The sequence below is a fragment of the Rhinopithecus bieti genome, unplaced genomic scaffold, assembly GCF_001698545.2.
Source record: "Rhinopithecus bieti isolate Rb0 unplaced genomic scaffold, ASM169854v2 scaffold_32107, whole genome shotgun sequence".
Lineage (NCBI taxonomy): Eukaryota > Metazoa > Chordata > Mammalia > Primates > Cercopithecidae > Rhinopithecus > Rhinopithecus bieti.
Window position 1 is genome coordinate 293,528 of NW_016813884.1, and position 52,906 is coordinate 346,433.

The window sequence follows — 52,906 nt, forward strand, 5'->3', positions numbered from 1 at the left end:
GTGGGACCCTCCCGGCCAGGTGTGGGATATCTTTTCCTGGTGTGCCCGTTTGCTTAAAGCGCAGTATTGGGGTGGGAGTTACCCGATTTTCCAGGTGTTGTGTGTCTCAGTTCCCCTGGCTACGAAAAGGGATTCCCTTCCCCTTTGGGCTTCCCAGGTGAGGTGATGCCTCGCCCTGCTTCAGCTCTCGCTGGTCGGGCTGCAGCAGCTGACCAGCACCAATTGTCCGGCACTCCCTAGTGAGATGACCCCAGTACCTCAGTTGAAAATGCAGAAATCACCGGTCTTCTGTGTTGCTCGCGCTGGGAGTTGGAGACTGGAGCTGTTCCTATTCAGCCATCTTGCTCCACCCCCTGGAATCCTGTCTTTTTACAATAAGCTCAAGCAGAAACCAATATTCTTTGAAATGAAAAATGTCACACCAGATGAGAGAGTCATGCAACTTCAGAATCTCCTTCACACCTTTTATAAGGTACATAAGCATGGTGCTATCTTTCTGTTATTTGGATGAAATATATGTATTCTCCTTACTCACAAAAACACTTCTGTTCTCATTTGATGAAAGTAATTTATATGAAGTTAGTGGGGTGGATTGTTGTTCATCATGAGAATAGAAGGCAATAAATTAACAATCACCTTGAATTAACGCATTTAGATTATCACTTAATCTTTAGGGGTTAATCTTCCATATCTGAATATCTAAGATCAACTACTCCATAGAGCTTAAGCTCTTTTAAGGAAAATACACGACTGACTGAAGAGAGAGCCCTCAGAGAAGGAGTCCTCAGATTTCTCACACCTGTGTTTTTTCATTGCTCCTATGGAGAGCTTAGGTTGGTGGACATTGGGAGCTTGAACTGCTCCTTGGGGAGGTTTTGCTGGAACAGTAGAGTTATTAAATAGCTAAAATGTCATGGGCAATAGATCTAGGTTACAAAGACAATACAAAGAAAGGTTTCCAAAATAATGTCCCCACCTGTAACTGAAGGCAGCAATGATGAATATAATCCCAAACAGCAGGCAATATAAAAAAGGAGTTGCTGAGCTCTGGAATGTATTATAAGCAGTCCTTGAATTCCTGTTTAGCCCATTCAAAACTTTCTCTTCATTTTACCAAATCCTGAAACTTATTATTCTTGTAATGAGTTCATATCTCATCCTCTATTTTTTTAATCAAAAGAAAAATAGTTTAAAATTCCAGGAAAGCTTTTAAGAGAGTTATAGATCATACAAAATACCATACCCATTTACCCTCTATTATAATCTGATCTCCCTCATATAGACACAAACACAATTCTTCTAAATTCTAAGATGACAAATTATCCCCTCAAAGATCTTGAAGTTTTTAAGGCAAGATGATCTTCAAAATAATTATTGTAAGTTTAACTGTTGAAACTCCAGTTTACTCCAGTTATTAATGACTTATAAGCTTACTCCAGTTATTAATGACTTATAAGAAATTATCCCAAAGTATAGCAGTCTAACACAACCCTTTATTATGTTCATGGATTTTGTGTTTCAGGAATTTGGACAGGGCAGAGCAAGAACAGCACTTCTGACACCAGAGACCTCGGCTGAAAGGTTCCAAATCTAGGAGCTGGAGTCCATCACTCACAGGTCTTATAGCTGATGCTAGCTTTTGGCTGAAGCCTCAATTATTCTTCAGTGGACCTATGGGCTAAAATTTGGGCTTTCTCACAGCATAGTGACAAGATTCTAAGGGCTGGCATCCAGAGAGAGAAAGGGCCAAGCAGAAGCCATATTGTCTTCAATGACCTGGCCTCAAAAATCATGCAATACATTTCATTCATTGAGGCTGTCACAAAGCTCCACCCATTCTCAATGGGAGAGAAATAAATACTGCTTCTCAATGGGGAGTGGCAAAGTTCTTGGAGGGCATATGACACCCAGAATATTGCTGTAGGCATTTGTAAATGGGGTTGTTGACATTGAGCTTTCAGGTAGGTGATGTGGTTGGCTATTCTGCAGTGAGCCCCTGGTTTTGGTCTTTTCTTTGGGGATAATCAGATTTTTTAAAGTATGTTCTTTCATTTTCTTGCTTAGGGAATTCTAGGAGACTTGTTAGGGCTGGGGGTTAAAATAGGACTGGGGAACTCAGCATTCAATATTTAAAGCATATACCTTATTTTCAGTAGGATAGCTCATCTTAACTATACTAACACCTGTGCCAGCCAACCCTCTGTCCCAGGTTTCTCTGTTCTACCCTCTTCAGATAATAAACCTCTAGAGTGAAGGAAGGTCAGTTACCCAGTGGCATAGAACTTGGAAGAAAACCTAAACATCTCACTGCTTTGCCAGAAGTTTTCACCCAATCCTTTATATTTTCTTTAACACCATCACGCCCAGTTACAAAAGAAACTGGAGCTATCCTGTCTGGTCCTGAGAATTCCAGAGATTCTGAAGAATCCATGATGGGTTGATTCCCAGCTCTCCTCACTTTGGTTTTGCATTCCACTGTTTTGGTTTTGATAACTCATTTACTGCTGGTTTGTATGTTTTCCAGCTTCCAAAACGTATAACTGTTGTTTTCTTGCTTTATTTCCTAGTCCTTTCAATCTCTTTTCTATGGCTTTGTTAGGGTTTTGACCAATGTGAGTCTAGCATATTTGAACTGCCATTTTAGCCTAAGAGTCTCTTCAGTCTCCTTTAACCATTGTTCAGGTGATATCATTAGCAAACCCCTAAAGACTAAATTCTTTCAACATGCTCAAGGTTTTCAACAACTCTCTTAAAGCATGGTAGTGCCGTAAACTGAATTTCAGGTATATTCTAACCAGTACAGATGACAATAGGTAGCTCTCTTATTTCAGGCACTCAACTCAGCACCTTTCAAACTGTGTTAGTGCAGTGGCATCCCTCAAATCATTAATGAGTGGTCTGAAAAAAAAGCTTGAGAAATATCATGTTCCATTCTGTTCAATGTTTATCATATTATAAATCAAGAAAAGTGTGCTTAATTTGTTTTTATTTAATATTTCCAAAACAGTTAATTATATAATCCTTTTTTTTTGGAGAACATTTTGTAAGATTTTAATGTAATGTCCCTCTAAGTGGGTTAACCAACTACCTGCATTAGAATCATTGAGAGTTCATTTATATATTTGGATACCCTTGGTCCTATTCCAGATCTTGAATCAGACATGGCCTTAGGAATCTGCATTTTACATCAAACAACATGGTCCTATTCCAGATCTTGAATCAGACTCGGCCTTAGGAATCTGCATTTTAAATCAAACAACATGGTCTTATTCCAGATCTTGAATCAGACTCAGACTTAGGAATCTGCATTTTACATCAAACAACATATGCAATTCTTGTGCTACCTAAGATTACTGGGAGCCTATGCCTACCTATTTGAACCTTTATCTGGAGGAACTTTCCAGTGTTCCTACACTTCTTCAGCCCCTCTCCATGCCTCACACATTCTACTCTTTAGGAATGACTTTTCTGAGGGTTAAACTTGGAAAAACACAACATGAATGCTTGGCCTAGCCCCTACCTCTCACTCCTCACATTGGGATCTACTTATTTGCCAGAAGGGTGCATTTTACTCTGTGGTGTGGGCTATGCGCTGAGGGAGGAATCTCATAATTATCTGATTGTCCCAATGATTGGGCAGAAAAGTGTATCTGATAAAGGATTAAAACAATAGAAAATTCACTTACAATTTTAAAGGTGGAAGCTTAGTCTTCATAGAGCTATGCCCATCTCTCAGTTGGTTCTGAACCAATCTCTCCATTGGTTCAAAGGCATGTTACATATTGAGTCCCCTCAAATCCTGAATTTACAATGGAAGATAATTGACCTATAGGCAAGTTTCAAAAAATACAACATAAGTACATCATGCAAAGCAGTGGAAAACACATGGCTATTCATTTTACTTTAAAAAAAAAAAATTGCATTCATGGGAAAATCAGACAAGGTAAAGCAGCAGTAACTGAAATTCATCTATTTGGAAGTAATTCCAAAGGATTTGAAAATAGCCAGATCCATCCTTCATATTTCTTTTAAGATCCCTCTTAAGACAAGCAGAGAGATAGGAGACCAGAGTGTGTAACATCTGTTTTGTTTAGGGATAAGAAGGGTGCAGTGGAGGGAGTTCTTGGAAGCATTCTTAAAGGATGTGGTAGGAGAGCACCTGGAAAAGCCTACTTTATTGAAGGGAGGCTTTGAGGACCCAGGCAGAGGAGGTCATGTTTAACAAATCGGATGGAGTTCCTTGAAGATATCCCTGTCATGAAAGATGAAGGAGATTTAGTGGCTGTATGAAGAGTGCTTTGATTTTTAAACAAGATTTGACAAGATCCACATCCGGGATTAATGGTCAAGGGGAAGAGCTATTGAACATGGGTGATGTAGGGTGCAAGAGAAAAAACTGGCTCCAGAAAGGGAGATGGATGAAAGACAGGGAAGGGTTTTGTGATTTACTCCTATCCTCTCCTCCCCCTGGATGGAGGAGCATTTATCCCTTAGGGTGACTTACATATATTACTAATGGAGGAGGGGATAGTAGTAAGAGAAAATGGTCAGCCAGATTTGGGATAGATTTTGTAATATGTATAGAAGGGTAGCCAAACAACAGAACAAATACACCGAGTATTGAGATGATTCAGAAGCTTGGACCCAGCAATTGTAGCAAATCATACCCAATAGGGATAGTGACGCTTGGCTATGACATCGTGGCTTGGGCAGAGGGATGGAAACCAATCCAAACCAAAGAAACCAGGATTAATAAACCAAAGTAGGGAACAATTAGCCCAGTGACATTTCCTGAGACTGCAGTTTTAGATGATTGTAAAGTCAGCCAAGTTGGTCTTTGGTGTTCCCAGCCTTTCTTTCAGAGTACTCTCCCATTCTCACACTCTCCCCTCTTTCTCCTATAAAAATCTAATGTCAGTAAAATATCTAACTCACCCTAAGGGATAAATGCTTAGAGAGAGTTCAAGGCATTATTCTTCCTCTGGGCATTTACATTTTAATGGGAGTTTTAAATTTTAAATCAAAGTATTATAGCTGTTGTGATGGAATTTCAAGGAAGGGTTTGGGGAGGACACAGTAGGGTTGTTATGTGTCCCAGAAGTCACTCATGGCAGTTGTCTCCTGCACCTGGTGGTAAAATCAATGTTAGTTCTGCCAAACAGTATTCTGGTCTTCAATTCTTATGAAAAAGTAAAATCATTGAAAATAGAGCTTTAAAAACTGGATTTGTGGTTGAAAAAAACAGTATTGACAGGCTCCGGCCAAAGTAGCTGATGGGATGACATTATGGTACGAGAATAGGAAGGAGAAAAGGGCAACAGAGAAGGGAGCTGAGGCCCAGAGACATTCACACACTGACCAGCATCTGAATGCCTTTAGCCCCCAACACTCGCCATCATCCTCATTGAAATCCTGCCCCATTTAAATGCTGCTGCAGAGACACCTACACACTGACCAGAGTCTGAGTGCCTTTAGCTCCCAATACCCTCACTATCATGCTCACTGAAATCCTGCTCCATTCAAATGCTACTTCTTCTATAGAGGAAAAGAAATGGTGGTACTGTTCATCTTCTTGTTACCAACAACAGTAGAAGTAGGGAGAAAGAGTGTTTTCTATAATGAATTCTCCTGTGAATCCAAGCAGAAAAGAGGAAAAGGAAGGAGAGAGTAAAGTGGGCACTAACCCTGCATTCAGCCTCCAAGGTCCTTCTTGATGATTTGGTATCATGGAAAGACACAATTACTGGAACGTGGCAAGCGTTTTCCTTTAGAAATTTACTAAATTTCTTTCTGAGGATACAGGAGTGTGGTAGGTACGATTATAGAGGAAGAGACTGTAGTATACCATTCAGCAGCCTTAACTAGCAAAAAACACAGCTGAGAGTTCAATATGAAGAAGGAGTCTGAGCTTTTAAAAGGCTATAAAACACCCCCATGAACTTTATTCATGGAAAAGTTTTCACACCCCATTTAGAGTTCAATTTGGCTTTACTACATTGTTTAAATTAAGATTAACTATCTATCTAGTTTCTCATCCCAGAGATTAAAGCAGAATATTAACAGAGTGGCCTAAGCTAACTTGGTAAAAAAGGAAAGGAAAAACATGTTAAAAGGACGTAGGGACTTTAAGAAGCACAGCCATCTGAGCCTATTTTGGTCTGGGACAAAGAGGCTTAACTGCTCAGTATGTCCTGGGGCCTCATTGTCTCAGAGCAAATTTTTCTACCTTGCCCTCTACTTCCATCCCTTCAGTTAATCCATCCCAGCCACCATGGCCTTGCTGATCCGCGACCGCACCAAGCCTGTTCTCAGCTCAGTGCCTCTGCATTGCCCTTGCCTCGGTCTGTGAAACTCCAAGGCAACACTTCATATGGTCAGCCCCTTCTCTGTTCTCCATCCCTTCACTCTTTCTTAAATAGCCACTCTCAATCTGCATCCCATTACCCTGCTCTATTTTCTTTACAAATAATTACCACTTGAATTTATTTGCTTTATATGCTTTTCTGCTTATTTATTTCCTGTTTCTCCCCTTTGAATGAAACCTCCATGAAAAGAGGAATCTTGCCTAGCTTAGTCACCGTTCTACCCCAGGTCCCAGAAAGGCATGGAGCAGCCACGCTATCAATGACTGTAAAGAACTAGTAAGTGAGGGGTCCCCAGTGATACCACGGAGTCTTCCCAATAAGGTTGCGTTTTAATCAGTTTCCTCTTTCTATAGAGACAGGGAGATTTATGGACACTTTATAAATCTTATACCCACAATGAATTATTTGTTTTTATTTACTGGATATTCTCAGTTATCTGGAAAGATCTGACACTGTGAAGAAGTCCCTTCTGCAATATGGATACCAAGGAGGATTTTAGGTTGTGAAAAGAGAAGTGGTTGCTTGTTTTCTCTCGCTAGATGAAAGGAGGCCACAAATCTTTTTGCAGTTCCACTAAAGAGCCAATAAAATAGAAATGCAACACACATATGCCAAGAGTTCAACAACAAGGCGGAAGTGGCTTAGGTTTGTGGTCTGTTACCACATGACAACATTGAGTTGGAGCCAAGGCATTTTCTGCTCTTTGCAGTCTCTGCATGTTGAAAGGCTCTACTTCGGAAAGAACAAGGGATACGCATGTCACAGAAGAGGAACTCCGTGATTGGCACAGGGGTGTGAAAGGATCAGGGAAGACACGTTTCAGCAAATAGAAAAGTTAGGCAATTTAAAGTTTCCCTACACAAGGGTAAGCAAATTATGGCCCAGAAGACAAATTCAGCCCGCTGTCTTTTTTCTTGGCAGTTTTAGAAGTTTTTATTTTCCCAAATGGGCTTTTTTGAATTGAAAAAAGTTCCAGTATTCACTTGGAAACTTACTAGTTTCTAGGAAATAAAATAATGTGGCATAAAGCAAAGGACATTAGTCTGTGAGTCAGGGGGCCTAAGTTGTTGTCTTGACTCTTCTACTAACTGGTTACTTCTGCTGTCTGGTTTTGTAAATAAAGTATTATTGGAATACATCATACATTCATTTGTTTATGTATTATCCATAGATATTTTCACACTATAATAGTAGAGTTGAGTAGTTGTGAAGGAGACCACATAGCCCACAAAGCCTAAAATATTTACCATCTGGTTCTTAATATTATAGAAAAGAAAATTGCCAGTCCTTGCCCTATATATACTATGAGTACAAAAATAAATATGTTATACTATATGAAATTGCTTATATTTGATCTAAATAATTGAAATTTCACATAATTCAATTTAATAGTTTGTTCTTTTAAATCTCTTCTTCAATGTCCATCTTAGAACCATCTCATCCATAAAGCTTCTTCCAAATAGACAGGAGCACTCTGGTTTCTCAATCCCCATGGAACTTTGCTCGTACATTTGGCTGATTCCACGCTTCTATAATAGTCATTAGATGTGTCGCTTCTGTATACATTGTTGTTGAACTCTTGGCACATGTGTGTTGCGTTTCTATTTTATTGGCTCTTTAGTGGAACTGCAACACAGTACTGGAAAGTACTGTTATAGGCTTAATTGTGCCCCCACCCCCAAATTCATATGTTGAAGTCTCCACCCCTAGTACCTCAGAATGTGACTGTATTTGGAGATAGAGTTTTTAAAGAGGTAGCTTAGGTATAACGAGGTCCTTAGGGTGGATCCCAATCCAATCTGAGTGATGTACTTACAGGAAGAGAAGATTAGGACACAGAGATACCAGAGAGGTCATTCACAGAGGAAAGACCATGCGAAGATGCAGTGAGAAGGTGGCCATATGCAAGCTGAGGAGAAAGGCCTCAGAAGAAACCAATACTGCCAATGCCTTGGTCTTGGACTTCCATCCTCCAGAACTGTGAGATAATAAATTTCTGTTGTTTAAGCCTCCCAGTCTGTGCTATTTTGCATGGCAGCCCCAACAAACTAATATAGCTACTTAAGAGTAGAAGTTATTTCTTAGAAACTCCTATTTTAGTCCCCAGTGTTCAATGGAAACATGACTTGGTAACTCCAAGTTAACAAACCATGAACTACTGCATTAAATCCACATTCATTATCCCATACATAAATGTCATGAAGGTCAATGTACACAGCTCCATGCAACTGCATTCCCAATAGCATTGAGAGCCATATGTCTGTCTAGTATTCACTGACCAAGCTTGATAGAATTTAGTAAAGCAAGGTGCATAACTTGGTGTGTCTGGGGTCTAAAATGGTGAATCTAGGCACTGAGGACCAGAACACTGTTTGGCAGAACCAACGCTGGTTCTCCAAAGTTTCTAGAGTGTAAATAAGAAGTTTCTACACAGAAATGTCCTGGAAGACTCCAGAATTGTTCATTCAATGGACATTTATCAACTGCCAGGCAAAAAAGTCAAGTTATATATCTCTGCTGACTTACTCTTTTCATTGAAAATTGGAAAAGCTCACCACCCCTTTCTTAGTGTACTAAGAGAGAGAAAGGAATAACCAGCATGCTGGATGAGAGCTCTGTCAATTAGAATAACAGGCCCTTGGTAGCCAATTCCAAATAACAATCTTCAGGGGAGCTCAATAATAAACATTAAACAGAAATATTAAATACGTAGTTCTAATTTACATTCCAGATGTCAGAACTGCAAAAACGGGCAATGCAACAAAGATCGGACCATATGAGGAGCCAAGCTTCCCTGATTTATCCAAAATCTGTTGAGTAAAAAGTGCAACTGCTTCACATGGGACCATAGCCAAATTTAACCTGAGAGAACTCATTTTGCAAACATCCTCCAAATGTAGAAGCTTTCCTGATTGTTCATTTCTAAATGAACAAATAAGAGGCTTCAGTATGAACAATGTCCAGATGCCCCAGAAGCCTGCTCTGTTTGCCAATTCCATTGACCAAACACACATTCTATTCCTTTTGGATTTCATTGGCAGCCCACAGTGAGAAGCACTGTTTTATCTATGAAAACTTTACCAACTTAAAGCTTGATGAGGAGATATATGAGGAGAGACCACTGGGCATTCTGATGAATTGAAAGTCAGAAGTTATTGAGCATAGTCAGATTTGATCTTTCCCAGACCCATACATTTCACCTAGGGAATTCCCATACAATTATGGGAAAACCTGAACCACATTATCCCTAACCAACTCCAAATTTAATGGTGTGAGGAACCCTCCATCTTAAAACAAACCAAAAGCTTATAAACACATGGCTGCTATGGTCTGACTTCTCAATAGAGGGCTGGTTATCTTCTCAATAATAAGTTCTTAAGCCTCTCTGGAAAATAATACCCACTTATCAATCTGGCTTTGGCCACTGGATCAAGAAAAAGAAAAGTGTTCCTAAATTGATTATCCAAGCCCTTTCTCTCTGTGTGTGATGAGATTGTTCCTAAAATGTCTGAACTCCTACTTTTAGTCCCCCACCTTCAATAGAAACATGACATGGTAACTCCAAGTGAACAATTAATCATTGCATTAAATCCACATCCATTATCCCACATGTAAATGTCATGAAGGCAAATGTACACAGCTCCATGTAACTATATAGTTTAGAAGCTAAGACAAAAATATTCTTTTCATTAAGTTAGTAATCTGGATTTCAGGGGAAATTATTTTTTATGCAGGCTTGTCAAGACTATACAAATAATCAATTGTCCAGGTAATTTACAATCTTCTTCAGAGTGTGTGGGCCTTTGAAAACGAAAATTCATGTGTAATTCTCCCTGTGGCCTGAATTTTGAGTGCACTAAATCCATATTATCTAAAGACAATGTTCATTACATTACACACCCTTATATCACCAATATCTGACCACCACTCCACCCAGAACTTTCCATGGCCCTTTACTTCCAATTTCATTGAAACTAAATTTCTCAGTTTAATTGTCATAGTTTTTCACAGTACTTCTCCAGTTGGATTCACCAATTCTCTCCAAAATATACCTGTTATTTAAGTCAAGCAAGTTTCCTCTATGTCTACAAATAAATCATGCTTACTCTAGAGACCTTTCCCTGTATTTCTTCCTTTCATTTGAAAGATTTCTTCTAAACTTCAGATCCAGCTTAAAATGTAATTTATTGAAAGTTGCATTTTTCAACCAACACCCTCACATTCATCTTTTTTTCTGTGCCTTCCAACAGCACTAATCCTCTGTACCACATGATTTAGTAATGACTTACATTTCAAAAAACTTACTCTTGTTTTGTACATTTGATTCAAGTCTCACAAAAATGAAAGCTTCATTTAAAAAACATTTGTTCTCTGCTGTAATCTTAGCACCTAGAACAATACCTGGAACATGGGGAGGCTTGATAAATATTTATTGAAATAATAAATAATGATTAAACAAATGTCTTCTCAGTAGGACTTGGAATTTTTCAAGAACAGGGGCCACATTATCATCCTTTGATTTTTACTATCCACAGTCCACTGCTACATTGTCTTAGTCTATTTTCTGTTGCTTATAACTGAATACCTAAGACTGGGTAGAAATGAAAATGGATTTCTTACAATCATGGAGGCTGAGATGTCCATGATTGAGGGGCTATATCTCATGAGAGCCTCCTTGCTAGTGGGGACCCTCTTCAGAGTCCCAAGGTGGCACAGGGCATCACATGGCAAGGAGGCTGAGTGTGCTAGCTCAGGTCTCTCTTCCTATTCTTATAAAGCCACCAGTTTCATTCTCATGATTACCCATCAATCCATTCACACATTAATGCATTAGCCCATCAATGGATTAATCCATCCATGAGGGCAGAGCCTTCATGTCTCAATCACCTCTTAAAGGCCCCACCTCTCAATACTGCCTCATTGTGGATTAAATTTTAACATGAGTTTTGGAGGGGACACATTTTCAAACCATAGTGCATGTACATCTCATTTACCAAGTACTCAATCTTCTGCAATGCCCAATGACTTAACTGCAGACTTAAATTCTAGGTCAGACTTGAAGATGAATACAATTGAAGTACTCACTGCCTAAATTATTCCTGGGGGAAAAAAGGAAGAGACAGAAAAAGATCTATTAAATTTGGAAAGATGCCTGTCTTTTAAAATAGAAAGTAAGACCATTTGTCATTTAAGGAACATGGGTCTTTCTTAATTATCATGTTTCATACAATTATTGTTAGGCACAGTTATTTCTTCTCTATAGAGAACAAAGCTTATTAAATAAAACATCTACTCAGATTTCCATGTAGACACATACCTCTAAAGTAAACAAGCCAGGCAAATATTATTATATCCATTGCATGGATGAACAAACCAGTAAGGCTGTCTTATCAAATGTTATATGGCTATGAAATGGTAGAGCTGAAACTAACAGCAAGTTTTTTTTAGTTTGCCTCCCATATTTTTATGATGCCTTTTGCAAGCATTCTTAATGGTAAACATAAAGAAAATTTTGATGTCTACTCACTTTCCATGTTTTGAAATTTTCCCCTTTTGGTCTCCTTGCTACCCCTAATGGACTCTACCTTCCTTTCCCTGATTCTCATGAGAATCTGATCATTGCTAAAGTGGGCAAGGAAAATTGTGGCAACTCTAGTCTATCAGGGTGGTTTTCTGAAGCAGTAATCAGTGCATTATTACTAATTCTATGCTTCTTCATGGAACTATTACCTGAAAACCTAGATATTTTGGTTGGGCACAGTGGCTCACATCTGTAATCCTGCACTTTGGGAGGCCAGGGTGGGCAGATCACTTGAGGTCAGGAGTTTGAGACCAGCCTGGCCAACGTAGTGAAACCCTGTCTCTACTAAAAATGCAAAAATTAGCTGGGCATGGTGGTGGACACCTGTAATCCCAGCTACTTGGGAGGCTGATGCACAACAATCGCTTGAACCAGGGAGACAGAAGTTGCAATAAGCTGAGATCATGCCACTGTACTCCAGCCTGGGCAATAGAGTGAGACTCAGTCTCAATTAAAAAAAAAAAAACAGACAAACCCAAAACCACAACAAAAAAACAGATATTTTTATTGCTTTGGGAAGGAGAAAATGCAGAAAATATAAGAATCAAATCTTGACTATTTATTTCTAAAATATTCTCTAGAAACTCAAAGCAGAGCATAATCTTGAGAGCCAAGGCTTTCATTGTGAGAGCCAAGTTTTTATGATAGAGAAAAGGTTTTTTTGAGTCAACTCAGATGGAATATGAACATAAATCTTATACCATAAATAGTAGTGTTAGGAAAAAGGCAGATTTCTCTCAAAAAACTAAATAAATTCAATCTGCTGGAGAAAGAAGAGAATTGAGATGGAAAAAGGGGCAATATTTAGTAGTCACTGTGTGGGTCTCAGAGAAGGGACTCTGCTCCCATCTTCCTGTCTTGTAGAGCTAGGCCCAGCCCTAGACGTGATCTAAACTGTAGTTAGGTTTGGGATGGGGAGGGAGAATTCTTGAAAGAGAACACTGCATTTCCCCTCCTGTTCAGTAGGCTGAGTTTAGAGCCTCTCAGATGTGCCCTGCCCCTCAGTGCAATGAACTAAGAGAGGAAATTGGAATATCTAAGAAGAAAGGGATTGTGAGAGAGCATCCAAACATTTCTTATGTTCTTGAAGGTCCTGGATCAGAAGAGGCCTGACAAGAGGCCACTATCAGCAGCAACAGCATGGGCGGGACAAACCTGAGACCCTGATGGACCATGGACACCAGCAGGAGAGACACAGGTCAGTGGTGATGTGAATTAGGTGCACTCAAAGGGGGACAACGAAGGGCATGGACAACTATGACAACTCCTGCCCTAATGTGCATATCCCAAAAACATATAGATGATACTCTGGGATGACGAAGAGTGGAGGAGAAAACACTAATTGGGTTTAAATATATGCCTGCTCAGAAATAATAAGATTAAAGTTCTTGTTAGGGAAAATGGAGCACCAGAGAGTAATTGTTTAGTACCAGAAAAATAAAGATGTCACAATTTTACACATTTGTGTTTCTATCATCAATGAAATTTGTAGACAATTCACACACAAAAGGTGATGGCTGGGAAGTGTGTGAACTACTGTGGGATAAGGAGCCAGCAAGGGAACGCCAGATCCATTTCAGAAGCTGGGTCTGTCTTCAAAGGGTTTTGACTTGCTGACCTCTGGCTGGCCTGCATCCTCCTCTCGGAACACACCAGACAGACGAGTAAACACAGATCACCAGTGGACCACATGTTCCCTTCTTCTTCCAAGTGCTCTGTGGCCATGGGCCTCCCCCGCTCCAGGCTTTTCATCTAGGTCCTCTTGACTGATGCTCAGGCCCCACAGAAGTTTCCTCACTCCTCCCTCAGCCAAGCAAGGGTGTAGAAAATAATGACCAAGCTCACAGGAGATTTCCAATATTGGTGAAGAGCGTCACCCTTAGCTTTTCTCAAATGCATAATCTACAGTGTGTGAAACCCTGACTTCATTCATTCCTTTGAACATAACCTTTCCCTGTCTGATTTCCTCCTGTAAATGCTGATGTTCCCGGGTAGGGCCACTAGTTAATTCCCCAACTCTCCTCTATGAGAAGTCATTATATTATTTGACTCTATGACACGGGTGACTTTGAGAAGCAGAAAACAGTAAGGTTAAAACAAACAAAAAAAAAGTTGAAACCTTAACAGAGGAAAGAAGGGTTCAGAAAAGGGTGTCTGGAGGAGTTGAAGAGAACTTTGTCCATCATCTTTCTTGAGGATAGATCCAAGTATGTGGTGAACCACCTTTGCTGCTAAAATAAATGGCAGCAGGTGAAAGACAAAGATGCCTGTCAGAGGACAGAAGGAAATGAATGTTGGAATAAATGCTTTCTGATATATTTACACAGTTCCAAGTTTGCTAAATTACACATCCATTGTTTTAGATGGTAGTTCAGAGATCTCCTTCTTACCAGTATTAAAAAATAAAATGCTTTATTAAGGTATTATTGAGCTATACTGTACATATTTCATATATATATTTTGATGAGTTTGTGGATACGTATACATCCATGAACCTATTACCACTCTCAAGGCCATCAACATATCCATCACCTCCCAAAGTTTCCTTCCACCGCACTTATTATTATTGTTGTTGTTATTTAATTAATTTGCTTATTTTTGTGGTAACAACAATTAACATAAGATCTATTCTCTTAGCAAATGTTAAGTCTACAATATTGTATATGCTGTATAGATCTCCAGAAGTTATTCATCTTGCATTACTAAAAGTTTGTACCCTTTAACCAACACCTCCCCCTTTCTCCCTACCCATCCCCTAGCAACCACCATTCTACTCTCTGCTTCTAAGAGTTTGATTTAGATTCCACATGTAAATGAGGTCATATAGAGGTCATACAGCATTTGTCTGTGACTGGCTTACTTCACTTATGATAACACCCTCTAGGTCATCCAAGTTATTGCACATGGTAGGATCTCCTTTTTGAAGGTGAATGATATTCCACTGTTCCACTGTGTGTGTGTGTGTGTGTGTGTGTGTGTGTGTGTGTGTGTGTGTGTGTGTATCTCACAATTGTTTATCCATTCATTCATCACAGGACACTTACATGTTTCTATATCTTGGTTATTGTGAATAATACTGCAATGAACATGGAAGCATAGATATCTCTTCAAGATCCTAATTTCAATTCTTTGGATCTATATTCAGAAGTGAGATTGCTGAATCATATGGTAGTTTTAATTTTCGAGGAAACTCCATACTGTTTTCCATAATGGCTATAAAAATTTACATTCCCATCAATAATGTACAAGGATTCCCCTTTTTCCACATTCTCACCAGCACTTGTGTGTATATATACATAATATATATATTTGTGTGTGTGTATATATACCAGCACTTGTGTGTGTGTGTATATATACACCAGCACTTGTATATACACATATATACATATATGTGTATACATATATGTATATACAAGTGCTGGTGAGAATATGGAAATTGGCTGTAATAGCCATACTAAAGGTGTGAAGTGGTATCTCATTGTGGTTTTGATATGCACGTCCGTAATGATTAGTAATGCTGAGCCCCTTTTCATACACCTGTTGGTCATTTCTATGTCTTCTTTGGAGAAATGTCTATTCAGGTTCTTTCCCTAATTTTAATTGAATTATTTTATTTTTGCCCTTTAGTTATAGAAATTCGTTGTATACTTTAGTTATTGACCCCTTATCAGGTGTATGGTTTGCAAATATTTTCTCCCATTCCACAGATTCATTTGGCATTTTGTGGATTGTTTCCTTTGCTGTGAAGAAGGTGTTTAATTTGATGTAATCCTACTTGTTTATTTTTTGCTTCTGTTGTCTGTGCATTTGGTGTCATATTCAAAACATTATTGCCAGAACCAACGTCAAGAGACTTTTTCCCCATGTTTTCTTCTGGGAGTTTTACAGTTTCAGGTTTTATGTTTAAGTCTTTAATCAATGTTGAGTTCATTTTTGTGTATGGTGTAAGATAGGGTGCAATTTCATTTGTTTTCCTGTGGATAACCAATTTTCCCAGCACTATTTATTGAAGAGACTATTTTTTTTCCTTGTGCATTCTTGATGCCCTGGTCAAAAATTAGTTGATCATATATGTGTGGGTTTATTTCTGGACCTTCTATTCTGTTCCATTGGTTTATGTGTCTATTTCTATGTCAGTACCATACTGGTTTGACTACTATAGCTTTGTAATACAATTTGAAATCAAGAAGTGTGATGCCTCTAAGTTTTGTCCTTCTTACTTAGGATTGCTTTGGCTATTCTGTTTGTGTGTGTGTGTGTGTGTGTGGTTCTATATAAATTTGTGGATTTTTTTTTGTATCTGTGAAAAAATGCCATTGTAATTTTGATAGAGATTGCATTGAATCATTAGGTATCTTTTGGTCATATGGACATTTTAACAATATTAATTCTTCCAATTTATGAACATGGGATATATTTTCATTTATTTGTCTCTAATTTATTTCATTGGTGCTTTATAGTTTCCAGTGCACAGATCTTTCACCCCTTGGTTAAATTTATATCTAAGGCTTTTTTGATGATATTTTAAATGAGATTTTTTTTAATGTCCTTTTTGGATTTTTTTTGTTAGTGGATAGAAACACTGTTTTCATATGTTGATTTTATATCCTGCAACTTTACTCAATTTGTTTTTTAGTTCTAACAACTTTTTTTGTGGGGATGAGTTTCTTAGCATTTGGGTATTTAGCTGAAGCTTAAACTCTTCTGCAAATAAAAAAATGATGCCCTTACACCAATGTAGTCTGGAAGCTAACAAATAACTTTTGTAACTATCTTACCTCATTCTTTCTGGTTCACAGCCCAATAAAGGAAGCAAGGTATTCCAGGTTGAACCTCCAGAAATTCACTCTTGATTTATACATATGGCCAGAAATTCACTCTTGATTTATACATAGGGAGAGTAAAAGGGATCCTGAAAAGTTTCTAGGAGTAACATCAGATATGATGGTGGAAGCAACTCACATGAGTTCCCCAGGGGCTGAAAGTAGCTGATGGAGAAAGCTTGGCCTCCTTTGTGATAGCATCCTCAGAGACTATTTCAGTTCTCCTTTCACACCTGGCATCTATTTATATGGTACCAGAGAAGGGATTTTTATTTTAAATTATGCATGTGGATTTGCACCTTTATTCTATCAGAATCAAACTAAATGTTATTCCACAACACTCCATAAAGTTAATGATACAATGTGATTAGAACTCTTTCCTGAAATACGACATTCTTCAGGGACCTTGAAAGTATTAAAGGGAGTGGATGCCAAGGCCAAATCATACCCCTGGAGCCACATAGAAGTTCCACAAGTACTTATATACCAGTGACATATATATTCCTTAGTTTCTGTGAATTCAATCAGAAGGTTTATATGAAAAGTTTCTGAAAAACCAGAGGTACCATGGCAAGGGGTCTAGGAGCCAACTTGACCTAGGCAGAGCAGTCCAAATCCATACTTGACTGTAGGTAACTAATGACCTGGTCAAAGCAGAGAGAAGAAGTGAAGATTTCAAGTTAGAAAGGAAATAAAACTTCTACCACTGTGATTTCATAATGTGACAAAATTATAAAATTAGAAAATCTATTTTGTGTTCATCTCATTGAATATTTATAAGTCACCAATATCAATTTTTAAAATATTTTGCATTTTTTTGACCTAGTGTAAGAGATCTAAAAAATAATTCAAAGGTTTTTACACTACAGATTTTTATTTCCCAGATATAATTTGTATTTAGTCTGATTATGACACAATTGAGTTCATTTGGAGCCTAATATTCTATATAGAAAGAGTAAATATGCATTTATGTCCACCTGTGTATGTATGTACGATATTTTGGAAAAAGGCATTGAACTAGGATTCTAAAGGCCAGACTGGGTCTACCACTTATATGGCATGCTAGGTAGTTTCTGTGGCCTTGGATAAGTTATCTAGCCTCACAGGGCCTATTTATTAATTTATAAAATAGGCATAATCCACTCTTTCAGAATTTTTATGAGTAGTAGATGAGACAACAAATAAGGAGTAATTCATTTTTAAATATTCATTTATTTTATATATTGATAACACAGAGACATAGATCCTGGTGGTTGCTGTTGCTTTGAGACAAGGTCACAGTCTGTCCCCCAGGCTACAGTACAGTGGCTTGAACATGGCTCACTGCAGCTGTGCTCAGTGAATTGAATCAGAAGATTTATATGCAAAGTCCCTGAGAAACCAGAGGTACCATGGCAAAGGGTCTAGGAGCCCCCAAAGGCCCATTTTGGCCTCCCAAAGTGCTGTAATGACAGGCATGAGCCACCATGTCAGGCCTTATATCTTGTTTTGTATTTTATGATTTTAAGTATCTGAGTTCTTCAGAGCTGGGATAGATTATATGTGATTCAGTTGCTCAAATTTTGGGGGGATGCCTATGGCAAATAAACTCATAGCACCCAGCAAAAGTTTATCACATCGAATCCTTAATAAATGCTTCTAAAGGTCTATCTGCACTCTCTAAAATAGCAGTTTCTGTGATGATGGAAATGTTCTATAGTTTCACTGACCAAAATGATAGCCACTGTTTTAAATACCATTCTCAGAGCTAATGGTTCCCTAGTATCTTTTACCATTAAGAACATGCAGTGTCTCTTCACAGCGGCCACCATCCCCATAAAGAGGTAAGTACGTTAAAAAGGAAAGCATACCAAGGCATTATAAACATGCAGTACAACCCCCAGTGGCGGACTCTCACTCCCAAAGAGGAGTCTTGAGAAGACCACTTAACTAAAAATGAAAGGCCAATGGTGAAATTTCCAGAACCAAAGCAGGAACATGGTGTTAGGAAGTGGATCTTCTCAACGGATTTCCTATAGACCACTGCCCTCCCCACCACATGTAGCTCTGTAATCTCTCTTGTTACCTATTCCTCCCAGTTACCACTTACCCAATATCCTGGTTATACAGATCAGGAGAAGCACCACCATGTCAAAGATCAGGGCAACACTGACGGTGGGAATCTTTTCAAAGAAGGAGCAAAGATTGCAGTAGCCACAGAATATGCCAGGTTGTGTGCGTGTGTTTGTTTTCCTTCCTTTTTTTTTAAACAGCTCTGCAATTCCAGCATTGAACTTGAGCATGATCATTATTTCCTCCTCTCATCATCTCACAGTATATCCATACCAGCACAGGCAAGACTCCCAATGTCAACACTGTTTGCTTTCTTTGTGGAGCAAGACACATTCAGTCCCATGCTATCACACATTTAGAGCAGATGTTCCTAAAAAGGATAAACCAGGTGCTTAACATATTTTATTCCAAGGGGTAATTTTAGAAATTATTGCAATCAATGAGCTAATAATAATGGTGGTAATGATGAGGCCAAGTTATTATTACTTATTACCTTTAATCATCGACAGCAACTCAATTGGACATAATTAGAGACATCATCATAAATAACGTGGAGCAGATGGAAGATGCCGGGCTTTTCATTTTGAGGACTGAGTAGGAAGGTTAATGACGGAGGAATGGGCATAAAGAATGGGGCGTTTATATCACAAATCCACCCTGCACTTGAACCTTTCCTGTCTGAAACCCATACAAACAGCTGAATTAGACAGAAGGTATAAGCAGCCAACCCTGCACTTTCAAAGTCTACTCACTCACTTTGCAACAGCCTTCTGCCCATCACTCATTGCCAGACCCCAGTTCTGCCCCTTTTCTATCCATGTGGGTTAAACAGTGGCTTCCTTCCTTCCTTCCTTCCTTCCTTCCTTCCTTCCTTCCTTCCTTCCTTCCTTCCTTCCTTTTCTTTCTTTCTTTTCCAATTTCAATGGCAAAAGGGAAATAGAGCAATAGTCTCTCCTGATCTTCCCCCAACCTCTCTTTGAAAACATGGAAATGCTTTAGTTAGCCATTTAGCATTAACTTAAAATTTGGCATGAAATGCCGTAAGAAACATTACATTACCTCCACTCATTAACTCAGTAAAACAACTGTTTCCTATATATGGCAACTGTAGTACAGGTGTAGAGGAATACACCCACAAGTAAGACACAGTTAGGTGTTCAAGTGGGATAACAAATAGATGTCGAAAAGGAAACCTGGGCTGTGAAGCTGTATACTTGGGGTTTAAATCCTGCAACTGCCATGTACTGAGCCATTATACTGGGCAAGTTATTTTTCTTTCCTGAGCCTCTGTTCTATTGATTGTAAGTGGCTAGCTTGTTACCAGTGCCCTCTTTGTGGACCACAATACCCCTGTCTTTTTCTCCATAAAAGCACCCTCCTCACCAGACTTCAGCTGTGGTAATTGTCCTGTCTCACCCATAGGTTTGGAGAAGGTACTGCAATGGATTATTCCTTTCTCTGCCCCTGGTACCTGACATATACTAAGTACTCAACAAATGTTAGAGCAGATGTTTCTAGAAAGGATAAACCAGATGCTTAACATATTTTATTCCAAGGGGTAATTTTAGAAATTATTGTAATCAATGAGCTAATAATATGAGTTTTCATGTCCCTAAAGGAACTTGAAGTCTAAATGGCAGACAAGACCAACACACACAAAGCAGAGAGGGGCACAAGAGCCGTGTCTGATGCAACAGTGACTCAGGAGGATCACTCTGACTCAGAATGGCCAAGCAAAGGTATTAGGAGGAAGTGGGATAGAACTGAGCTTTGAAGGCTGTGCTAAAATCTTTACAGACTCCCCAGGTTATCTCAAGTTCTCTCCAGGAATTAGCTTCACCTCTTTGTGCTTTGGCTCCACATCAGTTAAATAGTGATAACATTTGATCGTTAAGAACCATGTAGAGATGAAACAATTTTTCAAAGATTTTAAATTAAGTATACTCATTGCCACTCAATGATAAATACCATATAAATATCATAATAATCATATTGAGAAACAAAATAGTAATGATGCAAATACTCATGTACTGTTTCATGCTTGTGATCTTCGAGGGGAGTTTTTACTCAAATATCCCTAGATGAATAAATATATGTGGTCTATAAGTATGTCCCAAAGCAATTTTCTCCATTTGAACCTACATATACTTCACTATAGAAGTGAAAACAAATTTATTTAAAACTTCTTTTATATGGTTGTCTTTTGAAAAAAAATCAGAACTCTCATTAAAGCCAATAAGAATTTGGTATAAAAAATTAATAGCAGGATATGAGCTTATAGAATCTTATCAATAATATCTTTATGATCCACTGGTCTCTTTGTGATGTGCCAAACATAACCAGAATTTATTGATGAATATGATATTTGGGGTATAAAACTTTATATATGTTTTCTTTACTCAATTAGTGAATCTTGTTTAAATTAATATTGTTAAGAGATTTCATTTAGCAATGGCCAGGTATCATGGCCAAATAGATACTTTGATTTGAATTATCTGCCTAAATGTTCTAATTCTCCACTTTACTTCATGAAAGTGAGGAAATTCAGCTGTAGTAAAAATCTTAAATGTGAAAAAAAATGAGTGCTTTGTACAAAGTTCTAGGAGTGAGATGTGCAAGGGGATAAAAATATGAATAAGAGAATCCCAATACTCACTAAGATTACATCTCAGCTGATAAATGCATTGGAAGAAACAGAAAACTATTAAGCCAATACAAAGTACCAAAGAAATACGTGAAATAAGGGAAATAAACTCATGTCCCTATGAAATCTCCAATAAGGGAGAGATTCCATTCAGTCAGAGAGATAACAAAGGAGAGTGAATTGGTGGGCCCCTGGGAGGCTTTGGACCAGAAGGGTTGGAAGCGTTGTCACTGCAGAGCGAAGAGCCTGAGAAATGACAGGGAATCAGGAAAACACAGAGAAAGCAATGAGCATTCCTCCATTTCTTCTCCCAGCAGAGGAATATTGAGAAATGGAATCGGAAAGATGGACTGGACCCAAATTCTTAAGGGTGTTGAATATCAGGCTAAATATTTTCAGCTTAATTTGGTAAGTCATGAGAAACCACTGAAGGTTTTGTTTTATTTTGTTTTTAAGCTAGTTAGTGGCCTACGTTAATTTATTATTTATCATCATTCAACCTTTTACATTGAAATTGCTCTCCAATCCTTATCAATTTCCCCCTGGACTCTTACTACAGCACTTTTTCCCTAGTACCCCATGTCAGTGCTGCCTTCAATCACCACGACCCCCACCAGGCTCTCTGTCTCCTTCCCAACCCACAAGACATGAGTCTTAATTAGAAATATGATTGCATGGTCCCCTAGTTTAAAATCCATCAATAGATCCCTCTCTCCCATAGAAGAATGTCCAAGGCTTTAGTGTGGTATAGCAGGCTTGTCATCTTTAAAATTTTACCTATCTGCCTACCAGGTAACCCCCTCAACACACATCCCCTGTGGTCCCTGTGCTTTGACCTGGAATTCCTCACTGTTGCATTAAATGTCCTGATTTCTCACACCCCCATATCTAGGTGTGAGTAGTCTCCTTGTCTGCCTAGAAAAATATTATTCACCCTTGGAAATTCAGCTCAAATGTCACCTCCTCCATGAAGCCTTCCCTGATAATCCCTAGCCTTGCCCCCTCCCTCCATTGAGTTAATACCTTCTCTTCTTCTCCATAGCTCCATTTGAAGGCTCTGACTCCACTTGTCACTGTTCTGTGTGTTCATTTATATTACCATCTTCCGGCTACACTGGGTAGCACCATTTCTTATTGCTCTCTGTAGCTTTAATACAGGCACTCATTACATAACGGTTGGATAAACTAATTCATATATTTTTATCACACCAATTTCCTGAAAATATCTAAGGCAGTTGAGAGGAAAGAGCTTTAGAAAAGTGAATATGACAGTGATGTATTAGGTAAATTGGATGAGAGACTGCAGGCTTCGAAGGAGGGGGAGAATATGATGGATTCTGCTTTGAACATGGAAAATATGCCTTTGGCGTCCACTGCAATCAGGACCTGCTTTTGAGGCTACAAGTGATTCTGATTAGACAGGAACGGAGAATTAAGTCGTCCTTTTCACTTTCCAGGCCTAACACGCCCATGTCTTTTGATAACTTCCTCCAAGATGACTCTGAATTTCTTTAGTCCTGTCTCTCTTATCCAAATATTTCCTGAACAAGAACTCAAATTGGGCAAGTTTTCAGATCCTGTATCTGAATGTGTGTGAGCTCAGGGAGAAGGAAACAAAGTGATTTGCAACCTGGCGCTGGAAGGAGAGAGACTGTCAGGGGGCCAGGGATTGTTTTTGTTATTGCTGCCTTGCTCTAAACCATGTCTGTTTATTGTTATTGTCTTGTCCCCTTACTGATGTTCAATCCATTTCCTCATCACAAGTGTGAAAGGAAACCTGGCAAAAGTTACCCGAGCAAGAGTTCCGAATCAATAATAGATTCATCCTGAGGTACAGCACGACATCTGTTAGATATTTGGAGCCGCTGTCCATCCTGCCTGGAGGGGTGCTTAAGCAGTCAGGCTCCTTTCTCCCTGGAAGACTATAAAACACAGAGAGTTAAGAAGTGGCAGGAAAGTGCTAGTGATGCCTGCTTAAAAGAGCAAGTGCTATGACTTGTAGGATGCACATGTTTCAAGAGAGAAGACTGGTGTTCAAATTTAGCATGTGTTCTTGAACCCATATTTACACAGAATTTGAGTTGTGCGAGCAAAGTAACATATATGAAACCAAAACTAGTTATGTAATGGAACTGTTCCTCTGCACAAGAAATTTGTATATATGTGTGTTAAGAATTTTGGCTTGTCCTTTTTTACTACAAGCTTTAAAAACATCGTATTAAATGAATTTTCAAAACCTTCACAGCAACTCTTATTGCTTCTAGTCACAGTTGACCTGGTAGGGATTCCAATGAATTATCAGAATCTTTTTTTTCCTCTCTTGTAATATTGAAGCTTTCAATGAGAAAATCAACACCAGAGAGAGAGAAGAGAAATTGAAGAGAAACAGAAGAGAGAGGGGAAGGGGAGAGAGGATGCTGCTAGATAAATGAGATATCATACCGGAAAAGGAGATAGAGAAGTGGAAAGACAGCGCAGGGGAGGAATAAAGAATAAAAAAGATAAAGCAAGTAGATTAAAAATGGCCTTAGTTAAGGAAAAACTATGCATTATAAAATCCTCTTTAACTCGAGGGTAAAAGAAGCCTTTAAAGGAAGGCTGCACAGTTGCAACAAAAACAACCCTTTAAAAAAATCCCACTTAGAAATTTAAAGAGGTTATCAAAGTAGATTAGCAAACTGTATACTTGGAACCACATTTTCACAATCAAAACCAAACTTAGTACTATGAAGGGAGTCTGAGAAAAGACAGATGTAGGAAGAGAAAAGAAAATATTGGGAGAAAGAACAATAGAAGGGTAGAGAGCAAGGGAAAGCCAGAAACAAAACAAAAGCTGGGATATTTGTTTTATGAAGTATTAATAACTCACGAAAGGTTATTTGTCATTGCTGAATTCAGAAATTTATTATCCTTTATTAACAAGAGACCAAAATGTCTAGAGTCATTGGCTTGGAGTGTTTTAAAAATGCACCTTCATGCAGAGGACAGTGACCCAAGTTAACAGGCGGCCCTCATTGTGAAGGGGAACAGGATAGGGCCCTAAATCAGCCAGTTCCCACCCTCACAACCCTGCTAAGGGCCAGAGAGCTCCTCTGGGGGTGCAGGGAGACTTTGAAGTCCAGAAAAGTTTTGGATGGGAAAGGAGGAGTGGCTATGGAAAAGAGAATGAGAATTTATTATCAGGACCTTTGGGGGGTTTCATATAAAAGCCCTAAATTAACTTAATACTTACGAAATTCTGTGCTGTCACCCACTGTCTTGACTTTATTGCTTTCGTGTTTGCTGAACCCTTTACATATCATGCTGGATTAATCTCTGATCTTTGCAGTTTCATTAAAATAACACAGGGGAAAATTTCATGCTCAAACTTCAGGATGAGACTTAAGAAAGCAGGAAAGTAGACATAATCACCCACTCTCCATCTAGCTAAGAGACAGAGAGCATGCAAACATTTGAGAATTTTGTGAATCACCTAGAATGTCCCCCATTAAGGAGGCTCACTTGCTTCAGAGATGCCTCCTTCCAAGTCCTCCTCCTTGAGTCTTGGAGCCCAGGTGAGCTCCCTGCCCTGCAATGTACGCACTGCTTATCTCAGCAGCCATGCCCGCATGCACTCCACTGGCCCACTGAGTTGCTCTCCAGGTGAACTCTTCCATCGGCTCACAGTCTCATTCTCCCTTTCTTGGGAAGCCTTTCTGACCTCCCAGGTGATGTTAGAGATCCCCTTCCCTGGGTCCTCAGAATACCACCCCCATCCCTTCTCACAGCACATGTCCACTGCATTACACCTGCCTGTTTACTTGCCTCTCCCCCACTATAAAGCTCTTTAAGACAGTAGTATGAACCCACTTTTGCTATCTCTGCAGCACCCAGCACAGTGTCTGGCTCTCAAAATACTTTTTGAATTAATACATGAATGGGATTTAAAATCATATCTTAACTCTAAGGTCTAATTTTTTTTTCTGATTTACCATACTGCTCAAGGTACTGTCTGCCAGTGTGGTCCAAATAGAAGTACTGTTCAAAATGGCAGATTCCTGGACCTCAGACTCCTCCCTGTGATCTTCTTAAACTCTAATGCATTAGTCACACCCAGCTCCAGGAGTAAAAAATAATATGTACCTTTAAGAGATCTATGAGCTTTTCCTTCATTGGGGAGCATACAAATTATTGTGCTTGGCACAGGGGAGAGAATGGTGAAAATGGGAGAAAAGAAGGTTCTGACCCTTGAGGAGCTTACCTTCCAGCAGGCTGACAAACATTAAACCAAAAATTACACAGGTGCTATCAGAGTGTAGAACAAGAGGCCCCTGCTTAGCCTTCCTGAATAAGAGCAGTTTGAGCCAAATATTGGGAAATTCACAGTAATTATTAAGGCAAAAAAGAAAAAAGTGACAGGAAGTTTGGGAAGAGAGAAGGGGCAAGTCTGTGCAAAGGCCCAGAGGCAGGAAGGAGTAGGGCATGTTTAAAGAACTGAAGGAAGGTCAGTAGGTCTGAAGTCCAGAGAGAGGGAAAGAGAATGGCATGAGATGAGGCTGAAGATGAAGACTGAAAGAGTATGTGCCTGGGCAACCCATGACCCCCATTACCTTATGATAGTCACAGTTAACAGCTTTTCTTGTGTCCAAGAAGGGTATAGACACAGTAACTTTTTTATTTTCAACAGTAGAGTAGACCATAACTGATAGACTTTCATTTAAGGTCATATGCTGGGTTTTGTTTTTGTTTTCACTATTACAAAAGTGCTACAGTGATCTTTCTTGTCCACAATGGTATATTCTTAAGTAGTTGGCTAAATTTAACTAGAAGACAGAAAATCACTGGGGGAAAAATCAGTAGAAACACATAATAATCAATAAGTTAATGTTAAAGGAGGGACGATGACTTTTATGAGATGAATGAATTAGAACTATTTAGGATTTACAAATGATGTGAATCTATACTACAGTTCAGATTGGTGCTCATTTATTATATTCTGAATCATATTTTCTGGCCCTAACCCAGAGGAGAGATTCAAAGTACAGGTCTCCATCTCTGGCCCTGGAGATAGCCCAGTCTTTTACCTAGAAGGGGTAATATTGCACGATGGGTGAAAACTCCTACTCTGAAGTCCAGAGGGTCACTTTTTTTCCTGGCTTTGCCACTTACTAGCTGTATGGCTTGAAGCGAGCTTCCTAAGCTTCAGTCTCCTCATTTACAAAAGAGGAGATAAAAATATTACCTACCACTGTAGGGTCATAGTGAGGATTAAATGAGATGATGTCAGTGAAGCTCATAGTAACTGCCTAACATAGGAAGCGCTCAGTAAATGATAGTTACTATTGTTGTTGTTAACAAAGTCAAGAGAAGATAGTATGTAATAATAGTTTTCATTTCTGTAAAGTTTTCCATGATGCAGATCCTGATCTCAGCATTTTACCTGTGTTAACCCATTTAATCTAACAACCATTCTATAGGTAGGTGCTATGACTACATTTTTATAAATGAGGAAACTGAAGTTAACAAGAACAATTGAGAGTTCCTTCATAACAGAGCCAGAAAATGAAACCTAGGCAGTCTTATTACACTGATGGGCCAGCAATATCCACAATGTCAGAACCACATAATGTTGCAGCTGGAGAACACAGAGAAAATCTAGTAAATCCCAATTTATAAATGAGAAAGTTGAGGCCCGGATCATTAAAATGACCTGCTTTGGGGTCACACACACTTAATCTGAGAAAGTCCATGATCATTAAGAATTTATACCTGAAATCCCAGCACTTTGGGAGGCTGAGAAAGGCAGATCATGAGGTCAGGAGTTCGAGACCAGTCTAGCCAACATGGTGAAACCCCATCTCTACTAAAAATACAAAAATTAGCCGGGCGTGGTGGCAGGCACCTGTAATAACAGCTACTCAGGAGGCTGAGGCAGAAGAATCGCTTAAGCCCAGGAGGCGGAGGAGGTTGTAGTGAGCCAAGATCGCACCACTGCACTCCAGCCTGGGTGACAGAGTGAGACTCCATCTCAAAAAATAATAATAATATTTTGGAGTTGTAGCTGACGAATGAAATTTCATTTAGATCAAAGGCGTGATGACTCTTAGACATTAAGTAGCTCATATACAATGCTGTTTTATCATTTAAATGTATGTTAATCCCATGGATTTGATTTTTACTTAAATGTTCTTACATTTAGAAATGAAGGGAATAGAGGAGAAGAGTCCTGCAAAAGAAAGTTTGAGTTTTTTCAAATGCAAAATAGTTTTTTTTAAGTTTAAAATATTTGGCAACAACTGGCAAAATCAGCTCTGCTCCCCTTACCTCCTGGGCTTGTTAATGTCACTCTGAATTTGACTCTTTTGTCTTTACTGTGCTTGGGCTCTACATTGTAAGCAATGAATTTCTTTTGTTTGTAAATAAAGTATCAGGTACCAAATAAATCTCCCCATTCCAAACTCTGATAAGCAGTTTATTTTTTGCCCAGTTTATAATTATCTCTGGAAACTGCTTCCAATAAACTCAAAAGAGCAGCTCTAATAGAGAGTGGAAGTCCATGAACTAACACATAAAGCCATGTGTTCTGGGATGAATGACAGATAAGTAAAAGTTAAAAGAATTCTAATTTACACACTCCCCCAACCTGCTGTGTGACTCAAGTCCTTTAACCTATCTGGGGTTTGGTTTTCTGACCTATGAATGTGGCACTAAAGATTATCCTACTAACATGTGAATTGCTGTGAAAATTAAGAAAATTGATGCAAAAGTATCTTGCAATATTTAAGCACATTAAGAGTGTGGTATTACAGAAACTTTCCGAACCATGTTTCCCTCCGTTCTTCCCCTAGCTCAGCCTTTTCATCCTTTTAAATGCCACTCAAGTGTCATCTCCTATGGTCAAAAAGTCTTCTCTGAAGCTTCTGTCCTTACACATAGCACATCACTCAATAAATATCTACCTCGTCATACATCTGCCTCTGCCATCAGAACACAAGCTTTGCAAGATGAACAACCTAGTCTTATATCTTATCCATTGGTTTTCGTTTGGGTTCACCAAAGGTTTTTTGAGCACCTACTCGACACTCATAGGTCTCAAAGGTTGAAAATTAAATGACTAAAACTCATTCTCTGATGTTAAAGAATTTGGGGTTAATTGGGTAGAGCAAAAGCAGAAGCCAATCACAATAGAATGTTGCAAATCCAGACCTGAATGGGGCACCTTAGGAGTAGAATGGACCCAACTCTGCCTGTGTTGTAGGCTGTAAGACATTCTTCTCCGGGACCTGGGGAAGGCATGCTCTAACTTTCACTCATTCACTCTCAACAGGGTTTCTAACAGATACCAGCATCAGACCTAATCTTGTCCTTCAGAAGGAAGTTTTCTATCACCACCCACCAAGTACTAGTGATGTCCTCCAGGCATTTCCCACAAATTCCGGTGACCAAATGGCTTTGGCACTGTTGACCACACACCCAGGTGGTGCTACATATATAGGCCTCATAACAGCAGCTAATGAATCATTCCCTTTGGCTACATAAAAAGCAAAGCCAAAGTCACCTTTGGCACCCGCTTTGAGTGAGCTCAAGAGCAGCCCCAAGTTAAAGTCTTAGCTACTTCAGCTGGTGTTTCTTTGCAAATTCACATTTAGAAATAATAGTGTTCCCTTAATTCTGAAGAATGATTTACACTTCACAAAATACCTTCACATTCATCATCCTATCTGATTCTAACAACCACTCACTGTAATGAATACACCAGGAGTTATTTTATGGATGAGGAAACTGAGACAGGTGAATCAGACTAAAGCCCAAGTCTCCTGACTCCTATTCTAGTCCTCTCAAACTACACAACACTGCAGAACAATTGCAGAGGAGACACTCAGTGCTCATATTGCCCCTATTTTTCATGAGTTAGTCAAGTCAGCAAATGTTATCTTAGACTGGATGATCATCGAGGCACAGAGCTGGGTGAGGGAGGGAAGAGCAGAGCTGCCCTGACTCTCAGAAACACTTGGATGGTAAAAGAAAGAAAATAGGTGTGCAATCAATTACATGAAAAAAACCAAGTGAAGTGTGTGGCATGAAAACACCTGATTTGGGGTCCCAACCCTGCTACAGTTCAGTTCTCTGTCTGGATTTACAAGACCTGTTGTGGTTTACTGACTCATAGCTGATAGGGGCCTTAGACCTCTTATAATCCCCTTATGTTATTAATACAAATGCAGAAGAAAACCAATAAAGAAAATGACTTTCCTCATTGCCCCAAAACTAGTTGATGGTAAATGTAAGATTAGAACACAAAACGCAGAACCTCACCACTCCCCAAAATACCGTTATCAAAGATTGTGTTACAACAACCCTGGGATGTTTACATCCTGGCTTGTGTTTCCCTATATGTAGTGTGAAGGATGTTGAAAGAAGAGTAACAGGACCCAAATCTCTTAATAAATGGATATTTCAATGTATTCTCGATATTTATAGCTAGTTTACTCAGTATAATTATTTTCTGATTCATCTTTGTTGTCTTATGTTTCAATGATTCATTCTTTATTGCTGAGAATTATTCCATTAATAGATATAACACAATTTGTTTATCCATTAACCTAGTTGTGGACATTTGGTTGTTTCTAGTTTTTGGATTTTGTAAATTATTCAATTATATTTCCTTTGTTAGCTTATTAGTTATAACTTTTTTGTTTTCTCATTTCAGTGGTTGCTTGAGGGTTTAAAGCATACATATTAACTTATTACACTCTACCTTCAAGAGATATTATACCATTTCATGTATGGTAAAAGGACTTTATAATAGTTTGCTTCCATTTCTTCCTTCTTGGCCTTTGTGCTATTGTCATACATTTTACTTTTAGACCTATTATAAACATCACATTATATTGTTATTATTTTTAAGCAGTCAAGAATTATTTAAAGAGATTTAGAAAACAGGAAAAAGTCTTACGTGGTTACCATTTTATGGGCTATTCATTCTTTTGTGTAGACTTCCCTTTCCATCTAGTACCATTTATCTTAGGTCTGAAGAATTTTGTTTAATGTATCTTGTAGTGCAGGTCCACTGTGATTAAGTGTTTCAAGTTTTGCATATTTGAAAAAGTCTTTTGGTGGAGTTTCTCTATTTTTTAAAGACATTTTTACCAGATATATAATTCCAGGGTAACAGGTATTTGGGGGTTTTCTTTGTGTTGGTTTGTCTTTATGTTGTTCCACTGTCTTCTTGCCGATGAAGACAAGTTTCTGATAAGAAATCTGTCTAGTCTTTCTTCCTATGTGTCTTCTGGCTACTTTAAGATTTTTTTTCTTAATCATCGCTTTTGAACTATGCTATTATAATATTTCTCAAGCTTGGGGTGTATTGAAAATCTTAAATAAATGGCTTTAGAGTGTCTATTAAATTTGGGAAGTATTCAGCCATGATTGCTTCAAATACTTCTGTCTCCTTTCTACTTCATAGCTCCAATTACACAGATGTTCACTTCTTTGGAGTTTTCCTACAACTCACCGATACTTCATTTTACCTTTAGTCATTTTTTTCTATTTAATTTTGGATCATTTCTATTTTTATGTCTTCATGTTCACTAATCTAGTCTTCTGTAACATCTAATCTGCAATTAACTTCATACAGTGTATTTTTACCATAGCCATTATAATTTTAACCTCTGAAAAGCTGATTTGGATCTTCACTTTATAATTTTTATGTCTATTGAGTACAGACACAGTTACAATAATTTGTTGTATGTCTTTTTTTGTAATTCTAAGGTGTCAGTCTGGGTCCAGTTCAACTGATTTATTTTTCTCCTTGTTATGCGTTCTATTTGCCTAGTTTTGTTTTTTTGGTTTTGTTGTTGTTGTTGCATGCCTGGTAAATTTTCATTAGATGCCACACAGTGCATTTTGCTTTGTTAGGTGATAGATATTATTGTATTTCTATAGACATTCATGATTATTGTTCTGTTCTGAGACAAAATTAGTTTGTCAGCAGCATGATTCTTTCAGACCTTGCTTTTGAGACTCATTAGGTGGGACCAGAGGTGGATCTAGCTTCAGGCTAGTAATTTCCACAACTGAGACAAGACTTTTTCGAGAATTCCAGTCAATGCCCTGTGAGTTAAGAGGTTTTTCCAGTTTTGCTGAGGGGAACAGACTCACTACTCTGCTCCATATTCAAGGAGGACCCTCTGCAAATCTCTGGATTATTTCTTCAAGAGGTTCTCCCTTCTTTGGTATTCTACTCTGTGAACTCCAGCAGCCTTGGTGTCTCAGCTCTGTCTCTTCAACTCAGGGAGACCAATAGGTACTGCCTGGGTCCCCTCTCCCTGCACTGTAGCTACTTATAAGGCTAACATCATTTGTTTACTATATCTCAGAGATTACTGTCCTTCATTACCTGATAGCCAACTTCTTAAAAATCATTGTTTCATCTATTTTATCTTATTTTTATTTTTTAGTTGTTTCAAGTGGACTTGTAAATCTTGTCTCTTATTTCACCTTAACCAGAAGCAGATGACCCCTGGTACACTTTTGAGCCTATTACTTTCTTTTGTTTTTTATCAATTCAGTGTTGAAAATCTTAGTTTATACAAATATTGTCATTGTGAATGGCAATTATAGATAAACACTTTTTCTTTTTTTTTATTATACTTTAAGTTCTAGGGTACATATGCACAACGTTCAGGTTTGTTACATATGTATACATGTGCCATGTTGGTGTGCTGCACCCATTAACTTGTCATTTACTTTAGGTATATCTCCTAATGCTATCCCTCCCCCAGACCCCTACCCCATGACAGGCCCTAGTGTGTGATGTTCCCCTTCCTGTGTCCAAGTGTTTCTTCGATTGTTCAATTCCCACGTATAAAGTGAGAACCATGCGGTGCTTGGTTTTTTGTCGCTACGCTCGGTTGCTCTGTGCATCAATGAATGGACTCCTAATCAAGCTTCTAATAGTCCAAATCAAGATATCTCGCAGTTTACCTATAGAGGAACAATAGCTCCATCCTTCTTTACTGAATCACTGTAGGTGGGCTCCCCATATTGTCCTCGCACAGACCGGAGAACCATCACCCTCTCTAATATATACTACCAAACACACGCTACTATCAATATGGGAACATTTGGGATTGAGTATTTCTCCCACGCACCTCTTGGCATACATCTCGCAATAGTGTGCAATAGTAAAATACGTGTGCAGACTGTCGCGCTTAGGTCTACCCCAACATTAATAGGTTTATGTACTTACTTGATGGGTATATTACCCACAAAGTACATGGGGATGGCGTGGCGCGGTAAGGAGTATTTGTAGTTCTAGGATCCTTGGAGGAATCGCCACACCTGGCTATGCCACCAAGGATGGTTGTAGCCTGAGTGTACAAGTCCCACAACAGTTAAATATAAGGCTGGCTGAATAAACACAACTTCTTTCTATTCAGCATAGGAAAAATTTCCTATAATCTTAATCCAAACACATGGTAAACTCTATTTTATAAATATTCTTTGGTGTAAGGGAGAGCTTAGATATAATGATTTATATTATTTTTCGTGGATCAAGTTTAAATCAATAATTAATTCAAGGTTTGCATAGAAAACTTTCTACTTCAATGTTTCAAATTTCCCTTCTGGAAAGTAGTGATTGAAAGTTTGAAACAAAGAAGTGAAATGTAACAATATCTCTACATTTATTTTATTGAAACTGGCTTCATTAATAGCATTCTTTTCAATATGTTACAGCAATGTTGGGAAAACATAGCAACTAGGGTGACTATTTTTGAGTCTTGCTTGCCATAACAACATTTTTTGGAACCTCTCAACTTGTTGAAATATAGCATTGGTTTTCCCTGTAGTTTTAAATTATATTTGTTAAGATTGCTTAAAATATCAGCTAAGTAGCCAATTTTGTTACCCATATAACATCTTTAAAAATATTTTCCAAGTGAGATTTCTTTACAACTGAAAATGTGAATCTCATTTGTGAGTTTCTATGCCCCGTTTAATACTTTCTCTTCCAAAAACCAAAGAACTTCAGAATTACATAGTAAATAGAAACAGTTAACTACAATCTCTGAACAAAATATTTCCATAATCTAGTTATTTGGCAAAATTCTGTTAAGATTAACTTTTAAAGGAATTAAAATAATTAAATTAAAATCATTTCATGTATTTTAAATATATTCATGACAATTGCAGAATTTTGAAGAATTCTCAATATTCATTATACATATTTGTAATCCTTTGAAATTGCACCATTATTAATAGACACCAAGCATTTTAGTAATTTCCATATACTTTCCAACATATTTTGCCTTATCACGTGTAATTCTTTTTATTATTTTTCTAAGTAAATATATGTTGACCACCATTTTTTCTTCCTAATTCTAGGAGGAAATTAAAATCTAGGTTAAATGAATTGTAATTTAAGTTAAACTTACACAACTAAAGAACTCTTTTATAAAATTACCTTGCCACATCTATCCCACCTAAATTAAAAGTGTTGCAAATATCAGGACATTCATCAGATTGGATTGTGGAATCTATACTTAAGTATGATGATGTAATAAACATTACTTTGAAATGTTATTTAACAATAGAATTATATAAGGTAAATGATAACACTGAGAAATACAGTTTTTTATTTACCAGGTAATTTATCAAAGATTATACACACAACATCAATATATAAGAGAAATGATTTTCAGCAACTGTATGAGCAATTTTCTCTTTGCCACACAAGTGTTATTTTTATCATCTATTATATATGATGATAATAAGGCTTATTATTAATGATTGCAGGATGTTAAAGAAACTATTGCAATACCTTTGAAATGAGGTCTTGCATAGACCTTGAGGTCACATAGACCTTGAACTCCTGGGCTCAAGCAAGCCTCCGACCTCAGCCTCCTGAGTAGCTGAGATTGCAGGCACGCACCAGTGTGCCTGGCTTCTTTTTAATAGCTTTCTGTTATTGATTCTAGGTTAAATCCCTTCTGCAGAAAAAAAGTACTTTGCATAATTATATACTTCAGATGTGTGTCCCCACCCAAATCACATATTGAAATGTAATTCCCAGTGTTGAAGGTGGGGCTTGATGAAGGTGATTGGATTATGGGGGTGCATTTCTCATGAATGGTTTAGCACCATCCCCTTGTACTGTCCTTGAGATACTGAGTGAGTTCTCATTAGATCTGGCCATTTAAAATTGTATAGCACCTTCCCCTTTGCACTAGCTCCTGCTCCTACCATGTGAGACAACTGCTGCATCTTCTGCCGTGATTGTAAGCTTCCCGACGCCTCCCCAGAAGCAGATGCCAGCATTATTCTTCCTTTACAGCCTGCAGAGTCGTGAGCCAATTAAACCTCTTTTCTTTATAAATTATCCAGTCTCAAGTATTTCTTCATAGCAATGCAAGAATGGCCTAATACATATAATTTCAGTTCTTTAAAATTTGTCGAGCTTTGTTTTATGGGCCAGAAGATAGTGTTTCTTAATGAATGTTCCACGTGTACTTGAGAGAAGAATGTGTATTCTATTACTGATGGGTGAAGTGTTCTATACATGTCAATTTGCTGAAGTTGTTTGATAGTGCAGTTCATGTCTCATATATTCTTACAATTTTTTGTGTGTTTGTTCTATCAATTCCTGTGTGAGAAGTATTGAGATTTCCATCTATAATTGTGGACTCCTCGCTTCAGTTCTGTAAGTGTTTGCATTATGTACTTCAAAGTTCTGCTATTAAGTGTACACACATTATAAAGTGTTTGGATCTTTGGTTTATTACATTTCATCAATTTTGGAAAAGAGTTGCCCATGATCTCTTCAAATATTTTTTTCTGCTCTCCTGTTTTTTCTCTATCTGGGACTCCAGTTACACACATGTTAGACTTTTGATGTTGCCCCATAATTCTTAGCTCTCAGATGCTTTGTCCTCTCTACCACCACCTGTTTTTTTCTCTTGTGTTTAAGCTTAGATAACTTCCATTGTTCTGACTTCTAGTGCACTCATTCTTCTTCAGCTGTGACCAATCTGCTTATCACATCTCTTATGTATGTAGTTTTTATCACTTTACTGAATCTATTCTTGCATGTTTTCTACCTTCTCCAGTGGTTAATACCATTAATAAATATCAATCATAAGTATTTTTAAAGTTCAATGTTCCAGCATCTGTATCATCTCTACTGATTTGTCTCTTCACAATGGGTTAGTTTTAGGGGTTTTATAATTTTGTAATCAAATGCCAAACATTATGCTTAGAACAATACTGACTAAGTTTTAAAATATTTGAACACAGAAATGGATGTAGTTCTTCTTCTATCAGGCATTATGGGGAGCTGATTTAATCTAAGTGATCTGGATTTGGGTTTTTTATTACTACAGTTACCTTTGGTGCACTTTGAAGAGTTCAGTTCACCTTGTTACCCAGTGACTTCAACTGTATTGTGGATTCAAGAAAATTATTTTTGTTGTTGTGGACTATTCAGTTTTTCCTTTGGGTAGGATAGGAACAGAGTTATCTTGTGACTTTCTATATCCTAAGCAGAACTGAAATCCTATTCTATTCTATATTATTCTATTATCTTCTTTTTATTCTGCATTGTCAAAAAACAAAACAAAATAAACAAAACATTGCAGGTAGTGACCACTACATTTAAAATTAAAATTCATAATCTACTAATTAGTCTTGGCCTGCTAAAAGCCAAAATGGATATAAAGGATTGTTGGAGCCAAGAAATCAAAATTTCCCTCCAGACCAAACAGTTATTTTAATAATGTTTTCTTTGTATCATTTGCTTCTGTATCAGTAACTCTTCTTGTAGTTCTGGGAACAAAGTGGCCATGAAATTATATGAAATGAATTAAATATATAAGAAAACAGATTTTTAGCTTGATGAAAGTAAAATTATATGAAGTACAATCTGTTAGGGCTACTTTGCCATCAAATTTATTTTTCTGAAACCAGATAATTTTAGCTCTTTTGAAAAATCAGATTGTAGTATCAAAGGACAAAATTTACTGCAAACGAGGGCTACACACACAAATTGCAAAAGTGAATATTTCCTGAAAGCTTCTATTTTGATTGGAATGACACTCAGTGGTGATTGCTTTATGCAACAGTCTCTGTTTTGCAATCAAGTCTTATAAAACAAGATTTTCTGCTAAAGACTGAACAAGGTAAATGGAAGCATAAAGCTGAACTGAAAGTCTGGACACAGGTAAAGAGTTAGGGTGAGATCTAGACAGTTGAAAATTATCTGCATATGTGGCCAATTTGTGTCACTGACTTTCCTAGGAAAACAGCTCTGTAGAGAGGCAGGCCTACGACCCGCAACAAGTTTAAAAGAAAAGCCCAAGCTACTCTGTTTGGGTACAGAATTGAAACTAACAATGAAACCAGAGAAAAATGGAAAGATAATACTAGAACTGTATTAGTCCATTCTCGCACTGCTATAAAGGAATATTTGAGACTGCATAAGTTATAAAGAAAAGAGGTTTATTGGTTCAGGGTTCTGCAGGCTGTACAGGAAGCATAGTGGCTTCTGCTCAGCTTCTGGGGAGGCCTCAGGAAACCTTCAGCCATGGCGGAAGGCGAAGGGGAAGCAGACACGTCTTACATGGCCAGAGCAGGAGGAAAAGAGAGGGTGGGAGGTGCCACACACTTTTAAACAGCCAAATCTAGTAAGAAGTCTATCACAAGAACAGCACCAAAAGGATGGTGCTAAATCATTCATGAAGGATCCACCCTCATGATCTAATCACCTTCTACCAGACCCCATCTCCAACATTGGAGATTACAACTGAACATGAGATTTGGGTGGGGACACATATCCAAACCATATAAAAAACCAAAGAAAAAACAGAGGGGAAAGAAAATATATGAGATCCACACAAAAGGTCCAAATAAACAAGTGTTTATTATCAGAGTTCTTGTAAAGCACTCTGATCATTTCATACATTATCTTATATTTTAAACAATATCTGGCTCTACTAAAGTCACAGTCCATGGAGTGGGACTGACAAATATACCAGCTATCGGGGTTATGTAAACAATCTTCAGTGCACCCTGTAGCCTAATTTACTGTCATAAACATTGTGGGAAGCAGAAATCTCTATGGCACCTTGGTGTGGATATTCTCACTGTCAGCAGGGAAAATTCATTGCCTTCTCACAATGCTGAGACTCCAACAGCATTTACCAAGACAGATGACTTGGTGACAGACACTACAGGCCGAAAGTTAATATTTAGCTCAGTGAGATGAAACATGAGAACATCAGAATTGTGCCCCTGGACCAGTTCCTTGATTCTGCAGTCCAACTGACTGTCTCTGATGATGACCCCAAGAGTGAGTCCTGGAGGGCCAGCATGTCACATTCAGCATCAGCCTCAGAGTCAGGGAAAGGTCCAATCATTCTGGCTTCCCTTAATAATCCATGCTATACCTATCATCTCTGAATGGATTGTAAGCACTTTGCAATCTACTTGTATTTTAGCCAGTACCACCTTTGAGGCTAAATGAGTTCCAGCAGTGTATTTACTTCCCTCTGCTGAAATAATACACATCTTATATTTATTCTAAACTTACCATTCTTGAATATTCAATATTTGCATTTGTTAAACAAGACTCAACTTATCCTCTCCATTCAATCATGACTTGATAAAATTTGATTCTGTCCAAACACAGTCTTATCTTTCTAAATGAAAGGTCTTTTGTTTGAGACTGTGTTTATATAGCTATCTCTTCTCCCACAACTTCCTCAATCTGTTAAATTGTCTTTCTGGATTAAAAAAAAATACAGATCTTAATGATATAAGGTACCTTGCTCTCAGTCACAGCTCTCCTACCCTTTTTTATTTCTCTCTGGAATTGAAATTGAGTAACGTTTAACAGAAGGTGTCTGATTATAACTATGCCCCGGCTGTGAAGAGAACAAATTCAGAACTTTCTCCTAAGGAGAGAGGCAGCAAACTGTTACTCTCTTGTCAAATCCAGTTTTCTTTTAATCTCTGACAATGTTTCAGATTGAACCAATGCCTTTAATATGACTTAGTGCTTTAGGAAAATAGTATCACCTCAGGCTATTTAGGTAATTAAACCAGCAGATCCAATAAGTGTTATCTTTCAGAGTCAACCTTCTGAAGGAGGCTAGATGCACATGTGAATGACTTTGCTGCAGCATAGAATGCATCTGGATCATACTTCTGGAAATTCCTTTGGAGCCACTGTGTAAATGAAGCTATCAGGAAATCTCATTGCTTTGTAATCACGCTTTACTTTTGACTAAAAAGTAAAAAATGCTGAGAGTTCAGAGCTCGATTTTTCAGACTGGCTTCCAAATGAATTGACCTTTTGTAAAAATCCACATTCAAAGTAAGTCACCATTGAGGGTTAGCCTTTCTTTCCAACCTTACCATAACCACCTCTATCAGCAACTACTCCTGGAAACCTACATGAAGTAGGTTCAGTGCTGCAAAGAGATAGAGCAATCCATTAAATATGGTTCCTACACTTAAAGAGATTACAGTCCAGGTGGAAGCAAAACACAGGTATCATATGAAAAGCACTAGATGAAGTATAAGGTATGTGAGGCTTGAGAGGAGTCTGAGCTGAAACAGCCTAAGAAGAAGTCATAATGAGGAATGGGACTCGTGCTCAGCCCAAAGGGCCTGGGAAAGCTGGACATGTATGGATATCCTTCACAGGCTGACTCATCACACGAAGTGCAATGACTAGTTTGACTAAAAGTAATGAGAGTGGGACACAAGCTCCATTGCTGACTTAAACCTTGCTTTAAACAAGTTATTTAACTTCTCGAGTTCTCTAATTTCTTGTGGTACCTGCACTACTGGTTCAAAATGGCAGACCGACCACATGCGTTGACTTCCTTCCTTCCCCCAACCCACTGAAATGACAAAAAGCAGTGGCATGCAGTTATTTGACACCCAGAAGCATCATCTTTTAATACTCCCTTTTATGACAAAATTGCTTTCAGTACTAATCGTTATTTCATTAATTTGTTCCACAGTTTGAAACAAAGGTTTACTTTACATACAACAATTTTCATTTAAAAATACTTAGTGAAATATATCATTATGAACTAAAATTAGTACTTACCACAAAAATATTACAGCTCACTATTTGGTCTGTTGATCATTGTTTTAAATTTAAACACAAATAAAACTCAAAATTATCAAATAAAATGAGATAATGGAAGTAACTCGAGTTCTTCTTTATCATCACTGCACTGTCGTTGTTCATTTCAAATCTACTCTTTTCAATGCAAGCATAGGTAGCACCATAAGGATTGGAGATACAAATGCTTCCGAGAGTGAGCTTGAATGCTTCCAAATCTTTAAGAACTTACTCTTGAAACAAACATAGGTAGCTGAGTCCCTTTGTGTTGAAGTCAATTAGGTAACTGGAAGATTTACAAGTTAGCTTCTCCATAGAATCCAATGTTTGTTACAGAATAATCAGTAAAAATTACACTTATTTGTGTTGGGGTCCACTGTATAATTGGGAAATTTCCAAATTAGCTTCACTGTAGAATTCAGTGTTGTTAAAGAATAAGCAGTAAAAACTGTGGGGTTTTTTTGATACACATATATATTATTAAAACTCTACAGTAACCAAAGCAATTATTTAGAACTTAGATCAAAGAAAGTGGGTTTTTTGGTCAGGGGATTGGAGGAGGCCAGTTATCAATGACCTTGGTGATTATAAAAACCAGACTTCCTTTCTGTTGGTTTTATTATTGTGTTTAAATTCTCTACCAGCAATACATCTCCTGTTGTTTGCACCCAGAGCTTTCCAGCTGCCCCATCTTTAGTATGCTATCACAGTAAAGTGCACAAGGATGTAAAGCCATAAGAAAGCAACAAGAATGGGAGTTACAGCCATTTAGAAAATCTTAAATGACAGGCTCATACTGCCTACTAATACTGGATGCAGGAGGAGGCTCCAGCTCAGGAAATGCATAGGAAGACCACCACATACGTTTTTCCTGTATAATATTTTGGAATAAGCAATGTAGAGAGAATGGGAGAAGGGGCAGAAGTTGAGACGATGAATAAAGAGCTACCTGTAGAATTCTCCTGGGTCAGGAGATAGCCCCTTCTCCACTCTCTCTGCCCCATGCCACAGCAGTGTCTTCCCCCATGAAGGCCTGGGAAATGCTCCCAGAGGAATTAAGCAACCTGCCTGGGAAGAATTTGCATCTACATGAAAGTTGGTCCCTCAAAGCTGGCTCTCCTAGCATTTGTGGCCCAGCATTGTGGCCCAGCAGAGGGAGAGACAGGGCAGCCTGACTGAGGTGAAGCCTGGCAGTCAGCACACCCTGAATTCAAATTGCTGTCTCCCTGTGGAGGGGCACCTGAAGCAACAGAGGAAACCACGTCATCTGCCTTTACTAATCAACAGTCTTTTGTGTTTAAATATGAATTACAATCAAGGTTCCTGGAAAACTTGCAGAGAACCAGCTGTTCAGAAAAGAAGGAATAGGATGGAAGAAAGAACTGAGAAGCAAACATTGGATACCCTAGAAAAGAGAAACAAACATCAAGAGAATTCTAATTAATAGCGTCCGAGAGCTGTAAGAAGAGTGGGCATCCAGAAAACAAGAACAGATGACTAAAAAAATACACAGTAAAAGAAAAGGAAAGAGTTCATGGAAATAAAAACATTATTTAATAGAAGGGCCACAAGAAGTTCAGGAAAGCTTTCAGAATATAAATAAAAGAGAGAGAAAACAAAATATAAGGGATAATTGTACATTTAACATGTAAATCTTTTATTTTTCTCAAAATATCTGTTATTACATCAAATAATTAATAGCATTGCTATTCATGAATGACAGATTAGAATTTAAGAAATAAAGTATTACAATCAGATTCTCCAGATATCTATACCTTATCACAGAACATCAGTGGTATTTTAAAAAAAAAAAAAAAAAAAAAAAGGTGGAAATCATCTAAGTAGTTTTCAAAGAGTATTCCACTAAGACCTAAGATTTGGCAAAATTTTATCAGCAGGTTTTAAGGCAAGCTGAGCAGACAAAGTCCCACACTCTTGTGCATAATTTAACCAGGTGAATTTCTCTTTCATGTTTTTGTACTGGGGTTCCATGCGCAACTTCATTTATAAAGGAGTTATTTACTAGAGAACTAGGCTGTGCATGCAGGGCTAATATGAATGTGGTCTCTTTAGTCTATACTTATAAACTATATGCTCATCATTCATGTAGAAATACTGAAAGCTGCATGAGGGAACAGAAAAATAGGGCTGTTAGAGCCTCAGCCTCTCCTCTATTGTGCCAGGCATATTGGATGGAACCCAAACTTGCCATTTCACAGAACAAAAACTCTGTAGTGAACCAGCTTCCCTCTCCGTAGAAGAGTTCATCCTCCATCTGTTCTTTCTTAAGCATTCTCCTTGGGAATCTCACTGGCTTACTCTAAGTAATATCCAATATCCCAATGGCTTACTCTAAGATCACATGCAGTATGCTTCCTGAGTGAGGTTCTGATAAATTGTGTTTTCTCTATCTTATTATATTTCCATTGCTGTTTTTACACCTCATGTAGATTGATATCCTGGGCAGCTACTTAGTGGCCAGCCCCATCACCTGGCTCAGTGTGTTTAACATAAATGTTTGATAATCATGAATCGGAATCAGATCCCTTGCTCACAATTGTGGAAAAGGAGACCTGGAAGACAAAATGACTGAATCAAAGTTACAGATTTTCCTGTTATATTTGACATTGCTGTTATGCTTTCTTACAGGTCCACTTGGCTATGATTTTTCTTCTTAAATGGATGTCAGCTACCTTGGTTAAGTATCGTCAGCTTAGATTCTTTTTCTAAGTCTCACAGCACAGTGTTAAGAATAAAACAGGTTACCAATAAGTACTTGGTGATAAATTCTTTTAAAATAGTTTTTAAAAAGAAAATAAGTGTCCACTTTTAAGTAGGAGGAGTAGAATGTAATAGCTCAACATTTCTGCTACAAGAATTGTGGAAAAAGTTTACGAAGATTTAAATATAATATTTTTAGAGGCATCAGACAACTATAGAAGCAAAATGGCTAAATTGCCTAAATTTCCAAAGAAGAAAATGTCCTTTTTAGAGAAAGTTGGCAAATGCTGGTCATTTTCTACCTTAGCAGCATTTGCCAATCATGGGAGCTAGCCAAGGTAGAGGTACTTTACTAAGGGGGGAAAAAAACCCTCAGAGTTTTGATAGTCATGCTGACTATGTTGAAGGATCAGAATCCTAGTCAAGCCCCAGTCAAGCCCCAAACATACAAACAGTTTTCCCCATGGGACATCTGCAGAAGTTTGGGAAAGTGCAAATGGCTTGTAACAGAAATCAAGAAGTGATTGCCTCTGTCAGCAAGTTTTAAGGGAGGAGATTGATTGGAAAGGGGTATGAGATAACTTTGAATGGTGAAGAATATATTACATCACTTGTTTTGAGAAGAAGTTGCACAGACGTGCCTAATTGCCAAAACTCATCCAACTATCATTTGGGATCTGTGCACTTTATTTATGAAAATTATATCTTCATTAAACATGTAAATATAGTAAGAAGGGGAATACTGGGTCAGCAATTGCAAGATTATCCTTGGATTTCTGGACAAGTGACAAAGTCTGGGAATATCCACAGTTCCTTATTTTTTGTCCCATGATACACTCATCATGTAGCACTTTGTATTTTAGCTATGTTTTTCTATGTATTAATCCTATTTTCCTACGTGCATTATTTGAAGCAAACAAGTCTAATAATTAAAAGTGTTGCTGAGGATGTGAAACAACTGGAACTCTCCTCATTGTTGGTAAGAGTTTAAATTAGTACAATCACTTTGGAAAACATTGTGGTAGTATCTACTAAAACTAAACATATGCACTCCTTATGACCCATAAATTCCATTCTTAGTTATATATGCAAGAGAAATAAATATAACCACCAGAAGTCATATAATAGAATGTTCATAGGCAATTTATTAATAATAACCAAAAATATAAAAATAACTAACCACCAACAATAACACAGAAAAATAAGTAGCAATATTTTGTAGCAGATTGTAAAGAAATAACAGCAATATAAAGAACAAGCTATGCATTATGACATTAATTAATCTCAGAAATACCAGGTTTAGCAAAAGAAGCAAGATAAAATAGAATAGAGGTATTGATTTGGAAGCAGCACAAGGGAGCCTCCCAGAGGGCTGAAATGTTCTATATCTTGCATATCTTGATCAGTAGTATGTGTACTCCTTGACACACACACATATGTATCTCCACCAAGTGAACATTTAAGATATGTGAACTACACTGAAAAGTGTAAAAAGAAAAGAAATAGAGGAAAAGAGAAAATAATTGTGATGTATTTATTGGAGGAACTGGTTATCTCTGGTGAAGAAGCTAGAACTTCTCTCAGGACAATAGATAACAGTGGTGATAAGATGTATTCCAAGTCCTAGAGCATTAGTAGAGTAGTACATAACCAATTATATAGTGAGAAAATGTCTCTGGTAATTGTCATATTGTCATAATAAAGAGTTTTGTAGGAATGAAGCCATACAATGAAAACATCACATTTATATAGCACCAAATTACCTGGAAGTCTTTTTTCTCTGTCTCTGCATATTCATCTCCATTCACTCTTTTGCTTCTTTTTTTAATTTTTAATTTTTTTATTTCCATAGATTTTGGGGGAACAGGTTGTGTTTGGTTACATGCATACGTTTTTTAATGGTGATTTCTGATATTCTGGTGCACCGATCAACTTGGCAGTGTATACTGTACCCAATGTGTAGTCTTTTATCCCTTGTCACCCCCACCCTTTCTCCCAAGTGCCCAAAGTACAATGTATCATTCTTATGCCTTTGTGTCCTCACAGCTTAGCTCCCACATATGAGTGAGAACATACAATGTTTGGTTTCCATTCCTCAGTTACTTCACTTAGAATAACAATCTTCAATTCCATCCAGGTTGCTGCAGATTATTTTGTTCCTTTTTATGGACGAGTAGTATCATCACATTTTCTTTATACACACATTAATTGATGGGGCATTTGGGCTGGTTCCACATTTTTGCAACTGCAAATTACATGCATGTACAAGTATCTTTTTTGTATAATTACTTGTTTTCCTCTGGGAAAATATCTAGTAGTGGGGTTGCTGGATTAAATGGTAGATCTACTTTTAGTTCTTAAAGAAATTCCACACTGTTTTCCATAGTGATTGTACTAGTTTACTTTCCCTTCAACAATGTAAAAGTGTTCCCTTTTCACCACATCCACACCAACATCTATTACTTTTTGATTTTTTGATTATGGCTATTCCTGCAGAAGTAAAGTGGTATTGCATTGTGGTTTTGATTTGCACTTCCCTGATAATTAGTGATGTTGAGCATTTTTCCATATGCTTGTTGGCCATTTGTGTACCTTCTTTTGAGAACTGCCTATTCATGTCCTTAGCCCACTTTTTGATGGGATTGCTTTTTCCTTGCTGATTTCTTTCAGTTATTTGTAGATTCTGGAAATTAGTCCTTTGTCAGATGAATAGATTGTGAAGATTTTCTCCCACTCTGTGGGTTGTCTGTTTATTCTATTGATTATTTGTTTTGCTGTGGAGAATCTTTTTAGTTTAATTAAATCCCATCTATTTATCTTTGTTTCTGTTCCATTTGCTTTTGGGTTCTTGGTCATGTAGTCTTTGCCTAAGCCAATGTCTAGAAAGGTTTTCACAGTGTTATTTTCTAGAATCTTTATGACTTTAGGTCTTAGATTTAAGTCTTTGAACCATTTTGAGTTGATTTTTGTATAGTGTGAGATATGAGGATCCAGTGTCATTCTTCTACATGTGGCTGGCCAATTATCCCAACACCATTTGTTGAATAGCGTGTCCTGTCCCCATTTTATTATTTTATTTTATTTGCTTTGCTTTGTCAAAGATCAGTTGACTGTAAGAATTTGACTTTTATTTCTGGGTTTTCTATTCTGTTTCATTGGTCTATATGCCTGTTTTTATACTGGTACCATGCTGTTTTGGTAACTATGGCCATATAGTATAGTTTGAAGTCAGGTAATGTGATGCCTCCAGATTTGTTCTTTTTGCTTAGTCGTGCTTTGGCTATGTGAGCTCTTTTTTGGTTCCATAAAAAGTTTAGAATTTTTTTTCTAGTTCTGTGAACAATGATGATGGTATTTTGATGGGAATTGCATCAAATTTGTAGATTGTTTTTGGAAGTATGGTCATTTTCACAATAGTGATTCTACCCATCCATGAGCAAGGGATGTGTTTCCATTTGTTTGTGTCATCTATGATTTCTTTCTGGAGTGTTTTGTAGTTTTACCTGTAGAGATCTTTCACCTCCTTGATTATATGTATTCCTAAATATTTTTTCCAGCTATTGTAAAAGGGGTTGCATTCTTGATTTCATTCTCAGCTTGGTCACTGTTGGTGTATAGCAGAGCTACTGATTTGTATTAATTTTGTCTCCTGAAACTTCGCTGATTTCATTTCCCAGTTCTAGGAGCTTTTTGGATGAGTCTTTAGGGTTTTCTATGTATACAGTCATATCATCAACAAACAGCAAAAGTTTGACTTCCTCTTTACTGATTTGGATGCCCTTTATTTCTTTCTCTTGTCTGACTGCTCTGGCTAAAACTTCCAGTACTATGTTGAACAGAAGTGGTGGAACTGGGCATCCTTGTCTTGTTCCAGTTCTGAGTGGGAATGCTTTCAACTTTTCCCCATTTAGTATAATGCTGGCTGTGGGTTTGTCATAGATGGCTTTTATTACCTTAAGGCATGTCTCTTCTATGCTGATTTTGCAAGGGTTTTAATCATAAAGCGATGCTGGATTTTGTCAAATGTTTTTTTCTGCATCTATTGAGAAAATTGTGTGATTTTTATTTTTAATTCTGTTTATGTGGTACATCACATTTATTGACTTACATGTTAAACTATCCCTGCATCCCTGGTATGAAATCCACTTAATAATGGTGAATTATCTTTTTGATATGCTGTTGGATTCAGTTAGCTAGTATTTTGTTGTTAATTTTTGCATCTATGTTCATCAAAGATATTAGTCTGTAGTTTTCTTTTCTTGTTATGTCCTTCTCTCATTTTGGTACTAGGGTGATACTGGCTTCATAGAATGATTGAGGGAGAATTCCCCCTTTCTCTCTCTCTTTGAACAGTGTCAACAGCATTGGTACCAATTGTTCTTTGAATGTCTGATAGAATTCAGCTGTGAATCCTCTAGTCCTGGACTTTTATTTGTTGGCAATTTTTAAACTATTTCAATCTCACTACTCGTTATTGGTCTGTTCAGAGATTCTATTTAGTATATCTTCTTGTTTTAATTTAGGAGGGTTGTATATTTCCAGGAATTTATCCATCTCCTCTAGGTTTTCTAGTTTATGTGCATAAAGGTATTCATAGTAGCCTTGAATAATCTTTTGTATTTCTGTGGTATCAGTTGTAATAGCTCTCATTTTGTTTCTCATTGAGCTTATTTGGATCTTCTCTCTTCTTTTCTTGGTTAAACTCACTGTTGGTCCATCAATTTTGTTTATCTTTTCAAAGAACCAGCTTTTTGTTTCATTTATCTTTTGTATTTTGTTTGTTTGTTTGCTTCAATTTCATTAAGTTCTGCTCTGATCTTTGTTATTTCTTTTCTTCTGCTGGGTTTGGGTTTGGATAGTTCTTGTTTCTTCAGTTCCATGAGGTGTGACCTCAGATTGTCTATTTGTGCTCTTTCAGACTTTTTGATGTAGGCATTTAATGCTATGAACATTCCTCTTATCACTGATTTTTCTGTATCCCAGAGGTGCTGATAGATTGTATCACTATTATTGTTCAGTTCAAAGAATTTTTAAATTTTCATCTTGATTTCATTCTTGATTCAATGATCATTCAGGGGCAGGTTATTTAATTTCCATGTATCTGCATGGTTTTGAGGGATCCTTTTAAAGTTGATTCCCAATTTTATTCCAGTTTTGTCTGAAACAGTACTTGATACGATTTTGATTTTCCTTTTTTTTTTTTTTTTTTTCTGAGACGGAGTTTCACTCTTGTTGCCCAGTCTGGAGTACAATCATATGATCTCAGCCCACTGCAACCTCCACCTCCCGGGTTCAAGTGATTCTCCTGCCTCAGCCTCCCAAGTAGCTGGGATTACAGGCATGTGCCACCACACCCAGCTGATTTTTGTATTTTTAGTTGAGATGGGGTTTTGCCATGTTGGTCAGGCTGGTCTCGAACTCCTGACCTCAGGTGACCCACTCACCTCAGCTTCCCAAAGTGCTGGGATTACAGGCATGAGCCACCAGGCCTGGCCATAATTTTGATTTTCTTAAATTTACTGAGACTCATTCTGTGGCCTATCATATGGTCTATGTTGGAGGACATTCCATGTGCTGATGAATAGAATGTATATTCTGCAGTTGTTGGGTAAAATGTTCTGTAAATATCTGTTACGTCCATTTGTTGTAGGGTATAGTTTAAGTCCATTTTTTTTGCTGATTTTCTGTCTTGATGACCTGTCTAGTGCTGTCAGTGGAGTACTGAAGTCCCCCACTATTATTGTGTTGCCCTCTATCTCATTTTTCTAGGTCTAGTAGTAATTGTTTTATAAATTCAGGAGCTTCAGTGTTAGGTGCATATATATATTTAGAATTATAATATTTTCCTGTTTGATTAGTTCTTTTATCATTATATAGTGTCCCCCTTCGTCTTTTTAAACTGCTGTTGCTTTAAAGTTTGTTTTATCTGGTATAAGAATAGCTACAACTCCTGTTCACTTTTCATGTCCATTTGCATGGAACAGCTTTTTCCATCCCTTTACCTTAAGGGAATGTTAGTCCTTACGTTTTACGCGAGTCTCCTGAAGACAGCAGAAACTTGGTTGGTGAATTTTTATCCATTCTGCCATTCTGCATCTTTTAAGTGGAGCATTTAGGCCATTTACATTCAATATTAGCATTGAAATGTGAAGTACTATTCTATTCATCATGCTATTTGTGGCCTGAATACATTCTTTTTTTTTTCATTGTGTTATTTTCATATAGATCCTGTGAGATTTATGCTTTAAGGATGTTATATTTTTATGTATTTCAAGGATTTGTTTTGAGATTTAGAGCTCCTTTTAGCAGTTCTTATAGTACTGACTTGGTAGTGGTGAATTCTCTCAGAATTTTTTTTGTCTGAAAAAGACTGTATCTTTCCTTCTTTTACAAAGCTTAGTTTCACTGGATACAAAGTTCTTGGCTGATTTTTGTTTAAGGAGGCTAAAAATAGGACCTTAATCACTTCTAGCTTATAGGGTTTCTGCTGAGAAATCTGCTGTTAATCTGACTGGTTTTCCTTTATAGATTATCTGATGCTTTTGCCTCACAGCTCTTAAGACTCTTTCCTTTGTCTTGACTTTAGGTCACTTGATGACTATGTGCCTAGGTGATGATCTTTTTGTGATAAGTTTCCCAGGTATTCTTTGAGCTTCTTGTATTTGGATGTCTAGATCTCTAGCAAAGCCAGGTAGTTTTCCTCAATTATTCCCTCAAATATGTTTTCTAAACTTTTAGATTCCTCTTCTTCCTCAGGGATATAAATTCTTCTGGGTTTGGATGTTTAACATAATTCCAAACTTCTTGGAGGCTTTGTTCATTTTCTTTATTTTATTTTATTTTATTTTATTTTATTTTTTTTGAGGCGGACTCTCGCTCTGTCGCCCGGACTGGAGTGCAGTGGCCGGATCTCAGCTCACTGCAAGCTCCGCCTCCCAGGTTTACGCCATTCTCCTGCCTCAGCCTCCCGAGTAGCTGGGACTACAGGCGCCCGCCACCTCGCCTGGCTAGTTTTTTTGTATTTTAGTAGAGACGGGGTTTCACCGTGTTAGCCAGGATGGTCTCGATCTCCTGACCTCGTGATCCACCCGTCTAGGCCTCCCAAAGTGCTGGGATTACAGGCTTGAGCCACCGCGCCTGGCCGTTCATTTTCTTTTCATCCTTTTTTCATTGTCTTTGACAGACTGGGTTAATTCAAAAGCCTTGTCTTCAAGCTCTGAAGTTCTTTCTTCCACTTGTTCAGTTCTATGGCTGATACTTTCCAGTGCATTTTGCATTTCTGTAAGTGTGTCCTTGATTTCCAGAAGTTGTGATTGTTTTTTATTTATGCTATCAATTTCACTGAAGCCTGCAGTGGTGATCCAGTTTCTTCAAAGGGTCTGTGGATTCTCTTGGCCTTCCTGGTATGCTCCTATGGTAGTTCTTGGAGCAAAAGTTCACAATGTGAGTCTTCACATACTTCTCTGTCCATGCGAGCAGGAGCTGCAAGCTAGTCCTGCCTCCTATACGCCATCTTAATCCTCCATTCACTTTTTAACCTATTGTAATCTGATGTTTTCTCAGTCACTACAGTGGCATTGGTTATGCTGAGTAATTGGGAACCTCATCAATTACCTCTGAGTTTTCATTCCTGAATTTTCTAATGGATTTTGCTGAGTGCCTACTATGTATTAAGTACTGTGGGAGGTGTTGGGGATAAGATAAATAGGTCCTGGTTGTCACAGAATGTATACACTGAAGGTATATGACACAGTGGTGAGAGCAAGTTCCAGCAGCCAGGATGGCTAGGTCTGAATCCCACTCTTCACCTTACTTGTTATGTGATCCTGTGAAAACTGCATTGGTTTTTTTCCCCCTCTTCATTTCTTCTGCTGAGAAATGGAGATAATAATACTATTGTTAGTTGTTTGTTGTTGGCTTTGTACCATTACCATCAGGCCCTTTTAAGGCTGAGAACTGGCTTCCCAGAACCCCCTTCTCTGGATAGTTCCATGCTAGAATTTCCCATTACGAGAAACTTGTGTGAATTTAGAAGACAGAAGTAAATCAAAGGACTGTTCTCAGAAGTTCATGGCAGTGAGACATAACAGGATTCCAGATCTCCCTACAAGCTCTCACTTTGTGATTAAGACTTTTCCCTGATAGGCCTACAGTCAGTGGATTTCTCCCTGTTCTCCATTGCTTCTGCCACTGCCTTCAAATCTTCACTTTTCCAGATCCTCCCACATAAAACTCCTATATTAATTCCACTTTCCCATTGACTTGTAGTAGCTTCATTTTCCTGAAAGAACCCAGATGGATACAGGTACCTATCTGATAGTATCACTGAGACGACTGAGTTAATACATGAAACAGCACTTAACACAGCATTTGGCATAAGGCAAGCACTGTCTTATTCCCATTATGATAAGTGATATAAAGGAAATAAAATATAAAGCAATAAGGTGATGAAGACAAATAAAATATAAAGCAATAAGGTGGAGGGACAGAGTGGTCAGGGAAGATTACTCTGAGCATATGATATTTGAATAGAGTCATGAAAAATAAGAATGGAAAAGCCATGCTAAAATTTGGGGAAAGGAAAGAGCAAGCAAAGAGCTTGTTGAATCTTATGAAGAGAACAAAGAACAATGGAGACTAAAGAAGGAAGTAGCATGAGATGGGTTAGAGAGATCATCTCATGGACAACAGATTTGGCAGGTTCTTGTAGGTCATGATAGAATATAGATTTTTTTCCCTGTTTATAAGAGGAGGTGATTAAAAGTTTATAAGCAGATAAGTGGCATGATATAATTTGTTTTAACTAGGGTCTTCTGGTTGTAATTTAAGATTAGAGTAGAAGCAAGAGAACAGTTAAGAGGCTGTCACAGTAGAGAGTTGATGGTGGTTTGGGCTCAGAAGATGAAGATGGCAATGGAGAACCACAGAGAGACAAGCTTCAGGGAAGCTGTTAGCAGGGTAGGCTGATAGTTGGATATGTGGAGTAGAAGAAAGTCTTTCTTCCACATTCATCAAAAGTTTAACTCCCTAGGCTTCCAAGACATTGCCTTCTCCTAGCTTTCCTTCTGTTTTCCAGATTTCTTCTTCCCTTGCTCTCATTCTTCCATTACTCCCTAAATTTGCCCCTTCTTTCACCTGCTCATTCCTTTGTACTCCCCACAGTGCTTCGTTCTTTTTTCTCTTCCTTTTTATCTTTACACCGTGCACTTGGAATAGGGACAACACTTCTTCTCCTGCCTCAATTCCCAGATTTATATCCCTATCTCAGACCACTCTCCTGATAATTAGATTCAATTACCAATTAGACATCGCAGTTTGAATGGTCCCACAAGTGCTTCAAATTCAACATGTGCTAAACTGAACTAGGTCTTCTCCTAAACCTTCTCCTGTGTTCCCTCTGTTGTTTAACAACACTACTAAGCATCCAATCATCCAAGCCAGAAAACTGGGGGCCATCCTAAATTTTTTTTCTCACCTCTCAATATCTAATCAGTCACAAAGTCCTATCAACATTATCTCCTCCATATTTCCCACATCTTTCCCCAGCACCCATCTTCATTGTTACTTCCTTAATTACAGACAGTCATCCTCTCTGTTTTAAATATCCCAACTGATTTCTCTCTTACAGTTTTATTTCTTCAAATGTGGCCTCTACGCTGCCTCTTGAGTAGTCTGTGTATTACTGATTCCATTCTTTTCCTCTTCTTAAAACTTCCATTTGTTCCATTGCCTCTGGGATAAAACACAAATTGCTCACATGGAGTACGAGACAGTCTGATCTCACCTGGTTTGTAGCATTCACCTCATCTTCCATGACAGCTACACTGAATTATGTAAGTTCTCCAAATTTTCCATATTGTTCTACGCCAGCTCAAGCATTTCCTCCACTAAGAAGTCTTCTCTCATTCTCACAGTTATGTCAGTCTTCTTCATTTCAAAACTTTACTTTGTACGTTTCTCCTACATACCACTAGTTTTATACTGTACAATAGCTAATTGTTTGATTATTGCCATTATTCACTTTTATTCCCATTTCACAGCTCCTATTCTGCCTGTACTCCCTGTATATGCAACCATTCTAATGTGTTTGTATGTGCTTTGACAAAATGTGATTCTTTTGTTTTGTGTTTATTTATTTGTAATTTATGTAAATGGTATTGTTACATTTCACTGTTTCTTTTTAAAATTAATCATATGTCTTTCTAATGCATCCATGTTGCTATGTGGCAGCTAGCATATTGCTCCTAAGAGACTACTCATAATATTACAAGGTGAACACCCCCACCATATTTTATCTACATATTCTTCAAGCTATGCACAACCAGAATGCCTTCAGCTCCTAGTCACCAAAACTAAGGCAGCAATGAACATACTTGTCAGTGTCTCTCTTTTGTAAATCGATGCAATTTTCTCTATTAAGAGAACATATACACCAGAAAAGCTCATCAAAAAATAAGTCTCATTTTCAAATGAAATCTGCCATCTTTTCTTCATGCTAATTAATAAATTATATGCTTGATGTATCCATCTTTTTTAGGTTAGTTAGCATGTTGAGTCTCTGAAGGTGATTAACTGCTTAACTCAAGTTTTTGCACCTGCAGACCAGTG

At 37.9% G+C, this 52,906-nt stretch overlaps 1 long non-coding RNA gene across 2 annotated transcripts; it reads left to right on the top strand.

Moving 5' to 3' along the window:
- Positions 1-14,781: 14,781 nt before the first annotated feature.
- On the top strand, positions 14,782-42,301 carry LOC108513302 (uncharacterized). Of its 2 annotated transcripts, none has more exons than XR_001880853.1 (4): positions 14,782-14,872; positions 20,440-20,560; positions 21,780-21,873; positions 42,227-42,301. It is a non-coding gene; the product is annotated as an uncharacterized LOC108513302 (long non-coding RNA). The 2 variants fall into 2 exon arrangements; XR_001880854.1 differs by lacking the exon at positions 42,227-42,301 and adding an exon at positions 34,677-34,759.
- Positions 42,302-52,906: the final 10,605 nt, after the last annotated feature.